The 70,953-nt window shown below is 49.7% G+C and overlaps 1 protein-coding gene across 4 annotated transcripts; it reads right to left on the reverse strand.

Moving 5' to 3' along the window:
* Positions 1-5,527: 5,527 nt before the first annotated feature.
* FLT4 (fms related receptor tyrosine kinase 4) lies at positions 5,528-45,976 on the reverse strand. 4 transcript variants are annotated; one of them, XM_032629070.1, is made up of 30 exons: positions 45,859-45,976; positions 31,640-31,736; positions 30,709-30,953; positions 30,401-30,513; positions 30,115-30,277; positions 29,769-29,908; positions 29,305-29,473; positions 28,899-29,016; positions 25,988-26,142; positions 25,736-25,898; positions 24,136-24,265; positions 22,921-23,029; positions 21,545-21,907; positions 21,122-21,268; positions 20,888-21,019; positions 20,613-20,719; positions 20,190-20,325; positions 19,611-19,715; positions 19,149-19,262; positions 18,862-18,950; positions 18,570-18,720; positions 17,992-18,086; positions 17,477-17,599; positions 16,222-16,333; positions 14,841-14,940; positions 14,376-14,481; positions 13,601-13,752; positions 12,530-12,650; positions 11,371-11,456; positions 5,528-7,447 (listed from the first exon to the last, which is right to left on the reverse strand). In XM_032629070.1, exons 1-30 carry the CDS (start codon positions 45,923-45,925, stop codon positions 7,252-7,254), a joined length of 4,104 nt encoding a protein of 1,367 aa, XP_032484961.1. In that variant the 5' UTR covers positions 45,926-45,976; the 3' UTR covers positions 5,528-7,251. The 4 variants fall into 4 exon arrangements, with proteins under 4 accessions (XP_032484961.1, XP_032484960.1, XP_032484962.1 ...); XM_032629069.1 differs by having other exon boundaries at positions 5,528-7,450; XM_032629071.1 differs by lacking the exon at positions 19,611-19,715 and having other exon boundaries at positions 5,528-7,450.
* Positions 45,977-70,953: the final 24,977 nt, after the last annotated feature.

Below are 70,953 nucleotides of genomic sequence, written 5' to 3' on the forward strand. Positions count from 1 at the left end.
AATAACTCACTATGGTGTACTCTCCTTGTACCTGTGATATTCCTCAAGTATAAACTTCTCCTCTGTCAATATCTGAAGCCAGTGCACATACAAGCCTGGAAACAGCCCTCATGGTGCCCTTCCTCATTCCTCTGTGCTCCTTTCCCACGGAGGCTGGGCATGGATGGGCAGTCCTCAGGGGCTTCCCAGGATCCTGGGGCCCCTTTGCCATAGCCTGGTCTCAGAGACTCCCCCTGCCCATATGGCCACCCTGTCCCCTCCCAGAGAAGTCCTCCTGGGCCAGGACTGCCACACCAACCAACCAGGAGACCCCTTCCTCTCCTGTTCTGAGTAGTCACCATGACTCAGGTCGACATATCCAGGGCTCTCCTGGGAGCCCAGATGAGGCCATCCCAGCAAGGCTTTGGGCCTTTCTCTTATACAAGTCGGAGTGGCTGAAGATAAGAAGGCTGGGGGCAGGGCCAGAGCAGGAGAGTTGCGGGGCTCAGAGCTGTGGTGTCCTGCCCATGGTCATGCCATGAATCTATCCCAATAACCCACTGTGGGCTCCTTTCTCTTCCTCATAGCTCAGTCATCTGGGCCCTGGGGCTATGAAGTGTGTTACCAACATGTCTATTCCTGTCTCCATGGGCAGCTTCCCTTGGGTCAATACTGATCGGGCTCCCTCAACTACTTCCTTCTTCCTTTTTCCTGTCCACGGCACTCCTCCCCACAAAACCCTGCTGTGGGTAGGGTGGACAGGGTCAGCTGCCATCCACATGGTTTTGCTGTGTGGGTTCCCGGCATTGGTGAAAGTGATAGCTTAAGCAAAGACTGAAATTCTGGTTTTTCAGATAGGTGTCTCCCCTGGGGTGACAAGCTGGCAGCCAGCAGTACCAAACCTCAGACACTGTTTCAGGCTTGGGGGACAAGCCACTATCCCCAGGAATCTCCCATGAGGTTCCTCCAGGTTGCACTGCTCTAAGTGGCTGTGCTGACTGCAGTGGCTATGGCCAAGTTGTGTCCTGTACAATTAAGTCCAGTCCACCTGTTTCAGCCTGGGCTAGAGTGGAGCCCTACAATCCATGGACTGAAGGTGTAGCCAGCAGTCATTCCTTAAATGGAATGGTATCACCCTTACGAGTCAGAAGAAAAGCAGCTCAGAGAAAGTCAGTGACCTGCCAGGGGTCCCCAGGCCAGTTCCAGGTGTGTCTGCACACCTGGCTCTCTTCCCATGCCTTCTACTGCCCCTCAGGACTGGAAGGTCCCCCACTGACCAGCACCTTGTGCTGCCTCCACACACTGGGACTGGGAGCAGCTGCCTGCCAGGTGAGGAATGGGAGCTTGTGGATCAAACCCCAGGGGATGTCCCAGCCCAGACTCCAGATCAAGGCCCAACCCACAGACAGAAATGTTCCCTGCCATCTCAAAGTGAGGACTCTTTGAAGCTGATTCAACAGGTTAAAACCCAAGGGTTTAATAGCAATCCCTTCTGTTACTCCCATCTCTCCAGGCCATGGAGGAAACCATGATACCTATCTGTGCCCAAGGGGGCCAGGCCTTCCATTCTGGGGAGAGGGAGCAGCCTCCTTCCAGGTGGTCCACACCTGGCTGTCTTGCTGCATGCAAACCAGCTCTGATGGACTTCTGGCAGTAGCCCAGAGCATCCCAGAGATATCACCCTGGGAGCCATTCTGACCTGCCTAACTGGACCCCGTGTCCCATGGAGGGTGACCGAGGCCTTCAAAGATGCTGCCCCACCACCTTCCAAAGCCCTCAATTCTCTCTCCCCAGCCTCTCTGAGTTCCTCCCTCAGCCCCTCCATTATCCCTCCTGCCTCCCACATTTGGCTTAGGACAAACTTTGCCGCCTATGGCTCCAGCTGGAAAGTAAAGAGGTTTCTATCTGGCTCTGAAGAGACAGAGGTGCACCCACTCCACTGCGGTCCAGGACAGGAACGACTCACTTGCCCTGCAGTGGTACCTACAGCCAGTTGCTCCAGCAGATCCTCAGAGGCTGCTCACTGACTTCTTGAACTCCCCAGTTTGGTCTCATACAAGGGATACATTTTCTTCTTTTAACATCAGGTTGACCCTAATCCTTCTAAAAACAGGCTTTCCACCTCCCCTGTCTGTTCTCCTCACTGAAGCCCTCACTGATTAGCTGAGAATAACTCTGTCCCCATCCTCCCTGGCTGAAGCCCCAAAAGGTCTCTGAGATTCCTGAAAGGGGTATTTGTGGGTGGGTTGAGTTCCCGTTTATTCAGCCACAGATGAATGGATGGATGGGGAAATGGATGGATGTATGGATGTATGGATGGATAGATGGATGGATGCATGGGTGGGTGGATGGATGGACAAGTCGGTGGACGAATGGGTGGGTGGATTGAGCAGTGGGTATCTGGGGGATGGGTAGGTGGGTGAGTCCATGGAGAGGAGGTGTTGGGGTTGGATACCACTGCAGACAGTGTCTTTCCCAGTTGACTTTTAATGTTGCTTTTGAAGGACATGACTTGGTGAGGGCAGGGCTTCCTCCTTAGTGTGGTCACTCCTAGGGGCATTTCAATTGTTATCTCATCATCAAGGTGGCAAGTCACAAATGAGAAACTAAGGCCCTAAGGGGCAGTGGCTGGCCCAGGGCCACCCAGCCTCAGGGTGCCACATTCTCCACTCTCAGCTGTGAACAGCCTTCAGAGCACAGCCTGGCCCAGGCTCTCTGCCTGGCGTCTCATGGCACCCAGGTCTCGCTCAGGGGTCCACAGGGCAGGCCTCCTTCTTGGTGATACTGAAGTTCCCTCTCTGAACTTGCATGTGGACATCTGGTGGGGTGGACCCCATGACATGGGCACTGGCCAGCACCTTGGACACTCTCTGTAGCTGATTATCTGGGCTGAGGTGCCCAGCCTCAAGAGTTGGCCCAGGCCTCCTAGGGACAAGTGGCCTGGAGGATCCACCATGGGGGTGGGGGAGGCCAGTGTCTGTGCTGGAAGCTGTTTCCTGGGTTCCCCCTACTGACAGTGAACATCAAGGTCAGGGACTCTGTAGCCCAGCTTGACAGGGCTGGAGTCCTGACCTACCCACTCTGGGTGTCCCTCTGTCTTCCCCCAGGACATCAGCACTACCACCTCATCCAGAAGATCCTGGGTGCTTCCATTGCTGGCTCTCTCCTCTCTTTTGAACTATTTCTTCTTCCATTTGGACTTCCCAGTCCTGAGGAAGCCAGGAAGACCCTTCCTTGGGTGTGGGTCAGGCTCTGTGTCCCCATCCTCTGCTCATCCTCTAGGCTCTTCCCTTGGTACTTAGGCGCCTAGACCCTCCTCCTGGACTGAGAACACCCTGGGCCTCAGGCAATGTGGGTGGAGCAGGTCTTAGGACTGGCTCTTGTAGAAGACCATTTAGGAAAAGGGATTTTTCCACATATCTAACCTGGATAAGGACCCAACTAAGAACAGAATTTCTCTGCCCTTCTGGTGTCTTCCAAAGCTGTCCTCTTCTGCCCCTCACAGCCCAGACTCTCCCCACCCAGGCCTCACCCAGCTCCCAGGAGGTCCTGTTCTGCTCCTTCAAGAGGTGTGTTTCTCAGAGCATAAATGTTAAGTCAGAGCTCATCACCACTTTCTCTAAACTTCACCTTAGAACAAGAAACCAACTCCTAATTTTGGGCTCCCAGGACCCATAGGATGGGGTCTTGCCAGCCTCTCCTCTTTACCTCCACCCATCCCCCCAGGTCCCTCCTTCCTTCTGACCCAAGGCCTTCCACACCAATCTTCCTCCTGTGCAGAGCTCCACCCACATGTCACTACTTACAATGGGAACTGTGGACAGGGACTCTGCCATGTCCCAGGGTCTAGGACAATGCGTGGCTCAGAGCAGGGCCCGATGCCAAGGAGCAGGGGTGACATTAGGACAGAATCAAGGGACACTCAAGTGTTCCCTTGGCCTGATTCATTCTAAAGGAGGTAACTCATGGCTCTCTGGTAGAAATGAATAGGAGTGTGAGACTGGGGAGGAGGGGAGGTGGGACAAGAGGGTGGGTGGGCACCCTGTGAAGGGCTGGGGCCTGAGAGGAGGAGAGAAGAGAAGCTTCCTGGGATGTGGGAAGGGCTGAGGGACCCTGAGGTGGGAATACACTGTTGCCTGGTAAGATGCTCCTGGATGGTGCCCTCGCTGGCCGAGTTCCTATTCACACCTGGTGCTCTGGGGAGTGAGGGCAGGTGGGGACATTCAGTGCAGCCCTGAGTATCCAGCCCAGGCAGGACCAGAGTAGCCCAGAAGGGCAGAACTGGAACTGAGGGCACTTGTTCCCACAACATGTGGGTGCACTTTGAGCTGGGTGAACAGGCAGGCATCCGGATGGCTGACACCTGGGTTGAGACATTCACCAAGGGAAAGTGGTTAAATTCAACCAATGATATTGTAAAGTTAAAATGTCCAAACTCAGTGGGGGTCTTTTCCGTATTCACATTTAGAATTATTATAGAGGTAAAAATAACAGCAAACCCACTACTGCCAAAAGCTGCCTTTGTCGGGAGGGACTTTGCCCATGAAAGTTGAAAACGAGGCCGGGACAGTGGGCATTGCAGCCACGGGGTATAGGCAACACAGCAGGTGCCCGAGGAGTGAGAGAGGCCTGAACAGGGTAGGCACAGGGCCTGGCCACAAAGTGGCCTCTGGCTCCTGACCTTTGCTGGGCTTCTGTCTGCTCACTTGGGTGAGGTGCCCGTTGTGCTGTGCTGACAGCTGGGTCCATGTGACATGGCCCGTTTTCCTTCCTGAGTCCCTGGGACTACTCCTGGGCTAGCTCCTTTGGGAAGCCTGCTGAGGCCGTGTCCAGAGGGCCAGTGTCACACCCCAATCTAAAGCCACCTCTATGCCAGCCACTCACTTGTGAAGGGAAGGCATACAAACATCCCAGGGCAGGGCCCTGCCACACTCTCCTGGCTGGAGCTCATCTCTCTGGGTGGGGATTGAAGTAAGGGTCCTAGCTCAGAACCCCCTGATATTGGAGTCCAGGAGTGCACTCAGTCATGGAGGTGACCCTGGGTGCACGCTGAACCCCTCTTGTCCTGTCCCCGTCTGTGGTCTGTGATGGAGGCGGTCATAGGCTCTTTCTGGGGTGGAGGGTGAGACTTGGGGAGCTGATGGCAGGGACCCAGCCTGGGCTGTGCTCTCAGGCCCATGGGCCACCGGTGCTTAGGGCCTGAGGCAGCATTTGGTTCTAGTAGGTGTGGACAAAGCACTGTCACTTTATTCATAAAGTAAACATTAGGGGAACGCGTTCCTAGCTCTCTCGGGAGCCAAGCTGGGCGCTTCCCAGCTCAGAGCGGAACCCCGCGTCCTGGTGCATCCAGCACCCTCTGCTGGTGGCTTTGGGAGACTCCACAGCCTACTGGGCAGAGAAGAGGGGCTGAGCTGCCTCTGCTGCCCTTTCCTTTGCGTGGCCAGTCCTGTGACCTTGTGGGGCTGATGATCAGCAGGAGGAAGGCTGATCACAGAGACCTGGGATTTAGCTGCGAACCCATTCACTGTAACTCAGGACTGGCATCAAATTTATTATTATCTTTTGTTAAATATTTTATATTTTCAGAGCATATGTTCTACAAGGGGGGTGGGGCTAGATTTTCTTCCCAGTACATTTTTGTGTATGCAGTTATGTGACAGGAGAATAAGTGACACAAACAGGTGGTACACATGTGAGAGGGGTCTCAGGCCTGGGCCCCTGAACGCAAATCATGAGTTGCTCCTCTGATTGAAAACAGCCTCTGGACTTCCACCAGGTAAACCTTAGACCCAAATCTCACAGGCAGGTGACATCAGAGGAGGTCCACTGGGGACAGTCATGCCTGCATTCACCATATCTTAAAGGAACAATACACAATGTGGGGGGGTTCCTGCCGGGCAAGCCCCTGCTCGCTGCACGGCCGCCTGTCCTGCAAGCGTCTCATGGGGTTGGGGTGGGGTGCCAAACATTGTGGTGCTAACTGGGATAAGGGTCTTTCTCCTGCTAGGGGTGTGGGTAGCTAGGGAGTGTGAACTGGGCTGGGGGGTGGGTGGGCCCTGGGCAGAATGGCTCCAGCCTCCAGATGGTCCTCTGCTGTTCTGTGAGAGTAGAGGCTCGACCTGCCTGACTCACTCCCCAGGGCACTGATGTCAGGTACAGATCGGGGGCAGAAGACAGGGCCTTCCTGGGGCCACAGGGACATCCACTGATTGCCTCCTGGTACAGAGCTATGCTGGTGGGTCCTCTGGGCCAGCCCCAAAGCCTTCTTTGGTGGAACCCACAGTGTTTGCCTCTCACAAGGATGTTCACAGCTTGGATGGTGCCTTGGGTGGCAGATCTAGGTCCCAGAGGGAAGAACCAGGTGATTCTCAGATGGGGCAGCTCTAGACCATCGGGTGATTCTTCCAGTTCTGGGGTAGGCAGGTGAGGCTGGGGACCTTCTCCAGAAAGAGGTGGCCACAGTGGGGTCTGTTATGACAGCACTTGACTGGGTGTCAGAGGCAAGGATCATCCAGATTCAGAAAAGCCTTCCCTGGGCTCCCTTCAGACTGAAGTTTTAAAAAGTAAATTCTTCACAGCAGCTCAAATAGTCTCTGAAGTTCTAAGGAAAAAAACAATGTTGAATAGTACTTCTCAACACGCAGGAGAAGAAGGCTTGCTGTAACTGGCTCGGCACTGCAGAGATGGCTACTCTGAGCTGTTTGGTCAGGCTCAGGAGAGGACACCCCATTCCCCCCACAAATTTCTCATTTGTTGCTTTGAGGTGGAATGCATCTTTGAGCCATATGCATCTTCTCCTGAGCCTTGGAGTGGCAAGTGAAGAAAGCCATTCCCACGGGAAGAGAGGCTGCATGGAGGGGGCAGCATTTTGGGTGGGTGCTGGGAGACCACAGCTGAACCTTGATTACTATGTGATTCTTAGACCCTCATATTCCTCATCAGAAATCAGGGATCACACCACCCACCATGCTGAGAGGAAGCACCCAAAGAGATATTTCCCATGAGAGTGCCTGACCCAGGGCTGGCCCCTGTGGATGTTGAGCTAAGTGGAATCTGAATCTGAAGGGGAGAAGGGCCCCAGGGATCAGGAGGGTGGTCCTGGGCAGGTATGGTGATGGAGTTCAAGAGAGCCCTGAAGCCTGGGTTTTGCTCTTCCCCAGACTGAATGAGATGAGTTCCTGGCCTGGGCCTCCAGCCTTCTGCTTGCTGGCCAGGCATGGTCCCCATCAACTGTTGGAGCCCAGGGTCCAGTGGACCTTGCCCGAAGCTGCTTTAGTAGCTGCTGTCTGTGAAGAAGGGCACTTGGGCAGATGGGATGCCGTCGCTCTCCTCTGGTGGCCCTGCCAGCTCCCCGTACTCGCTGTTGTAGAACACCTGGCCCTGGGTCCCTGGGTCTGGCCTCTGCCGCCTCCCTGGGGGGTCAGGGTGTGCCATGGTCACATCCATATTCCTGCCTGGTCCTTTACAGCTGCTGAGACAGGGAAGATGATGTCAGTAAGAAAAGAAGAGAAGAGTGATTGAAACCATGTTGGGTCTTATAGGAATCACCAGACACAACCGGAGCAATAAGAAAAGCCAATGGAAGCACACACAGACTTGACTTAAATACAAAAACGAACCGATGTGACTGTTGGCAAACACCAGAGCTTTCTTTGTCCCAAGCCTGGGTGTGGGACAATGGAGAAAGCCCAACTTCATCCCCCCAAACCTGCTTCTCTCCCAGTCTTGCCCATCTCTGTAAATGACACCAACGCTGATTCAATGACTCAAGCACCTGGGTGTCATCCTTTCTTCCTCCCTTTCCCTCATCCCTTATATCCAGCCCACCCAGAAGTCCTGTCCTGTCTATTCCAAAATGCATCCATGCCCCTCAATCCATGCTCTTCCCCTACTTTAGAGTGAGCTGCCATCACTGCATGCTCTGGGCTGCCCTAGCACATCTCTCTTCTCCCACTCATGCCACCCTATAGGCCAGTCTTCAGAGATCCTTCAAGTTAGATGGTGTCCTTCTCCTCTTGATACACCCTTCAGTGGCTTCCCATCACCCTCAGAATAAAATCCAAGCTTCTCCCCCTGGCCCAGGAGGCCTTGCTGCTTCCAGTCCCCACCTGCCTCACTGATGGCCCTATGATTCTCCCTCCTTAACACTCATTTTCTTTGAGATTTTTGAAAATTTGTTTCTTTGCTTTTGCTTCTGTTTTTGCTTTGCATGGTGCTATTGAAAAACCTGATGCCAATCTCTCTCTCTCTTTTTTTTTAAGTGACTTGGCCTTTTTGCCTGAATTCCCAGAATGTTTATCTCTAAAGTCTAATAGTTCAACTAGGATATGCCTCAGAGTTTACTCTTCTTGGGCCAGTTTTCCCAGGTACCCTTCCAATATGTAGATTCAGGTCTCCTTTTATTTAAGAGTTATCTTGAATTACATATTTAAAATATTAGTTCTATTTCACTGTTGGCATTCTTCGTCCTCAGAGACACCAATTGTACATATGTTGGATCTTTTCTATTCAACTTCTAAATTTTTCACGTTCCTTCTGACACTTTTTTACCTCTTTACTTATTTCAGTTTTAATTTCTTGACTTCTTTTCATGTCTATCAAATGTGCCCTCCACTGTAAGTCTGATCATATCTAATTGTCCCTTGGGCACTCTGCTCTTCATTTTTGAGAGGATTTGTGTTTTATTTCAATTTCTTCCATGAATTTAGTCAGCTCCCATTTGATATCTTCACACTGTTCATCCATTTCTATTCTGAATTTTTGAATTTATGATTCATTGTGCAGCTGCTTATTTAATTATAAATTAATTCATGTTGATGTGTTGTATCACAGTTTTTCCATGCTTTTTTTTTTTGGAGTGTTTACAGCTACTGAAAACTTTTAATTCTAATTTTCTTCTTTATTCTTATATGGATAGTGCTTATTTTTTCTGTTCATGATTATTCACACTGAGATTACCCTATGGAAGAGGGGTCAGGGATGTGGGTATCTCCCTAGGTTTCCTCATTCAGGAGTGCTGTATCAGATCCACATCACATTGAATTCCTTCAACTGCATCCCTCTTTCCAAAGGCTCCGTTTGTGTCCCATGCTGTATCACCACTGGGGACCAGCCAGTCACTTAGCAGGGAGTGCTGGACCCCTTCTTGGCTGCTGCCATTCATCCATACTGACGAACCACAAGCCCAGGGTTTCCAGATCTTCCTTTCACCTACAGACTTGGATGAAATGCCACACCACAGGGAATGAGATCTGGCATCCTGAGTGGCCACTGAAAGGGCTGGGTGAACCACCTGGAAGTGAGGGTGAGTTAACTTCCCATAGGGTGAGTACTAACCAGTGGTTAAGAGGAGATAGGAAAGAACTGGGAAGATAAACTCCCTCCTTCTCCCTGACAGATGCCTCCAAGGCACATTCCATCCTTGCACCTGTTTGGAGAATGTTCCATATGTCAAGTGAATGCACCTGCTACACCTCTTTGTGGCTCATCACAATGTGTTTCTAAGGGGACCTGGGAAGAGAATAGTGCACTTTGTTGCCTCTATCATGAGGTGCAGTTTCTGTAATGAACAGATCCTTGGGTATCTGTCTTCTTGATTCTTTTTTTTTTTTTTTTTTTTTTTTTTTTTTTTTTTTTTTGCGGTACGCGGGCCTCTCACTGTTGTGGCCTCTCCCGTTGCGGAGCAACAGGCTCCGGACGCGCAGGCTCAGTGGCCATGGCTCACGGGCCCAGCCGCTCCGCGGCATGTGGGATCCTCCCAGACTGGGGCACGAACCCGTGTCCCCTGCATCGGCAGGCGGACTCTCAACCACTGCGCCACCAGGGAAGCCCTTGATTCTTAATACAATCTTGCTTCCATAAGAATCTTCTGCAACTTTCTTTTTCCTTCACCACCAGGCACCTGAGATGTACACTCACTTCCTGCTCACTGCCCTTTCAGAAGCAGTGCCTTCCCAAGACAGTTGTTCTAGTGCTCATACTCCGTTATCTCCCCAGTCTGCACGGCCACCGTCCCAAGGACCTTTACATTCCCTTCTCACGGGGCAGTCCCCATCCTGCCCTCCTTCTGCCAGGGCTTGGGCGTGGCTCTGCTGGTTCTGCTGCAGAGTTCTATACCCACACATAGCTGGAGTCTCTCCCCTGGTTATACCATAGGCATGGGCTCTGAGAGGCCTTGTTCCATGTGTTGTTTTTAGGAAGATCTGTGGAGATTTGAATTTAACTAGCTACCATCCTCTGGCTCACTCTCTTACTGAATTACTTTTTGGGGAGATAAAAAAACTGTTCTGTAAAGAAACAGCCAGAAACTCTTTCCGTCAAAGAAATTAGCATTAATTTTCCAAACATAGGTTACTAATAGAGATCACCTGATAGAATCAACAAAAACAAAAAATGCCAAGATGCATAATACAGATGCAGTAATTATCCCTAGGCATACGACCCCACAACCACCAGTGTCCACAGTGCTGCAAACATGCCCTTTGTAAGCTTCTGGGAAAATAACAGATATTTGGCTAAGTTGTAGAGGTCTTAACTATACCTATCAGAAAGGCGAAAAATGGCATCAACTATCCTAATGTGATACAAATTAACACCTGTGGTCTAGGGTAAAATATTCAGAGACAACATCTATTGATTCAAAAACAGCCTAGGCAGAAGCCAAGATTTGCTCTGAAAAACTGTGTCAGATGACCCAAAAAGGGGACCCTGACAGACACAGGTGTCAAAGGTGGAAGTGAACGGTCTGAACACAAGGATCTGAAGAAAGCAGAAAAGAGCACTGTTTTATATAATATTGTAGGTCCTGTCATTTAAACAGCTATGAGCAAGTCAACCAGTAAAGTGGATAAGTAGACGTTTAACTACTTTTATATACCATTAAAAGTTTAAATATTCAGTTTTTTTGTTTGTTTTTTTAGAGACGGGGGCTATTTTCTTGGGCAAATGGAGGTCACTGTTTATGCAGGTCACCCCCCCTATGCAAGCACACAGGAGGATTTCTCTGTAACCATATTCTTATCAAAGTAGGACACCAGCCAGCTCTAGGTCACATGATCTGTGGCCTCCCCTGGCTGGGGGAAGGGTGTTACACGCATTGGGCATGGTGGATCTTTCCTGGTTTCACAAAGAGATATTGTCTGAGCATCTGTCGAATGGCAGGGAGGTTTGGGGACCAGCACCAGGCGTACTGGGTCAGGACAGTGATCGGGGAGAGGGGGCCTTTGGTAAGGCTGGTGGACAAAGGCCTCAGGTCCCAGAGTGGCCTGCCTTGAACATACAGAAAAGCACTATAGAGCCATGAAAGGATTCAGGTAAGAGAGTGACAGGCACATGCCGGCCTGGCCTCCCTTCCCTGGCCCCTTCCGGTAGAGGAGGCTCCAGAAGCCCTACCTGAGCCCACTTTCTTGTCTGTGCCTGCTCTCCAGCCGCTCAAATTCCTCGGAGGCCAGCACCATCCCACTGTCCGTCTGGCTATCCTGTGCAGAGAAAACAAGCTAAGGCTGTGGGCCCCAAGGACCTGCCCCGCTGCCAACCTGACACTCATCCTGCGCCAAGTGTGCGGGAAACAGGCATCCGTTCCATCACCAGGGCCTGTAGGTTAGGGTCACATGCCCCCACCACAGAGGGAGAAACTGAGGCCTGGTGGGGCCATGCCTCACTACTCAGGAGGGTGACAAAACTGGAACACCCCACTGGGAGACATAAAAGGTGGCTATACACACGCTCAAGGCACAGGCAGAGCAGGAGCACAGGGAGAAACAAGGAAGTATCGAAAGGATCTGGCAGCTCATAGTATAGAAAAATGATCCTTAGACACGTTCCAGGTTTAGGGGGCCTAGGTCACCTTTAGCCTGACTTGGCGTGGTTTTCATTTTGATTTCCATGGAGGGGAAGTGCACTCTTGTCAAAGATGGAGGTCCCCCAGCATTTTCATCTGGCCCTGGGAATGGGAACCCGGGTCTGCATGGCTGTGGTCCAGGGCACCCACTGCCGCCTCTGCACCCAGCCTCCCCTGGGCCTGCGCTCACTCACCAACCCCATCTGGAGGGAGGCTGGGAGGCTGTCTGTGCCTTCAGCCTCACGGAGCTGTAAGAGGTCTACTCTGCTTGACCGCATCTGAGAACACAGGTGGTTTTCCATGCCCCTTACCCCAGCCTCCTCCTCTAGTGACACAATCTCCTCCTCTCTGGCCATGCGGCTTGATGACCACCAAAGGGGAGTCCTGACTCAGGCTGATCCCAGGAGAACCATCTAGAAGGAGTCATCTTTCCACTGGGTTCCTACTGGGGTTTCTACCTTGCTGGGAGAGAAAGGGGGTGCTAGGGAGGTGAGCCCCTCTGTGAGGGAGGTGAAAGCACAGGTGAAAGCAGCAGAGACATGGTGGCACTGCATGGGTGCCCAGACCCCACCATGCCTGAGGCACAACCTGGACTTGACATTTTCAAGCTGGTTTCTGCTGCTGGCCTCAGGACTTCCTGACATCTGACTCCCTGTGGAAAGAGCCCAGTGGGCCTCACCTGGGGTGCACAGGTGCACCCACCCCACTTACCACTGAGGCCTTGTAGGTTGTCAGGGTCATGGGAAATTCTTCGAACGTTTTCATCCTGAAGGGACCCTGGGTCTGAGTCCCCCTGGCAAGGCATCCCGGAAAGGACACACAATTATAATATCTGTGGGGAGAAAACGTTAAGTGCTGAGAAACGCACTCCAGCACCCTTCCTGAAAGCTCTTTCCACCTCTCATTCTGTACCTCTCTCCAGTGGGGAGGGTGTGGAAGGTGAGTGGAGGGCACCCAGCTTATGTGTGACATGGAACTTGAGAGAGACTGGAGGAGGACTTCACCCCAGGATGAGCTACCCTGTACAAGGCAGGCAGTCCCGGTGCTGCAAGCTACTGCCTGACCTGCACGTGCGTGTATGTGTGTGAACATTCGAGTGCCTGTTCGGGGGCTGGTGGAAGGAGCCTGGCAAGAACCAGCTGGGTGTTCCTGTCCTCCAGGCCTGGCTTTGCTCTATGCTGGGGAAGATGGGGTGGGGAGTCTCAGAGCCCTTCTCCCAGCAACGTCAATGGGAATGTGGATACACGACTTTCTTGGACTATAGACATACACTGGCAAGAGACTTCTGACCCCAAACTCTGGGAACTTAGGCTGCATTCTAAATCCTAAATACAGGTTAACGAGTGACCTGCCCTGTTCCCAGGGTCCCTACCAGTGGCCCTTGAGACTCGCCCCTCTCCCCACCAGCTCCACTTTCTTTCCCTGCAGTGTGGAGCTGGCCAGGGCATTGTGCCTGAGATGGGCACTTCCTTGAAATTGGCAGGGGGAGGGCCTCTCAGGGGCTAAGAGTGCGGGCAAGCAGAGGATGGCAGAGGGGAGAACTGAGGAGGTGTAGAGAAAAGCAAAGTCGCAAGGCTGCATGGCCTGGGAGGGGCCCCGAGACTGACCAGGTCCACCAGGGCATCACCGACACTGGCACTGTCATTTAATGTCACTTTGTTGAGCTGGTATACAATGGCCTCTCAAGTCCTTGTAGTTCACTTTTCCTGATGACTGATGAGGATAAAACATACTATGTCCCCCTTGCCTGGGGGACCCCTGGACCTGGAGAGGGTGGCTAACCTGGCAGCCAGGCTGTGCCGGTGCAGGCTTGGTGGGCTGTCCTCCATGTCAGCATCAGTCTCCATGACATGCAGGGCCGTGGTGGACGCCTGCAAGAAGCTGCCCTCCTCTGAGCTCTGAGAGCCACAGGAAACCACGCAGTCCTCCTCTTCCTGGCAGGAATGGCACAAATGGCCAGGGTCAGAGGCCCCTGTGCCCCCTTAGCCCCACGCCTGCACTCAGGACTGCTGGAGTTCCTCACCCTTCAAGTGCTGTGCTCAAGGGCACCAAGGACTAAAGGAGCAGGTAAATTCTCTCCACAGCCCTCCCAGGTGCCCGATCTAAGGAGGAGGTAGGCACAACAAGAGCATCCTCACTCCAGAGCCCCGGCTGCTCCACAGCCTCAAGAACCAGCACTAGTGCTTCCCACCCTCTTCCTGGGCAGAAGTGGACCCAAGTGCCGGTCTCCAGCCCCTGAGGCTGGGGCAGCAGGCAGCTCCCTGCTCCCTCCTCCAGGTCCCAGGGCACTTGCTGAGGCCCTGAGCTGCCCTGAGCCAGCCCTGAGCTGCCTTTGTTCCCCACCCCTGTGGGGGGAGATAGGTGAAGGGGGCAGAGGGACAGAGAGGGAGGTAGAGGAACACATCATTATTCTGCTGGGAGACAGGGCTCCTTGTAGGCTCCCTGAGGACAAGCCTGGGGCTCTTCATGGGCAAAGTTGGGCTCTGACCATCCATGTGATGGTCCCTGGGTTGGAGCCAGAGGTTGCTGTAGCAGGACAGGGAGAGTGGGGGCTCACCTGATGAGCCCTGCCCTGAAGCAGGCCCCCCAGCATCTCCACCAGATCTGAGAACGCAGGCCTCTCTTTGGGGTCCCCGGCCCAGCAGCTCAGCATGATGCGACGTCTGCGGGTACAGCCGGACGCTGGACTGTGTTCTGAGCGCACCCCTCACCCTACCCCAGCAAACCCCAAGCCCCCTGCCGAACGATCCCTCACACCTGCTCTGCCTCCCTCCCTCCCCAGGGCCTAGGTAGGGCTGTCCCTCCTGCCTGCAGGGAGGAGAGTTGTCAATGGACCAGTGGTGGAGTGAGAGACTGTGTCTGTAGGCCTCCACCCCCACCCCTGTGACTGAACAACCTCCCACCTCCCACCCTTGCCTGCATACCACCCTTCCCGTGCCCGTACACAACCCCTCTTCCCCTTTCCTAATGCCCACCCACCCCTCTGGCCCCCCAGTGCCTCATGGCTTCCCAAGAGACTCACATGGCAGGAGTGGCCAGCTCTGGGGCCCTCATCCGGGTGCCGTCTTTCAGCCGTTGGCAGAACTCCTCATTGATCTGCACCCCAGGGTATGGGGAGGCCCCTGAGGGCAGGAACAGGATGGGTGGGTGTGTGGGGAGCAGGCTACTACTGTGCAGCCCAGACCCCAGATCGCCTCTGTCCTGGTCCTCCATGGCAGAGGCCTGCTGCTCCCCTCCCCCACTGCTAGTTTTTCATCTGGTTAAGAGGACAGTGGCACCCGCTTGCTAGAGCTGCCATGAGCATTACCGCTTATTACAGGCACATTAGCAAAAACATAGCCCATCCTGGGATCATCAGGGTCAGTAGAGCTTCGACGAGCCAGTTGAGCTGCCCTGTCACGATGACCCCTCTTAGGAGAAGCTTTCTCTAATTCTTCCTTAAGTCCTGTGGCTGTACCAGCAAACAGGACCTAACCCTGCCTAGCTCCCTCCTTGCCTCTCCTGACCACGGGAAAAACAGCTCCTGCAAGCCATACAGCAGTGGAACAACCCTTTTAAGACAAGAGTCAGACTGCTCTATCCCTCCTTCAAAACCCTGCATGGCTCCCAGTAGACTTAAATTTCAGGTCCTCATCCCAGCGGGCCTGCAGAGGCTGCATGAGCCACCTCTCCTAGCTCTCACTGCATCTCCCGATGCCACCTGCTTACACCATGTCCACCTCCAACACGCGGGGACCATGGCCATGGCTAACCCCTCACCCTGGACTGCTATCCTCCCAGGCCCACCTGCCTCTACTCCACCCACCTTCATCAGCCTGGGCCCTCCTGGCCCCTCTGGCTCACACACAGTGCTGTCCTTCCTGCGCTCTTCCATGCTCTTTTATTTTTAGTAACAGCATCAGTCACGGCTGCCATTCAGTGTTTTCACTTTCCCACTTGTTTACTGCCTCATCCCTACCCTGGTGCGGGGGGGCTTCACCTTGGTCCCAGCAGGGCCCAGGTTCCCATGTGAGGTTCTTGCAGGTGTGGTCATTGAGTGAGCACCCTGTCTCCTCCCAGCTGCTCCCAGCCCTGCCAAAGCAGGAGCAGCATCCCTAATGGCAGGTGAGGAAGGGGCTCAGCCAGGGAGGGAGAGATCTGGGGGAACTCGTATGGTGTTACCCTCTGTGACCTGTGTTGACCCCAGGGGCTGCTGAGTGAACACAGGGTTCTGCCCTGGCATAGGCTGGAGGTGAAGGGGAGAGGCAGGGGGCTCTCCAACCACCTGCCTCAGAATGACCTGGGCTGCTCGCTCCAGGTGTGCACCTCTGGGCTGCTCAGCCCCCTGTGCAGAGGGGCTGGTGGAGTGACCTGGAACCTGTGATCCTGCCTCCCCCCTCCCCTGCACCCTGCCCTGCACTCACCCAGGGAGAAGATCTCCCAGAGCAGCACCCCAAAGGACCACACATCGCTCTGTGTGGTGTACACCTTGTCGAAGATGCTCTCGGGGGCCATCCACTTCAGGGGCAGTCGGGCCTGGGGGAGAAACATGTGTCCCCAGCGGGGGAGGGAAGAGAGGGAAGAGGCCAAACCCTTGGGCAGCCCTCCTCCTGCCCCCAGTCTCCCCAGGACTCTGTGGAGTCACATCCCAAGAAAGTCTTTTTGGTTACATCCACCTTGTGTGTATTCAGATGGCTCTTGCAATTTGCCCTGTTCCCCCTCCCCCATCTTGCACGTAGGATGCAGAAGCCTTCATTCCTCCCTTGAAGGCTTCTGCCCTGCTACTGTTCTCCTGGGTCCATCTGGGTGCCTCTCTTCCTCTGTGCTCCCCCAGGGAAAACTTGCAGCCCTCCTCCAGCTCTAGACCCTTCGGCCCAGCATCCTGAGGAACACCTGTATCCCTGCACACCCTCACCAGCTCCACCTTTCTCCACTCACTTGGTCCCCAAGCTGGAAGCATGGCATCATTCCTGACCCCTCCTCCTGTGGCTTCTGATGTGCTTTTCCTCCTATGGCTTCTACCTGGGAGCCCTGAGGGCCATGGTCCTTCCAGAATTGCCTCTGCCTCCACCCCAGCACCCCTACTCCCCTCTCCTCACAGCCTGCAGAGGCGGGGGGGCTTCTGGACCACACACCTGACTCTTACCTCCACACCCCTGCCAGTTAGAATGAAGGACAAAAGCCTTCACGGTGGGCCTCTCATAGCCTGGACCCATTTTGCCTGTTGACCTCCCTCTAAGCCTCTTCCTTCTTCCCCTGGGGCAAAACCCTAATCAGCTGTGGATGCTCAGATGCCTGCCTCTGAGCACCACCAATGAGACACAAGTTGCACCTAGCACCCATGTACTTTGCTGTGACCCTGCTACACCAGGTCTGTCCACCTCCAAGACAGACGCCATGTAGGGTCCACCTCTGCATGTCCGGCCCCTAGTAGGCAGGCATGGGGAGTCAGTGCCCACCTAATGGACCAAGGTACGGGGCCAAACACAAGCTCCAGTTGGAGCGCTGTGGTCCCTGTTTGTCAGCTCCTGTCTCCACTCACCTGCTCCAGGTGCCTCAGCAAGGTCACCAGAATCCCTGTAGGCGCAGGCCCTCAGACCTTCCATGTGGATGGCAGTGAGTCCACCACCCTGCTCCATGGCCCCCAACCCCCATCCTTCCTCTGTGGTCTGCACTCACACTGCCCTTGCGCACGTAGTCAGGGTCTTTGTAGATGTCCCGGGCCAGGCCGAAGTCACAGATCTTCACCACATCACTTTCTGACAGCAAGATGTTCCGAGCAGCCAGGTCTCTGTGGATGCACTAGGGGTGCAACGAGGTGCAATGTAGTGATCAGTGCAGGCCCCTGGGGCCACACCCACACCTAGAGCTCCAGGGTGCCCCACCTGAGCCCTGCTCTTTGAGAACAGATTTCTGTGTGCCCCCAGGACTTGCCATGGAGAGAGCTTGTGGAACCGTGCAGACAGCAGAAGAGGCTATGCAGCGGGACAGACTGATTCTATATCTAGCTCTGCCTCTGACTAGCTGGAGACCTTGGGAAGTCAATTCCACCCTTTGGGCTCAGTTTATAACTCTGCGAAGTGGGAGAGATGCGCCTTGATCATAGCTGTGCTGTGGGGTGAGCTGGGACCAAGCTTGACATGCTGGTGAGTTTTGGCCTTTCTCCCCTCTGAAGAGCCTGCCGGGGCAGTCACCTTGCGAGAGGCCAGGAACTCCATCCCTCGGGCCACCTGGAAGCTGTAGCAGACAAGGTCTTCCATGGTCAGTGGGCTCAGCCACAGGTCCTCAGCTGCACAAAGAAGCGAGGCTGGCTCAGGAGGGTCCTTATCCATGACTCCCATCTTCCACCCAGCCCCAAAGGGAGCATTTGTTCACTGAACCTGGCTGCATCCCTCCTGGCCAGGCTTAACAAGCATGTTGGCCCCCTCTCCTGCCCCTCAGCTTCCATTCTCTCTGTGACACCCACTAACCACTTTCCAGAGCAATGAATACTGTTGCCACACTAGACCTCTGTTCCTGCTACTTCTGCCTGGACTGCTCCCCACCATGTTTGCAGGGCAAACTCCTGTTCATGTCTAGATGTCCAAATCAAACATCAAAAGTCTCTGTGAAAACTGTTCCTGAGGTGTCCTCCCTTCCTAAGGCAGAGTGCATTACATGCTCTCCCACATAAGTCTCTCCAGGAGGGCCCCAGGCTGGCTTATCCCAGGGTCCCTGATCATGAGGTATGAGTGTGCCAGCCAACTCAGGCAAGGGGAAGCCAGACTCTTACCTTCTTGGACCGGAGGGGCTCGTCCTGCCCCGCCCTTGCCCATCAGGAGCCTTGTGAGGAGGGCCCTGTCGCTGCTCCCTGGCCTCCTCCAGTCAGCCTTGGCACCCTCCACCATGGAGCAGAAGCGCCTTCGCTGCTCAAGGGACTTCTCCTGTGATGCACAAAGCAGGTCCGAGGGGGAGGAGGCTGGCCATCTACTGCAAAAGCACTCCCCACACCTTCTCCCCAGCCTATCTAAGAGCCTTGCTTGCTCACCAGCAGAGCTCTGGCCCCTGGTGGGGCGGCTACCTACCGCGTAGGGGTTGAAGGCCTCCCGCTTGGCACGCAAGAAGTTGGAGAGGTTGCCGTACTTGCAAAACTCCACGATCACCATGAGGGGGCCTGGGGCAGGGCAGGAGCCAGGAGCTTGGTGACTGAGGGTACGCTGGAGGGCAAGCACCACAGCCACGGCCCTGCCCCAAAGCCCTCCTGCGCCCCTCCTCATCCCCGCCCATTCCCAGCCCAGCTGGCCCTTCGCACCTACAAAGACAGAGCACCCTGGAGGACTCACCCTCCCACCAGGGCACCCGAGCTCTTTACCGTTGGGCTTGGTGCACGCCCCCAGGAGGTTGACCACGTTGAGGTGGTTACCGATGTGGATTAGGATTTTGAGCTCTGACATCAGGGCACGGTGCTCGCTGGCTGTGGCGCCCTCTGGAGGGAACATGGGGGCTTCGCGTGGTGCCCAGCCCACCACCCAGCCCCTGCACGACCCTCTTTCTGCACCACTAGCTTAGCTGAGGCATGGCCAGTGCTCTTGCTGGTGTGGGCGCAGCACATCCCACCTGCCTCTCTGAGGCAAAGGGTTTAGGTGGAACTGGTAAGTATTACTCAGAGATGAGCCCCAGGCTCAGCTCTAATTCCCATGGACTCCCTGTAGAACCTAGGGTAAGAATCTGTTCTGAACCTCAGTTTCCCCTCCTGTACCACAGACCCACCAGCCCACCCAGAGCTGCTGATCCTCACCAGCTCAGCCACCCCTTCTACCAGCTGACCCCACACCTTTCAGCATTTTCACGGCCACAGTGTCACAGCTGCTGCCCTTGTTGATGCCAAAGGCCGAGGCTTCCACCACCTTCCCAAAGGCCCCATGGCCGAGGACTCTCCCTGTGGGGGCAGGGAGCCGGTTCCAGGTGAGCTGTATGGGGGTGAGGGTGGAGAGGATTGGGCAGAAGGGACAACCCCTGTGGAGGGCCAGGAAGGAAGACCCAGGAGGCGGAGGAAAGTTCGGCTCCCCTCTGCCAAACAGGAAGTGCATGGGGAGTGGGAGTGGGAAGAGAGGTAGCGGAGAGGCAGACAGGAAGGCCTGCATCCTCTCTCAGCAGGTGTGATGGGCTCACCCTGCTTAGAGCAGCAGGAAGTGACCTCGGGGGCCTGGGAATTGAGAGCCCCAATCATTGTTCTGGGGATGCATGCCTAGATGGACAGGTCGGGCCAGGTGGGGGCTAGGTGGGACTTTCTGGCATGAGTTCTGAGAATGGAGGGATTTCAAGGCTCTAGCCTGCCCAGCCCCATAGCAGCTGAAGCTGTCTCTGCCCAGCAGTACAGGGTGGGTGAAGTAGGCTGGGTGCGGGGTCTCACCGAGGTGCAGCCGTTCCCTGGGGAACTCCCACTGACTGGCATCATAGGACAGGTATTCACACTGCTCCTCCAAAGGCACTTCCCCAGGGTCCATGATGATGGACAAGTAGCCGGTCTTGATGTCTGCATGGGTTGGCTGGGGGTGTGGATGGGGACAGCTCATTGACTTGGCCATACCACCCTGGCTTGGGTAAAACTTTGCCTGGGACAGATGGGAGCTCCTTAGGGACTTTCAATATAGGAGGGGACAGATGGACAGACAACCTCTGGTCCTGTAAGAGCCCAGCATGGAGGGGACAGGGAGGCCTCCCAGGATACAAGGCTTCCACGTGGAACAATATTCCTTAACTTAAGGGCTAGCCAGGGTGGAGAGAGACCCCATGAGGAGCTGGGGAGAGACTCAGCTGGGGGAGGAGTGCTCACCCTCCTCATGTTACAGAAGATGAGGAGAAGGAGGACCCAGAAGAAGACGGCGATGACCCCAGTGCCAATAAGGATCACGATCTCCATGTTGCCTTTATCCTCGGAGCCTGAGTGGGCAGAAAGAGGCTAGTATGTGCGTGTTGTGAGGAGGGAGAGGGTGCACCTTGCGGGAAGTGCCGCTTCTGGTGGGCACAACTAGCAGTGAGGTGGCCACGAGAAGACGGCGCCAAGGGCAGGCGGAGGGTGGGTGGAGGGGCGTGAAGGGGAGGCCGGACCTTCCACGGCCACGCTGGCGGAGGAGTTGACGCAGCCCTTGGCGTTGCACACACTGCACAGATAGCGCCCAGCATCCTCCTCGCGTACGCGCTGGATGCTCAGCCTCTGGTTCGAGTCCGCCAGGTCGATTCCTGCAGCGAGTTGGGGTGCAGGTTCGAGTTCAGGTAGGTCTGGGGCCTGGCTTCACCAGCTTCCGGACCCCCTCCCTCCTTTACCCACGTCCATCCCCCTACCGGACTCTTCCTCCAGCGGCCTCTCATCTTTGTACCACACGATGCTGGGCATGTGCGCCCCGGCCACCGGACACCTCATCTCCAAGGAATCGCTCACATTCACCAGGAGGTCGGTCAAGTTCTGCGTGAGCCGCGGGACTTCCAGGGCTGGGGGCGGGGTGGAGACGGAGCTAATTGGAGCTTCAGAAAGTGGGAGGGCCCTCCAGGAAGGGGCCCTCCAGGGCTGGGAGCTCTCGAAGCTGAAGGGTCAGGTTTTGAGTTCGGGGGTGGGCCGGGCTGCGCACCTCCACAGAAGGGCTGGGGAGGGTGACGCTCTTGCAGGCTCGGGCTCGGTAATGGACCCCCCAGGCGCATGCTGGGTTGGGGGTGAAGGCTCCTTGGGAAGCGCCGCCCTGCCCTGCCCTCAGGCCCTGCCTGCCTCACCCTGCACTGACAGGTACTTCTTGTGGCAGTGCTTGTCGTGGCTGCGCCGGTCCTGCACCTCGCACACGTAGTCGCCTTCGTGTTCTGGTGCCACGCTGGGGATGGTCAGGCTGAGCGTGGCGTGGCGCGCCCCGGGCGCCGCCTCCTCCAGACTGGCGGCCAGCGGCGTGGCGAATAGGTGCACGTTCTTGCAGTCGAGCAGCAGTGGGTCCCCGTGAGCGTCATGCAACGTGGACAGGTTGAGGCGGTACCAGCGCAAATGCTGATAAGTGTAGTTGTCAGCCCGGCAGCTCAGGCGCACGGCCTGTCCCTCTAGAGGATCTTCTGATGGCTCGGATTCTATGCTGAAGCCATCGGGGATGGCTGGGGAGGGAGGAGGAACTACTATGAAGCTGTGTCACAGTGTTGGCTCACTTACCCCCTGCCCAGGGGCTCTCTCTCCCGTTTTCATTGGCCTTTGGACTCACTCAGCTCTCAACTAAGGGTGTACATCACATGTATCTGGCGCAGGGACACCACTCTGGAGCCCTCTTCTCCCTCTCACTTACAAGAGACCAGCTCTCTGAAGTCATTTCCACCAGGGTCTCCTCCGGCCTTGCCTCCTTCTAGCTTTTCCCTAGACAAGCCCCAACTGGCTGCTGCCCCTACCTCTCCCAGGATCCCAGATCATCATTGAGTTCCTTGCTACCAGGCTCAGCAGGGGCCTAAGTCCCCATTCTCCCTCACCGCTGACCACACTCCCCACCACTGTCCTCTCCTTGAAACAATCTGGTTTCATTAGCTTTTGGCAATGCCTCCCAATTTCCTTTTGTCCCTCTGGCCATTCATTGTCAAGCTCTTACGGGCTCCTCTCCCTTCCAAAGTGTTCTCTTTGGATCCATCTTTCTTCCACATGCCCTCGTCTACATCTCTGGGCCCAGTGACTGTCCTTCCATGATCTTTTAGCTTTTCTGAGGTCACTAACAAGTTTGAAAATCTGAGGAAACTATGGACCTTCCCCCCAGGGCAAAACACACATAGGAACCAGCTGCTGTGCAAGATCCAGGGCTTAGGAAGGGGGTGGGAGGGAAGTGGAGTTAGGCGGAGCTGTGGGGAACAAGAGGGCACCCGTAGGGGAGGCACTCCAGGTCTGGGGGCAGACGGTGCCAATCCATCCCAGTGGATTACCACCCCAGTTCATATGCCTATGACCTCCAAATCTATCCTTCCTGCCCAGACCCAGGGGCCCAGTGGACCCTGGATATCTCTCCTGGGTGCCTCAAGGTCACCAGAACTCAATGGGCCCCAATCTAGGCATATCACCTTCTCCCAGGCCTGTTCTCCTCCTGTGCCCACCTGGTTCCTGACCTCCATCCAGGCCTGCCCAAGTCACTCACTGGTCACATAGAAGTAGATGAGCCGCTCATCCTGGCCCACTTTGTTGAAGACCACGCACTTGTACATGGCAGACACATTGGCGTCCTGGATCACCAGCTTGCTCACCGTCTGGACAGGACATGTGTCAGGCATAAGGATCCATTTCCTGCATGAGTTCCCCTACCCCAACCTCCTTTTCTGCATGGAGGTTGCTGTGCCCACCAGAGTAATGGGGAAAACTGAGGCTCTGAGCTGGAGATGACCAAAGCTCAGAGACAGTACCAGGAATGGTGAGGCAGAGAAAAGGTGGTGAGACCCTTGGGCAGCAGCAAGAGGTGGCTCCCCAGAGAACCCAAGGAACAGCACTATGGACAGTTGGCCTCAACTGTGGCTGAGGTCAGAGGGCAGCATTAGGCAGGACCAGAGAGACCTCTGGCTGTGGATGGGCTCAGGATGTGGCCATATCGAGGAGGGGACAGGGGCCTGGTAGCACTGGGATGGTCCAAGCCAGAGTTAGGATTCATGCTCTGGTCACATCAAGGGTCAGCCTGTGGTCCAAGGGGAGAAGCTGGTCACTGTGTGAGATCCTTGTGATGTGCCCATGAATGCCCCAGGGCTTTTGTGATGTGCCCACAAGTGCCCTGGGTAGTGGCAAGGGGAGGGGCTGGGTTCCAGGGCTCCAGAAGGACTCTGGCCTGGGGGAGTAGGAAGCTTGGAAGCAGAGGAGGAGAGAGGGCCATAGGCCCTGCCTACCATCCAAAGACCCCACCCCCCCAACCCCAAGCCGGGCACTTCCTGGCCAGCCTGGAACAGGAAGAGGCTCTGGAGGTGTGTAGGAAAACAGGAAGTGACTGTAGGAAGTGGGTGCCTTTGTTCAGTCCTTCCCCTGCCTGGCCTTTTCTAGGCATTGCCCCCAGCCTGAGCCAGCAGCTCAGCAGCCTTTGGTAAGGATGGAGCCGGCCCCCAGCCCCAACCCTCCTAGCCCTGGGTGGCTTGGGCCCATGGCCTTGAATCTCAGCTTCCCTGTCTAGGAAGCAGTTGGAGGTTTGGCCCCCACAGTCTACATGCAGGCAGGGAAACTGATGCCCAGAGACACTGCAGAAAGGTTACTGATTCTCAGCTACTATCGCAAGAGTTCTGCAAGCCCAGTGGAAAACTAGAAGGCCAGGAGAGGGCCCCACCCCACCTCCTTTCTTCTTCTCCCCCAGCCACTCAGTGGCCTGGTTGGCCCATACCTTATTTTTGCCCTCCACAAACTCAGTCCAGGTGTCCAGGCTCTCAATGGGGTTCACAGCATCCTGCATGGTCACCTCCCTCCAGTCCTGGCACTGTGGCATTTGGTCTCGCTGTTGCCGCCGCTGGCTGCTAAAGACAAGAAGGGGCAAGGGGCAGGTCAGGGATACAGGCAGAGAGGGCCCACACTGCGGGTAGGGTCAAGCTTTTCTCCTACTCAGATTCATCTCACATCATGGTGGGTAAGGCTGGCCCTTGGGCTGAAGTGAGGTGGGGGGGCTTTGTTTCTGGGACACTGTTCAGGGCCTGGCGACCCATCCTGCATGAGCTGCCAGAGACAGCCTTCCCCAGTAAGCCAGGACCTGCGCCTGCAGAGCACCACAAGCCCGTGGCTCTGTGGTTATCCTCTAGTCTGCTGTGCCTCCTGCTTCTACCTGCATGTGTCCCTTCCTGCAAAGTCCACCCAGATCTCCTAGGGCAGCAAAGTCACCAATCCTGTTACAGGAAGCCCTCTCCCTCCCTACCCCTTCTAGAGCTGCAGCCCCTCCATGGGCTGGCTGTGCATCCCAGCACCTTTGGTCTTCTGCTGGGATGGGGGTCTGGGGGGAAGGGGTGGCCCAAGGGAGGCTCTTGTCTGTTCCTAATGGAGCAGAATTGGCCCCAGGGTTCTGTAATCACGCAGAGCATAACGGTAGAGCGTAAGAGGGAAGCACATTTGGAGGTGCCAGGGACCTGCAACCTCGTGGTCTAGAAGAATCTCTTATGAGCCTTGAATGTTGTGGACTGGCCACCCTGACTGAACCTTCCTAACTGATCATGCCAGGGCCACAGCCCCTTTGCCGGTATAAGCCACCCTGTCTCCCTTGGGTTCCCAGCTCCTGTCTCTCCCCAGCCTGTGACCCTGCACCCTGCCCATTAGGATCTCTTGCTAAAAGGCAAATGTGACTAGTTACTCCCCTGCTCAACACCATTCACTGGTTCTCTAGTGCCTTCCAGACCACTGACCACCTTGGCCCCTCCATTCCAGGTCCTTGTTTGTCCAAGTTTTCTCTGTTCTCCCAGACTGTCCCGTTGGAGCCCAGTCAGGTAGGGCAGTGTGGCCCAGCAGTGGGGCAAGATCTGCTGCTTATTTTGCCATGACCTCAGGAAAGGTACATCCCTTCTCTGACCTTACTTTTCTCCTCTCTAAGGGGTCATGGCGAGCGCTGCACAGATGAGCTGATGAGCATTGGACATACTTAGTGTGCCTTGGGGCTTGGTACAAGTCTCACAAAACTAGCCTAGGTCTGCCTGTTTCGTGAGAGGTGTCCTCCCTGGTGCCCAGAGGTCCTCTCCAGATGTGCAATTGTGTGTCAGGAGGGCTTTGCTTTCAAGGGAGGTGGGTGGGCTGGACCATCCCCAGTGTCCAGCCTGGCCTGACTGATATAAGCGAGCCTTGCTCAGGCGAGGTGAGGTCAGGGATTGGCTACAATCCCTGAATCGCGATAGGGTTCGGGTTTAGAGCAGGGGTCTGGGGAGGGCTGTGGACAGTAAGTGGGGGTTATGACTGAGGTTGGAGATTGGGCTGGGAAGTAAGGGGAGACAGGGTGGAGCCACACTTACAGGCTGCGCTGGGTGAAGGTCTTGCAGGGCGTCCACGGCCGCCAGTGCCACTGGATGCTGAGAGGAGGGGGCACTCCATAGGCAGTACAGGTGAGGGCCTGGCGACTATGGCGGGAGTAGATGCTGGGGGAGGAGGCTTCCTTTTCGTGGATGTGGGGAGGCACTGGGGACACAGGCAGACAGCCAATCAGTCAGCCTCCGCCACCACACCCGCCTATCCACCATCTCCTCTCCTGTCCTGCCCACACATACCATTTACCACCAGCTCCAGGCTGATGTTGCGCCTCAGGCCGGCCGCGGAGTTCCACAGGGCGAGGGTGTAGATGCCCGCACTGGCTTCCGTCACCTCCTTGAGCACCAGAACGTGTGGACTATGGCGCCCTGACACTGCCTTTCTGTCCTTGTACCTGGACCAGGAAGGGAGTTCAGGGGGCTTTGCGGACACCACCCTGGCCCTGTCCTGGCACTCCTTCCATGAAGCACCCCAGCCCCTACAACTGAGATATACTGTCAGGAGGCAGGAGTGGCCAGGAGCAAGAGGCCCCTCCTGCACCAGACCAGGCTGCTGGGAAGAGTAGTAGGGGTGTGGGCTGCAGCAGCTGACTCTGGATTGGGGAACAGATGGCCTAAAGGCTATGGGGATGGTCTCCGGGCTCAACCTACCAGGTCTCACAACACCTATAGGCTCAGGGACAACTGCAGTCCCCAGGGGGCCTTGTCTGTCTCTCATAGGCTTCACCGGTGTGCGCTGTGAGGGGATGGAGGTGCAGTCCCCAAGGGGCACAGCTCCTTACCACATGGGGGTCCAGGAGCCCTGACCCTGGCTCTGCCCTTTTTGGAGCTCTCCAGATATGGGGACTTCTTGTTGCCCTGCCCCCTCCCCAGGGCTATGCAACTCACTGTCCTGCCTTGCTTGGATGCTAGACACCTGCAAGTCTCCCTCTCTCCTATATTCATATCACCCACTCGTCAGAGAAGCTGTGTGAACCGGGAGCCGGCCCTCGGGCCTGTGCCTGCTCATCTGCACGCTAGTGTTCACACGTATGTCTGTTAACTGTCCGTCTCCCCTACTGAGCTGTACAGGGACTGTCACCTCACTGTCATATCCCCTACACGTACAGCAGCGCCCAGCACAAGTAGGTGCTCGACGCACATGTGAATGAATAAATAAACTCACATCCCAAAGGAGACTCCTCCCCAGTACTGCAGGCAGTGCTCCTGCAACCCAAGCTCTGGACTCTGCCTGGAAGCTGCCCTCCCTTAGGCAGGTGCCTTACCCTGGTTTACTAAGCCAGAGGATCACTAGGAGAAGCACAGCCCTCGGGGCAGAGAGTAACAGTGAGGGGGATGCGGGGGTCTGACCCTCAGCTGCAACACCACAGCCCAGTCAGAAGAGACGTGACTTGCCAGGAGTCACACAACAGGGCAGAGCAGGACCAAGGCTGTGAGGCCTGCTGGTCTCTGGTGCAGAATCCTGGTTGCCACCTGCCGCATTTGTGATCCAAGGTGAACTGCTTCACTGACCCAAGCCCCTGTGTCCTCATCTGAAAACCAGGGAAACCAAATGAACCTTCTTGCAGGTGTCATCAGGCCTACCCAAGATATGGCCTTTAGGGTCAGCCCGATGCTGGACACACAGAGGCTGCTTTGGGAACCAGGACCAGCCTGTCTGTCTGTCCACTAGATATCCATCCATTCACTTACTCATAATCATCACACGATTACCTGGAAGAGTTGGCCCCTGTGGAGCTATGGTCACCGTTAGTGCCCTGGGGCAGTTGTCTCAGTGAATAGTGGGCCCAGCTGAGCACTTCTTGGAGGAAGGTATTGGCCAAATGAGAAAAGAAAGGCCAGATGTGGTGGGAATGGTGAGAGGCAGTCAGCTGCCAGAGGATTAGGCCTGGGCCAGATCTCTGATGCAACAGAGCTGGCCACCCTCCTAGACAGGGTCAGTACTACTGGCCTTGGAGGGCAGGGTACTGGGCCCTAGGCATCTCCAAGAGACTGCACCTGTGAGGGAGGCTCCAGACTGCATCAGCGCCCTTCCGGACCCTGTCTCAAGGGTCCCGGTCCTGTATCAGATGCCCCTGATGGACCCCAAAGCCTGTGGCCTCAGAGGTAGGGTCACAGAAGGCGCAGGCCCAGGGCATCTGGGGGCTCTCCCAGGAGAAGCCTGTTTCCAGCCTATGGCCAATGAAGTGGGATGCTGGCTGAGAATGTCTGGGCTTCTGCTTGCCCAGCTCCAGGCTTTCAGCAAATGTCATCCTGCCTGGTGGGAGGTGCTCCTGGCTGGGAAGGCAAGGCTCCTCTGGCCAACTGTGAAAGAATGGAGCAGACTCCTCCCAGGAGGCTCAGGGCTTGGGCAGGAATGCCATTCCCCTTTCCTGGCCTGTTTTCCTCGTGTACGATAAGGGTCAGGCTAGAGTGTGACCTCCCAGGGTCAGGCCAAGTGGACTGCTTAGATGGCCGAAGGGTGCATGGTGGGGTGCTATGCCTTCCTGAGCTCTCTGGGAGATCTCTGGGAGCGCCCGGTGAGGGTGAAGCCACCAGTGAGGGACCCCTCACTGACACTTGGCATACCCTGCAAGGGAGACCATACTCTCAGGTCACACACCAGAACTGGGGATCTGGAGCCTGAAGGCCTTCTGGAAGTTCTAGCTCACTGCCACACAGATCAGCCCAGGGCCCAGCACCATAATAATTTGTGAAGCCCCTGTGACATCTCCAAAATTCTGGTTAGAAGGATCCTGGGTGTGGCAACCTGTTTGGAGAGGGGCCTAGGAAACCTGAAGTCATCCCTCTATGACACCCTCCAGCGGGGGCCCTCAGAGAGGCTGAGTGGGTGCAGGAAACAGTTAGATAAAGCCCTATGCTGTGCCCACACACACCCACACATAACAGGAGACCGGTATTTACACTCTTTCACAATTTAGCGGCAATTCAGGCCAAAGTTTCCTCTAGCCAAAATATTGCATTATGTGCATATTCCTTAGAATCTTCATAAGGGTTCCCTGCCCAGGGTGCAGGCCCTGATAGTGGGGACAGTTCCCCATCCAAGTCTCAAGGAGTAGGCTGTGATGGGGAGAATGCTGCCCTTCCCTCCCTGTGGTTCTTTTCTGCATTGGACCTGGTGGGTAGTGAGGGGCAGGAGCGAGGGAGGTACCATTGGAACTCCGGCGGGGGGTATGCTGCCAGCTTCACGGGCAGTTTCACCAGCTCGTCTCCTGCCGTGGCCTCCAGGATGGGACCCTTGAGCCACTCGACGCTGATGAAGGGCTTTTCTGCCAGACGGGAGGCATCAGGGTAAAGCTGGGGCCAGCATCGCTGACCCACCACCACCCAGGGATTCACAGCCACCCCCAGTGGCCAGATGCCCTGCTTTCTGGGGTATGGGAACCGGGCAGTCCGTCCACTCACGGCCCTCCCTTCCCTCTGGCTGGACGCCACACTGCTCAGGTGCACCATGACCTATGACCCTGGGCCCACACTACACAAGAACCCTTGTTCCCCAGGCTTGACAACTGACCTAGCCCAGGCCATGCTGGGCACAATGACCTGACAGGCCGTACCATGCACAATGACCTCAGTGCTCTCCTGGAATTGCTGGATGCCATTGTTGGCCAGACACACATATGGGCCCAAGTCGTGCTGGCTGACGTTGTGGATGGTGAGGATGCTGGAGAGCTCTGTGTGAGTCTGCTGGGATCGCCGCTCCGGCACCCACTTACCCCGCTCTGCCTGCCCAGGACCAGGGGAAGCATAGGGTCAGAGCAGGCTGGCACTGAGAGAACTAACCCCCATAGGCACACACCCCAGCCCAGCCAGCAATAGCTCCAGAAGCCTTGGACCCAGACCCAGAGTTTTCCTCAGGATAGGAAAACTTCTGTATCAGACAGGGGCTCCTGGGGCAGGACTGAGTCTGCACCTCTTCTACACAGAGGTAAGTGTGTGCCTGACCAGAGTGAGTATGGGTAGTGATGGGGATACCTGGGGATGATTCAGTCACAGCCCCTGGCAGGGCTGCTGACCTCACCTGCTTCCCTGGATAGTCCCAGTCGAAGGTGACACCCGAATTGAACTCAGCCCACACAGTGCAGTTCAGGACCAGCTTTTCCCCAACCAGCAGCTCCAGTGATTTCTTGGGGAACAGCTGGATGTCATAGAGCTCATTTCCTGGTGACACACACACAGTGACCCCCATGTCCCTCATAGGACAACGTGCACAGAGTACAGGGCACCCACTGAGACCAGCCAAACCATGGCACCTACAGCTTCATTACTGTGAAATGGGGGGTCCCTGTCCTCTTCCTGCAGTTCCCCTCCCAGGACATAGGGAGTGGTTGCTGGGGGAGGGCCCTGCAGCCCTAGGCAGCCCCTACCTGTGATATGCACGAGGAAGGGGTTGGATAGGAAGGCCTGGCCGTCCCAAGTGGTCTCACACTGCAGGTACAGGGCATCGCGCAGCAGGGGAGTGGGCACACGCATGCCCCGGCGGTCGTCCCACACCACCTCCTGCCCATCAGGCCACAGTGCTGAGCTTTGCTGTAGAGACATGGTGGCTGTCAGCGCCCAGCTGCCCCCTTCCTCTTGGCCAGAGAAGCAGCAGTTTTCCAGGGACAGGACTGGAGGGCCAGATCCAGGGTGGGTGTTGGCGTGGGGTTGTACCGAGCGCAGCGTGACGTTGAGGCCGGGGATGGACACCAGGCAGGGCACCCACATGGAGTCCTTCCTGTTGACCAGGAGTGTGTTCGGCTTGTTGATGAATGGCTGCTCCAAGTCTGAGGAGAGGGGGCATGTTGTGGGAGGGGAAGGCGGGGCTCAGGGGGTCTCTGCCCAGGTCTGAGGCTGCAGGGCAGCCCCATGGGGTTCAAAGGCTGGGGGTGGGGGTGCAGGTGCCAGCCACCCCTCCAGGACCCAGGACCCTGCCTGTGGCTCCTGAGTGGCCGCATGGGTGAGTGCTGGACCCCTCTCACCTCTCACAAATACGTAGGTGCTGGCTGCAGTGGTGCCCTCAATGCGAGCCTTGATATACTTGTAGTAGCAGCGGTAGCTGCCCGTGTCATTGGCGTGGGCCTGCTGCAGCAGCAGAACCTTGCAGTAGGGCCGGGCATCTGTGCCCTCACAGTCTCGCACGATCCCCATGTCCTCGCCGTCCTTCTCCCCTGTGACTGGTGCATCCTGAGCCCCTGGCCAGGCCCACTCCAGGGGGTGCTGCCCCCTGGCAGAGGATGCAGGACATCAAGAGGGGCCCAGGCTGCAGCCCTGGGGGACAGTCCCTGTGGAACCTCCTCAGGAGCCAAGCCTGGCCCATAGCTTATCTCACCCAGAGGTCAGGGCAGACCAGCGTTTGGGCACATACCATGAACCTGGGGCAGGGTGCTCCCTGAGACCCTTGGGGCCTCTGCCTGGCTCCTGGGCCTGCATGTGGCAGGCTGTCCTGCAGAGAAGCCTGAGCCTCAGATTACAGCTGGGGCTGCAGGGAAGATAACAGGTCTGGGGTCTGTGTGGGTGGGCCTGGGGCCAGTGAAGGGTGGCTGAGGGTGGGTGCAGGCAACCTGGGGTCCATGCAGGATGACCTGGGCATGGGCATGGGGTGGCCTGGGGTCAGTGTGGGGTGACCCAAGGGTGGATGCAGGGTGACTGATCTGTGGTCCATATGAAATTAAGAGGGTGAAATGGGGGTGGGTGCAGGGTGCCTGTGTCTGCAGAGCAGGGGATGGTCTATGCCTCCAGGCACCTACAACTCAAGCCACTTGGAAGCAACCCTAAGCCTCGAGGCCTCTGCCCTGGGGAGAGGCTGCCTTCTGGGTGCTCCGCCACCATCTGCTTGGCCTTCTGTAGTCTCCTTGGCCTGCCAGGTAGGAGGGACCCAGTCCCCTGCCCTCCTGGCTGAGGGCTGAATACCTGCAGGAGATGGACAGGCTGTCACTGGAGTCGATGACGTGTGTCTCCTCCGTGATGTTCAGGGTTGGGGGGGTCATGGAGTAGCCACTCGCCAGGCCTGGGGTGGGAGATAGGGTTAGCATGGGACTGGGTCATGAGTTCACATGATGACATCCATCCGGTGCTGATGGGCCCCTCCCCGGGCAGGGGCTGCCTAGGCTCTCAGCCCTGAGCAGTACCTATAAGGCCCCAAGACAACTGGTAACCTCCACCTCAGGTTGCCCCCTGGCTGCAGACTGGGCCGAGCCCCAAGTGAGCCCTGATTGAGCCCTGGACTGAACCTCTAGCCCGGCATGAGCAGAGCTGTCAACATGAAGTCAATAGGGGAGACCACAGGCCTCACCCTACATTGGGTGAGGCCTGGAGCACATCTCCTCGGCATTGGGACCCCCACATTTCTGCCTGAAGTTTCCTCCCCCCAGATGCACAGCTACTGTTTGTGAGGGAGACCTGCACAGTGCAGACCGCCAAACATGCCCAGAACTCAGGCCTTGGTTTCTCCCTGGAATTCTGCCTGTGACCTCGCCCTCTCCCATGTCCCATGGAGTCCAGCTCACATGTCCTTGGTTCCATCAGTTTCTCTTCACCCCCAAGGCGCCCTCTGGCTGCCCCAGCTCTCCTCTCCCTGCTTTCCCTGCCTCAGCCCCCCATTCCTCCAAAAGGGCTAATCCCCAAACAGATAACTGCCTCACCTGGTTAAACACCCTCCTGTGGCCCTCCAGGACCTTGGCCTTGCTGCCCACGCAGCTCCTTACTCCCCATCCTCCCAGCAGGATAGTGTGTGTAGTGTTTGCATGTGTGTGTGCACATGCACGCGTGTGTGTTGTCTCTGTGTGTGCATAGATCTGTGTTTATAGGACTGATATGTGAGTGTTGTGTGTGACTTTGTGTGTGTGTCATTGACATGTCTGCGTGTGCACGCATGTGAATTTGTGTGTGTGTGTGTGTGTGATCCTGGGGGAGGGTGGGAGCAGGCCCCAGGGGAGGTCTGGACCTGGAACTCTAGCAGATGCATCCTGCCAGGACCATCCTGAGACAACAGGAAGAGAGGACTGTGTGGCCGGAGGCCCTGGGCTGCGTCCTGTCCCTCCCCCAAGTCCCTGTCCTCCTGGGGGGCACAGCCCACTATCCTGCCCCAGCCCCCAGTCCTACAGGTTCAGTGCCTCTGCCCTTTCTAGCCCAGCTCCCTGAGGCTTGGGTCTTGCCCTGGCAGCTAATTGTGGGAGGCAGAGGCTGGGGGAATCCCCACCATACTTGGTTCTACACCACCCTGACCCCAAGCTGCCCTAGGAAGAGGCACCAGGACGGCACACTCTGCACCCCAAGGTCTCATTTCAGCATCACCTGGACAAGTTGGCTGCCAGGGCCTGGCTGGCCTCTCCCTCTGTGCCTCCTGCTGGCCAAACTTTTCTAGGTACCCCACCACCGTAGGTCAGAGGCAGAAGGCCCTCATCCAGCATCTAATCCCACTAGTATCTAGTACAGCCAGGGAAATTGAGACCCTCCAGCTGGACTACACCACAGCCCTAAGAAGGCAGCCCTTCATCTAGCCAGATGCTGTGAACACTGAAGTCTCTCCTTAACTCGAATTCAGTGCACCCACTCCTGGCACTCAGGACAGTGGCCCCACCCTGGGGCCCCGAGATGGGAAAGTAGCCCTGGGCTCTGCCACCAGGTCCACTCCTCCCCAGGGTGGTACCAGCCCCCGCATCACACCTCCCCACCATGAACCCCCAGGGCTGCTGGGGTGGAGGAGCCCCACAGTGGGTAGCCTCTGCTCTGGTGTTGAGGGGTCAGGAAGGAATCCGAGGCTGACACCACTAAGATGGGCTTTGAAAGAGAAGTCGGATTTTCCAGGCAGTGGAAAGTGAATAAAGCCATGCCAGGCAAACTGGCCTCTGAGCTACATAAGTGGGGGGAGAGGGGAATGATGGACTTGGGTTTGGACTTGTGAGGGGATGAAAGAACTGGCTGTCCCTGTGGACCAGTCAGGAGTCAGGCCTGAGGCTGGCATGTGGGCACCAGAGGAGAGGTGCAGCGGCCAGGACCCACCTGCCCTGGGTTATGTATGCCTGCATGGTGAGGCCTGCAGCATTGCCCTGGGGCCCCTGGGGAGGCCAAGCAAGGGTCCCCTTCTCTGGGGTGCTCCTCCAGGGCACACACCTGTCACCCTGGCAACAGAGCTATGGCATTTGTCAGCCCAGCTTCCTTGTGCAACTCCTCTTTGCTTCTAAGATAAAGTGGGGGACCCCAGCCCTCTCCATTCTGCCTACTCCCCTTCTCTCCAGCTTCAATTCCTGACACATCTGAGAGGGACAGACCTCTCACCATTGTCCCAAAGTGCCAGGCTTTTCATATCTTGAAGTCTCTGTCTGCTAATTTTTTTTGCCCTGGACATTTGTACTTCCTTCCCTCCTGTGGAGCTCCCTCTTTAGGGTCTAGTTCATGAGTCCCTTCTCTATGGGGCAGTCACTGTTACTCAGGCAGTGTTGGCCTCCTAGGCTCATGGTGTTAGAACACTTATTGGACTGAACTGTGGTTTTCTGGTCACATCTGAACAAAGGCTGTATGTTATTCATCTTTCTAACCTTAATACAAAAGAGGTGAACACCAAAGATTGAGGGTATGGATAGAAGGATGGTAGGATGGAAGATGGATATGTGGGAGGGTGAGTGGGTTGAGTGGATGGATGGGGGATGGAACCTATAGGAGCTTCCTCCCAAGAGGCCACCATACCACCAAAGGAAGCATCTCCATCAGTGTGCTAAACAGGAAGATCCATAGTGTTTGCCAACCATTTCACCCATCTGAGAGAGCCTTTCCTTTGTTGCCACATGCCCTGAATTTCCCCAGTGCTTCTCTTTCTTCAGTCACTTCCACTGGACCCTGTGTGATCAGTAGTCTTCACTGCAGACATCACTGTCCTCCTCCATCCTTCCTGCCTTAACTAAAACCTGGCTTTCTGAGGACACCACTGCCCCTGGGGTGATTATTGCTCCCATTGCACACATCAGAGAACTCCTTGCGGTCACTTCCCCTTTTCCAGCAGCACCAGCCACTCCCCACTAAAGCTGTCATCAGCTGCTGTCCTGGTCACTTCCCCTCATTCTCTGCTCCGGGCTCTTCAGGCCCCTCCACCCCAACTCAGGCCATTCCTCATAACTTTGACATCCACACGGGTGAGTCACCAGCACAAGCACCCTGGCCTTTGCAGGGTGCTTCTCCATTGTCCTCCCTCCTCCCTTCAGCCCCTCACTTCCTGGGCATACCCTGGACTTGGTCCCCACCAGAATCTGTGCCATCACTGAGTGCCTATCTTCTTACACTTCTCTCTTTGCCTCCTCTGCCTCCTGCCAGGTGCCACTGTCTCACCACTGCTAAGCTCTTCAACCTCATCAAAACTCTGAGGCCAAGGACCCCTCTGCATTGCTACCTCCTCCTGGCCTCACCTCTCTTTTGGCACTGCATGTCCCATGGCCCAACATTCTGAATGCTCCCTTGCCCCTGCTCTCCACCACAACCCTGCAGCACCCATGTCCCTCAGTGGCTCGGCTTGCAGCACAAAGCCAGAGCCCCATGCTGCTGCCTCCCCTTTCTTTTCCTTTTGGCAGACCCTAAATGACCCCCGGGCTGCAGTTCAGGGTGTTCCCTTCTCTCTCACTCTCAGCACTAATGAAGTAGAGCCATCAGATGGAGACACCTCATCTTCCCACATCTAAATCCCACACCCTTGCCCTAGGCCCTGGAAACTCTCTGACATTCCTGCTCCCAAGGCAAAGCCTTCCATCGAGCTAGGGATCCCAACTCCCCAGATCTGACCACTGTGGATAATTTCTTTCTTTCCTGATTACCACTTTTTCTCTATGGAATCATCCCACATCTTATAAACAAACAAAAACTCTTCAATTCCTTGATCCTATATTCCCTTCCTCTTTTCTATTCCCATTCCTAGCAAAAGCTCTGCTCGCTGACTCCTTGCTCTCACATTTGCTCATCTTCCCACAGGGTGCGGCCCCCTCCCCTGCTTCATGGAGCCACTGGTCAAGGTATCCTGTGACCTCCATGCTGCTGTGGGAGGCCCTCCAGGGCAGGGAGCAGAGCTGTTCCCTCTTCTGCTAGCTTCTGTGAGCTCACTCTCCCCTTGTCCTCCGTCCCCTCTGTCCAACACCAAGTGCTGCAGCTCCTCACTTTCTCTTCTCTACCAGTCTCTCTCCTAAGCGTCCATATACTTGCGAAATCTCTACCTCTAGCCCAGACCCCTTTGCTCAACTCCAGCCTTAAGTATCCAGCTGCCACTTCACTTGGTCATCCCACAGACACCTTGAGTTCCACATTTCTGTTGCTGAACTGCAGACTCACATCCTCTCCACCCCTGCCAAAGCTATCTCCTTGATAGCTCCCATCTCCCCAAATGCCCACCTCTCCCACCCCGGCCCATCCACCCACCACCAAAGCATCCCAGAGCCAGCCCCCACTCTCCTGCTGGAGCCTAACCAACTGCACTCGTCCCCACAGTAGCCCCTGGCCCACTCTTGCCCTCCTCCAATCCTTCACACAGTTGACAGTGATAGTTTAATAACGCAAAGGAGACAAATCACGCTCCTGCTTAAATTTCATCAGTGACTTTCCACTACACTTTAAAGAAAATCCAAACTTCTGACCGTGGCCTGGCCCCCGCCCCGCCCTCCACACCCTCTTCGTCCACTCTCATGTCCTATTCTTGTCCTCCAGCCACCATGGCCTCCAGGCTATTCTATGACATGCTATGCTCCTTCCTACCCCAGGGCCTTTACACACACCTCTCCTCCTGATTTGTCTCCTCTCACATGCCTTGCACAGCTGGCTTCTTATCATCTTCAGGCCTCAGCTAGACGTGACCTCCTCACCCGCTCCAAAACCTAAGTCCTCCTTTAAGCTCCACCTTAACCTCCCGGTTGCTTATTTCATTCTTCTTATCACAATATGTAATTTTGTTATTTACTTTTTTATTTAAGTTATGTTTTTTCATTTCCTCTACTAGACAGTTTCAATGGGGTTAGGACCCAAACAGTCCTCTTTTCTACCCCATTCCATGCCTAGCACTGACAGAGAGTCAAGGCTCCATAGATCCTTGTTGAATGAATAAATGAATGGACAGATGGACGAATGGATGGATGGATGGATGAGTGGGTGAATGAAAGGTTGAGTGGTGGAAAGATGGAAGGAAAGATGGTTAGCTGAATGGACAGTCGGATGGATGGATAGAAGGATGGAAAGGTGGAAAAAAGAAAGAATGGCTAGATGGAAGGACAGATGGACAGATAGATGGATGGACAGGCAGATGGATAGATGGATGAATGGATGGATGGAAGAATGGGTAGATGGAAGGAGGGATGAATGGCTGACTGGTTGGCTAAACAAACCTCTGAGGTCTTTCTTTGGGTTGGAACTTTGTCAAACCTTGTTGTTCCTTTGGAAAAGATGTTTCTGGATTTAAAGGCCAGGCTCCCTGGTGACCATCTGTACCCCAGGCTGCTCAGCAGCTGGGGCAGATTCAGGCCTGGTTTGCCATGCCCAGAGGCTCTGTGCTGCCCAGCCCCCACCTGAAACCCCAAAGAAGGCGCATCCTTCCTGCCTGGCTGTTGTCTGTCCCCGCTGTCCTTCCCTTCCCGAAGCAGGAAGCACTGTCATCCTGGCTTCTGCTGCACTCCCCCTGCCTTCCTGTTCCTGACCCAGGAACTGGCTTCTTCCTTCCCCTGGCCAGCAGCCCTGGCCCCCTAGCCTGAGCAGAGCAATCCGGGCAGGCGCCAGGCCGAGGTCAGGGAGGCCAGAGAGCATACCTCCTCTTCTCTGTGCTGTCAGCAGCCTTGGGCAGTGGGACCCTGGGGTCAGCCACAGGCGCTGGCTGTGGAAGCAGCACACCAGGATCCTGGGTGAGGGGCAGGCAGGAGGGGTGGGAAGTCCTGTGGGTTAGGCACTGAACCACAGCCCAGCAGTCACTGCCTCATTTGATCCTCACGTAGCCTGGGAGGGAGGGAGGGATCACGAGTCCAGTCAGCAATGAGGAAACTGAGGCTCCAGGCTCCACATCAGTGATAACCAGCAGCTGTGCAGGAGCCCAAGTCTGGCCAAGTCCAGGACCATCCCTGCCTGGGACTCAGCCCTCACATCTCTCCATCTCCTTCTCTCCCACTGCCACCCCGAGTGCCAGTCTCCCTACCTCTCTGCTCCCTAGCAGTCTCCTTCCTGGCCTCCTGGCCTCAGCCCAGCGGACACCTTCACTGGCTCCTTGTGGCCCTCTGGAGCTGTGAATGCCCTTGGCCCGGCCTCCAGGGTGATGCCCTGCCCAACAGGCCACCCCTTCTAACCAGCTTCACCTCCCAATTCTTCTGCCACACAGTCAAGACACCAGCCACACCCAGTATCCACCTGCTGAGCACACCAGGCCCTCACCCACCACACGGGGAAGGTTTGTACCTTTGTGTGGCTCCTGGGGGCCAGGATGTCATTGGCCCATGGCTCTGTCCTCAGGTTCAGCACAACCAACCCAGGGATGATGTCAGGATGGTGTGTAAGCTCAGGGGTGCCCCTACATACTCTGGCAGAGTGTAGCAGTAGTGGTTTTTGCATTTGCAATTCCTTATTTCAAGGAAATGTCATGGTCACCTGGTGGGTGACAGGCGCTGTACTGCAGTCCTGCTAGTCTGGTCCACACTCTCCTTAGCATTTGTGCCCTGGAGGACAGAGGCAGCTAGGGCCAGGCCCATGGCTACAAACTGAAGGCAAGCTGAGGGGGAAGCACTGGGGGCAGGTGAGGCCAGGTTGGGGTCTCCATGCATCAGTCCCAGGGCTGGGCCGAGTTGGGGAGCCGGCTCTAAGGCCCTCTCCCTTCATTCTTGGGGCCAGGCTTGTGCATAGACCTTGGAAGAAGGCTCAGGGGTGTTCTGTCTTGGAGTCCCCCCACCACCACCCGGATGGCAGCCTCTGTGCCTCCAGAGGTCAAGGGTGAGGTCAATAGTCCATCAGTCCTCCTACCTCCCACCCTGCAGGACTGAAAGGGCTGAGATGGGAGGGGCTGTACCTAGAGAGAGTGCCCGAAGCCCTGTGAGCCCAGCTGCACACCCTACAATGTCATTCTGACTATGACCTTGGGCAAGTCACTTCCCCTGCTCCAAACTTATGAAATGAGAATTGTCCCCAAGATTATTGGGAACCACAGACCACCATAATACCACACTAAGAACCATTGTAAGGATAAACTGTTGCTGGCTCAGGCACACTGAGACCTTCACTGTCACTGCCTGTCCACTGTTTTGCATGTCACAGCAGTTGCATCTTACTGTGACTCTGTGATTTGGTCAAAGTGCCAAGGTGGGGGGCAGTCAGAGAAAGCCTTGCCAGTGGGAGGGAGTGCTCCTGTGAGTTGAAATAGGCTTCGTAGACTGAACAGGAGCTTGCTGGCCCAGGAGGAGGGCACAGAGGGCAGAGGGACATGTGCAAAGACCAGAGTGCAGGTGACCTTGGACTGTCAGGTAGGTGAAACAGATGGAGCATGGTGTGGAGGAATGAGGCCTCAGAGAAAGGCCCCGGGTCACAGGCCCAGCCTTAGGCTCTTGGTGGCTCATTTAACTGGAGCTGCTTAAGGTGCGCTCCTTCCTCCTGGAGGTGGCACAACCCCAGGGCTTCAAGCCTACCTCTGAGCCCCCCACCCTCCCTGGCAGCTCTTCTGAGCTCCAGCCCCAGAGGACTCTGCTTCCCAGATGTCTCCTGCCAGGCGCCCCCAGCCCTCATACCACACCACCCACTGAGGAGAACAATGAGCCACAGGGCACAGAAGTATCCCCAACCCAGATGAGCAAGTGTTAAAAGTATAGAGGATTCCCAGTGTTGGCAAGGATGGGGACAAACAGGCACTCACAGTAATAAAAAAGAATGCTCATATACTTTGACCCCCAAATTCTGCTTACCTCAATATACCCTGTTACAACAACAGACAACAAGAGCAAACATTTTCTGTATGCCAGCACAGCCTATGCACTTGTGCATACCATACCCCTCTATTGCCCCCCTGAGGTGGGTACTATTCTTACCATTTTGCGGATGAGAAAACGAAGGCACAGAGGTTAACTTGCTAGTCAGAGGTTATCTTTGGGGGACAGGATTATGGGAAGCTGCTATTTACTCTATACTTCCTCAGAACCAGCACCAACAGCAGTGTGGCTGGAAGCACCAGGCCTGCCCCTCTCCTCTCCCTGCCACTTGGCAAAGTGCTTTGCACTCGCAGAGCTCAGACGCTTAGCAGTAGATGCCTTCCAGCCTGAGTGCCACCCCTAGACATTCTGGGGCTGCCTTTTCCAGTCCCCTTCTTTGCCACCCCACTGCCTGGCCAGCCTCAAAATCCCTCCTCTGGCTCACCACACCAGTGTCTCCCCACTGGTCCAGGCCTTTCCCAGTGGTCAAAGGAGTCTTCTAGAACACAAATCACTCTTCTGCCTAAAACAATTTCCTGCCTCTCCGCTACTTAGGGATGGAATCTGATCTTCTCAAGGGACTCACCAGTCACTCTCGTCACCTGCCTGGTGCCTGCTCCAGCCCCAGGGTCGCAATTTTAAGTCCCCTCCTAGGGGCCTCTCTGCATGTTTCCACAGCTTCATGCAGCGGCTTGACTCACTGCACTTGACAGTTCCTCAGTGCAAGGATGAGAGCCTTTCCAGGGTGGCATCCCCAGCATGGACTTGACCCTGGATTGCTCTTGACTGGCTTTGAGGATCCAGGGAACAAAGCGACAGAACACAGTGTGTGGGCAGGTGTGGAGGCGAGGGATGGAGGTGCAGATGTCCTGCCCTGAAGTAGGCACATCTGCCAGGGGTAGGCCTGGGGGAAAGCAATGTGTCTAGTGGCATGCTGCCTTTGAAAGCTGTACAGGACATCAAGGTGAAAATGTCCATGAGGTGGTCAGAAATTTAGGACCCCACATACCCACCTCTCTAGTGCTTTCCCTGGGGAATGTGGACAACACCTGCCACGCCTGCCCCTTCTTGCCCCTCAGCCCCTATGCCATCTAGCACCAGACACCAGACACTTGTCACTTCCCTCAAAGCTGCTCTAGCATCTAATGAGCCATTTCATTCCTCTGGCCTTAATTTTCTAATCTTTAAAATGGGCACAATAGCCTATGTCACAAGGTTAAAATCTTCACACACGCTAGTGTGAAGAAATTTGATTAACCATTTCACTGGTAGACACTCCAAGTGTGTGTGCGTGTATGTGTGCACATAAGTGCTGCTTCATACAAACGAAACTCCATTTGGTAGAATTCAGGATAACTTTGAGGATGGTGCTTTAGGTTGGATAAGGATAAGAGCTTCCCCTGAACCTACCTGAAAGCCTAGATTCTGTGCTCCTGGGGCACACAGGGAGTGGGAATGAAGCCCCACTCCCGCCCTAGTAGACCCCTCCCACTTGGAGCGGCATCACCTTCTGCCTGGAATTCTCAGTAGGCTTCTGCACATATCTGGAGCAGGAGAAAGGTCATGTGCTGAGGCTGGCGCATATATGTGATGGGTGCAGGCTAGGTGGATGTCAGGCTACATACAGCTGCCCTTGGGACCCTAGCAGGAGGGCCTGTACTATCAGCCCAAGAGGGGCCGGCGGGGGCGGTTGGCCCGAGGAAGGCTCAGATCTTTGTTTTAGAGTGGTCCTGCTGAAGCAGCATAGAGGCAATTTTGGGAAGCAGGGAGTGTTGGAGAGGCTGAGTGGGACCGTGGGCTGCCTGAGTACCCCCTGGGGGTGAGATGGGGAGGAAGGGCACCCTGGTAGATGTGGAGCTCCCAGTGCAGCACAGCTGTGGGTGCAGCCAACTGTGCCAGGCAGTTGCCCTGGCCTTTCTGGGATCAGGGATCTGCTCTGTGGCAGCGGGACGGGTGGTGTTATCAGACAGCCCAGCTGGCTCAGAGGTGGCCCCCCAGCGCTGCTAAATCTGGGCCATGGGCTCCTGCTGCAGGAAGAGGGAAATGTAGGCAGGATGTCCTCTCCTGTGGCTGACAAGTCCTTTCCCATGAACCCATGCTGACCTCACTGGCCACGTCGCGGGGCTCCCCCACTTGCCACCCTGAAACCTGTGCCTGCTCACTGGGCCACCCACACCCCAGCCAGGCCTCGGGGATGGGGGTGGCCTGGGGCACCAGAGCCAAGCAGCAGAGTGCCTGCTGTCAGCCACACCCAGCCTCAGCAGCAGCCAGCGCCAAAGCCCGCATCTTCCTGCTCCCAGGCTTCTCCCTTTGGCGTGACCGGAAAACCGAGATCCCAGAGGAAGCCAGTGTCTGAAAAGGATCGAAACTCAGGAATCCCTGGCTCCAGCTGGACACGTCGGCTGTGTCTTGCTCAGAGGTTGGTGCAAGGAGTGTGAGAGGCTCTCCGGACCCCTCTCCCTACGCATCCCCCCTCTCTGAGGGGTATCTCAGGGCTGTGGGGCACAGGCTAGGCCCTAGTGGAGAGAAATCTACAATGGCGGGGCGGTGGGGGGACACACAAGCGGCAGCGGGAGGGGTGTAAGCTAGACATAGAGAAGAACTTCCCCTCATGGCTGAGACCCCACTTAATTTCCCTGGGTTCCCCGACTCCCCTCTGCCTCATCACACTCAAGTGCTCCCAACTTTCCTCCTCCCTGCCTTCAACTTGAGGCCCTGCCTCCCTACTGGAGTGTCTCATCTTTCCCCACATTTCCTCCTCTTCTCAGGGTCCCCATCTGGTAAACAATTTCATGACCTGTTCTGTTGCTTAAGCCAGAGACTGGCACTTGTCCCTTTCTCTCCACCATCCCCTGCTACCTCCTTCCCTGGCGTATCTCCTGGGTTCACCCACAGCCTCCTTGCTGTGGGCTTGCATCTGGTTTTACCCCTCCGGTGATGCCTTCAGGGGAATCTGACCAGGTAACTCCCTGCTCAGACCTCCCCTTTCCAGGTGTGCTGCTGGCTCCTGCCACCTCCACTTGCCTGTCTCCTCCATCTCATCCCTCCGCTCCTAGGAGTCTAGCCTCATCTGATCACCATCTGACTCTTCTGCCTCTGGGCCTTTGAGGGGGTTTTGCCCTACCTGGAATCCCATTCCCTGGAGTCTGCAGACCCCTCCAGGAAGTCCCAAGCTAGAAGCAGCCCAGAGCCACCAGCTGGGCCCCACTGGGTCACTGAGCACTTTCGCCCCTGGGCTACGATACCATGTTTGTGTTCCTGCTAGTCTGGTGCTCAGGAAACCCCTGCAGGATGTGCTTGGTCCAAATCCTCCCTAGACTGCCTAGAGCAGACACTGTACCTTTCAACTTGCACAGAACTGCAGTCCCCTTCCCCAGGTTGGGGTGCCACTGCATGGGGGTCAGGGTGGGGATGGCACAGCAAGGAGCTGGCCAGACAGTCCCCTTGTTATACCTCATGCCCAGTCTGGTGCCTGGCCATGTGGGCACTGGGCTCTGGGGAGGCAGAGAGCCTTCAGCCACACTGACCTGGTGCCTCCGGCATGCTGGGGATGTGAGCAGCACCTACACTTGAGTCCCCAGAGCACTGAGCCACTGATCCACAGGCACCAAGTAAGATGCGCCCAGCCCCCATATTCTGCCTGCACTGACTTGCATCCACAACCCCCACCCCCACACCTCTGTCCACACCTGGGTCTGGCTCAGGGCTGAGGAGCAGGGACAGCGAAGAGCTGGGATGGTCATGTGTGCCTCAGCCCATGGCAGGAGCCAGCATCCTCAGGCTGGGCCAGCCAAGCTTCCCAGCAGTTGCCTCCTTCCCCAACATGTCCCTGAGCTGACTGCCCACTGTTCAGAGGCACAAATAGCCTCACTCTAGACTAAGCTCCAAGAGACAAAGTCTGTTGGAGGTGACCTCTGCCACCTACCTTCTCTACAGGGACACTACTGGGGCAAAAAGCCCAACCCCAAGCACAGCCCCTCAGTGCTTGTCAGCTTGTTGCACTCCTATGCATGGGGAAACTGACGCACAAGAAAAGGAAGAGAGGAGCCCAGGTAATATAGCAAGGAATTTAGGGGTAGAGTTAGGACAAGAGTCTCGTTCTGGGACCAACATCACACCTTTGAAGTCAGCTTCACAGCCAGGCTGCTCACCTGCCAGCACTTGGCCTCCTACTCTGGCTGCACTGACACTTGGCTGCACTGGAGTGTTTATGCTTCTGCTCCAGTATCCCCCATCAGGCTGGCAGCTCTTAGGGCCCTCCTCAGCCCAGAAATGGGTGGTGCAAATGCAAGGCTCAGGGACAGCGGCAATGGTCTGTTTTCCATGGGACATCTCCCCACGAGCCATGGCCTAGTCCACCCCCCTTCCATGGGCCCCTTAGCTTCATTCTCTCCCTTCCCCTTCATTGCCCAACTTTGGTAAGAATCACCTGCACTCACTGCAAGACTGACCTCATCCCCGCTCCCTCCTCCATCTCCCCCTCTGCTCCACTCAGGAGCACCAGGACACAAGCCTCTCCTGGTTTTCCTCAAACCCTGCATGCCGAATGTTTCCCGTCTCCCTGGAAGCCTCTCCCTCTCTGGTCCCCTCCTTGGGGGAGAGGTTCCCATCCTAGACCCTTTGGTCTGCTTCCTCTCCAGTTCTCCAGCCCAGCCTCTCTCCTGAGCCTTGGACACTACACCCAGTGCTTGCCGGATGTCGCCTCAAGGTGGGATCTCCCACTCCTCTGCCCCAAAGCCCAGCCATGGCGCCATTCAACTCTTTCCCCACACTCATCCAGTCACTTAACACATGCTGAGCACCTGTGAGAGCCTGGTCCTGGGCAGGGTGCAGGGAAGCGAGGAAGGGCCAAGTGGCAGCCCCTCTGCTCAGACCTGCCCTGACTTGGAGGCCAGATAGATGTCTTCCTCCCTCCTCCTCCCCCTAGGTTCACCCACGCCTTCCTCACCTCCACTATCCTCAGCTCTTCAGCCCATATAGGCACAGAGAACAGAGCTCTGTTATTCCAAAGACCTGGGTTGACAATTTCCCTTACTACTGGCTTCCCGGGGACTTTGGGGGAAGTTATAAGTGTCCTTGGTCTAAGTGTTCCCATCTGTAAAACGGGTCTAACACTCCCTTGTGAGGATTAAAAGAAATGAAGCATGTAAAGCCACTATTCAATGCCCATGGTGTTTAAAAATAGCGAGGTCCCCATCTCTCCTTCAGACCTCCCAGAACTCCTCCCTCAACCACTGGGGACCCATTACCCCTCCTCCACCCTCTGATTTCCACGGTCACCAGATCTTGCATGGGCTTCCAGCTCATCCTCCCCTTATTCCTGCTGCTTTATCCTGACATCTCCGAACAACCATATCCCTCTGCTCCCTCCGTCATCCCCCACACTCTCTTCCCTCCAATCCCTCAGCAGCAACCTCCGGTCATGTTCCCATCACAAACCAGACCTTGCCTCTCCTGTGTTTAAGACCCGTCCTTGTCGGCCCCTGCCTTATGATCCAAGATCCTTAGATTGGCCTTCCAGGGTCCTACCCCTCAAACACGGCGAGGGCCGGCCTTCTGCCTCTTCTGCCATGCTGATCACTTACGAGTTGCCGACTCAAGATTCTCCTCAAGTTCCAACAGGCACCTGCGCCCAATCCGCCACACAGCGCCTATCCCCCACGATCCCGAGCCCCTGCCCCCGCAGTCCTTGGCCTGGGGATGGTAGACACCAACCAGAGTTCCCTCTGGAGGACCGATCTCGAGCGCAGACTAGAGGTGTCAGGAAGTGCGCACCCAGGTCTACGACCCGGCGGGGATTGCAGCCTCTGCGCGGGGGTACAATCCCCAGTGCTCTCGGGCTCGAGGACAGAACAGTACGGTGCCTGGACTCCGCGGGAAAGCGTGTAAGCAAGCGAAGGATCCAGGCTGAGGGTGCAGCGCAAAGGGGCCCAGGTCCAAGGGAGCTGAGCTACATACAGACTGTGGACCGCAGTCGGGGACTGAGCACCACCTCTAAGCTGCGGTGCAGCCCGCGCCCCGTCCCCGCCCTTTCCTCATCCCGGCAAGCCCGGCCCGACTCGCCGTGCTCCTTCCGGTGTCTGAATCCCTGGCTCCCGACCCTGTCTCGTGCCGGAGGGTCCCGCGGGCCCTGTCCCCCGCCCGTCTCCCATCGGTGAGGTCCCACCATTTGCCCAGGGAAAATGTCCCCCCTCGTGGCCAGCTGTACACTGGGGCAGGCGGAGGGCTCACCACGCTCGCTGTCGAGCAGTCCGAGGCAGAGCCACAGGCGCAGGCACAGCGCGGTACCCCGCTGCATCTCCGGCCGCTGTGGCTCGGGTCAGATGAGCGACCGCGGCTCGGGCTCTGAGTGTGGGCGCGCTGCAAGGCGCGGGCGGGACCGGGGCGGGGCTGCGGCCGGGCCTGGGCGGGGCCTGGGCGGGGCTCCCGGGAAAGGGCCTGGCACCTAAAGCAGCCCTCGCACCTCTCAGTCCCGCCCTGCAGCCTAGGGAGAATCCTGCCTAGACAGGAGGGTTGCTGGCTTTGCACTGTGGAGGGAAGGCTGGTCCGTGCCCCACTTCCAAATCAACCGCAGCCCTTCATGCCGGCCCTGGGGCTGCTCCTAACAGTCCTAAATTGTGCGCTAAAAAGGGAATGAATCCCGCTGTCAAGGTTGGACAAAATGTGGCACTACGTATTTTTCTGTGATTTTCTTCCATCAATAAATGCTATGTTTACCACTAGCTATCTATTTTACATTTGGTAGTGTATATATGTCCATGCCACTCGCAGCCGCATAGCACAGGGAGATCAGCGCCCTGCTTTGTGACCACCTGGAGGGGTGGGATGGGGAGGGTGGGAGGGAGGGAGACGCAAGAGGGAAGAGATATGGGGACATATGTATATGTATAGCTGATTCACTTTGTTATCAAGCAGAAACTAACACACCACTGTAGGGCAATTATACTCCAATAAAGATGTTAAAAAATAAATACTATGTTTAAAGTAAGAAAAATGAGCAATAAACATATTTTAAAATAGCAATATATCAAATATTTGAGAACATTCAGCAAACTTTATGTTACCGTCTACGTGGTGTAGATGGAGGCTGTACCCTTGGGCCAGGCACCCAGTATAACCAACCTCCATCCTGCAGGCATGTCCTCTTTAGATTTCCTCCAAATAGTTTTGCTCTGAGCTCATTCATAAGTCCTTTTATCAGGTGACACTTTGCTCTCTGACTTGGCAAACCTCTCACAGGCTTCCTCTCTCTTTTCGGTTCTGTCTCTAGAATTTTCCTATTTAAAAACAAATCCCATGAGGATGACTATCTCCCACTCCGGCTTTTTTATTTACACTTTTACTATCCCTCCCCTTTACCCACCCCTTGCAAAAGGCCATTCATCCTTGCCAAAAACTATTGTTGATAACAACAGTTACCAAATCTCAAGTGCAAGTAAGAATGGAATATATTAAATTGTAATCACATATAGATGGTTTAATAAGTAATGTTGGGGAAAGTAGGCAACCAAATAAACGAAGTTAGATTTTTTTTCTCAACCATATATTGATTTTCTTTCAATTTTTATCTAGTTTTAATATATGGAGAGTATATATCAATGTATTATAAATGTAAATTTTAAAGCAAACACCTATGTTTCAACCCTCCAGATCAAGGTATATAGAATGGCACTAGCTTTCCAGAAGCCCTCCCTAACCCCCAAATCCTGGCTTTATCTTTTCCCTGCTTTTCTTTATCATTTTATTGCCCAAATATGTTTTACTTGTTTTCTAACCTTACTTAAATGGATTCATCACACATATATTTTTTTGCTCAGCATCTTTTGTGAGATTAATGTGTACTGCTATGAAAACCTATACTTCACTCATTTTCATTGCTGCATAGTCTTCTGTGTCATACAGCATAGTTCACTTGTCCATCTACTGTTGATGGAAGTTTGAGTTGTTACCAGTTTCCGACTTTTGCTGCTACAAACATGCTTTTATATGTTTTTTGGTGTACATGTGTCCTCTTCTCTAAGTTATGTGTCTAGGAGTGACACTATTAGGTCGTAGTATATGTATCTTCAACTTTGTAGATGGTACCAACTATCTTTTTCATTATTTGTATCATTTTGCACTCCACAGCAGTATAACTAGCTCCCTGTGCTCCACATCTTCGCTGACACTTACCGTCAGTTTTAATTTTTAAATTTAGCCATTCTAGTTGGTTTGTAGTGGCATCTCTTTATGATTTTCGCTAGCTTTTCCTTAATTAATGTTGAGTTTGAGCACATTTTTATAATGGTCCATTTGGATTTCAAGTCTTTTGCTTCTTGGTACTACCTTTTTCTTATTTATTTGTAGTTCTTTATATATTCTGGATATGAGTCTTTTGCCACTTCTCATTATTATTGTTCTGGTTATCATTGCTGTGCATCTCTTTGTTTTCTGACTTTAGGGTTTATGGTATACATCTTTAATTCATAGTGGTCTACCTTAAACTGATAAATATACCACTTCATGTATAATATAAAAACCTTACAACAGTTTACCTCCATTCTTCCCTCTCAGCCTTTATGCTATTGTTGTCATTCATTTTATTTGTACGTATCATAAACCCCACAATATATTGTCATTACTTTTGTATAAGCTAGTCACTTATCTTTTAAAGACATTTAAATAAAAAGAAAAATATTATATATTTATTATTTATGATCTCATATTTTCATCAGGTATCATCAGGTATCAATTTCCTTCTGCCTGGAGGACTTCTTTTAACATTTCTTTTACTCTGGGTTTGCTAGTGATGAATTCTTTCAGCTTTGGTATGTCTGAAAAGTATTTCTTCTTCTATATTCTGGGACTTTGATGATATGAATACTATGAATGTTAACAACTTGGTATTATCCCATAGTTTCCTCAGAGTCTCTTCATTATTTTCTAACCATTTTATTTTTTTTAATTGTGGTAAAATACACTAAACAGAAAATTTAGAATTTTTTTCAATTTTTATTTTAAAATTTTTTTATTGAAATACAGTTGATTTACCATGTTGTGTTAGTTTCAGGTGTACAGCAAAGTGATCTATATTTTTTTTATTTTCTTTTTTAGATTCTTTTCCATTATAGGTTATTACAAGATATTGAGTATAGTTCCCTGTGTTGTACAGTAGGTCCTTGTTGGTTATTTATTTTATATATAGTAGTGTGTATATTTTAATCCTAAACTCCTAATTTATCCCTCCCCCCTTTCCCCTTGATAACCTTAATATTGTTTTCTATGTCTGTGAGTCTATTTCTGTTTTGTAAATAAGTTCATTTGCGTCATTTTTTTAGATTCCCTTTATAAGCGATATCATATGATATTTGTCTTTCTCGGCCTGACTTACTTCACTTAGTATGATAATCTCTAGGTTCATCCATGCTGCTGAAAATGGCATTAGTTTGTTCTTTTTTATGGCTGAGTAATATTTCACTGTATGTATATACCACATCTTCTTTACCTGTTGCTACCATTCACCTGCTGATGCACACTTAGGTTGCTTCCATGTCTTGGCTGTTGTAAATAGTGCTGTTATGAACATTGGGGTGCATGTATCTTTTTGGATTATAGTTTTGTCCAGATATATGCCCAGGAGTGGGATCACTGGAACATATATATCAAAGATATATATATATATATATATATAATCGGAGTCCCTGTTTTAAATTCCTAAAGGAATTGCTAGATCCTATGATAATTCTATTTTTAATTTTTAAAGGAAACTTCATACTGTTTCCATAGCAGCTGCACCAGTTTACACACCTACCAACAGTGTACAAGTCTTCCAATTTCTCTGCATCCTCGTCTATACTTATTATTTCTTTTTTTTTCCCCTGATAGTATCCATCCTTAACGGGTGTGAGATAGTATCTTCTTGTCATTGTGATTTGCAGTTCCCTCATGGTTAGTGATGCTGAGCATCTTTTCTTGTACTTACTGGCCATTTGTACATCTTTGGAGAAATGTCTATTCAAGTCTTTTGCCCACCTTAAAAATTGGGGTTGTTTGTTTTTCCTTTAGCCTTTTTTTTCTAGAGTGTTTCAGTTGGATAGTTTCTATTGTTGTTTTTCAAGATCCCTGTTTTTTCCTTCTGCTAATTTGCTATTTAACCCTTCCAACGAAATTTTCATTTCTGATATTATAATTATTAGCTCCAGAATTCCAATTGATATTTTTATATATCTTCGAGTTCCATGCTCATTGTGTTTGTTTGTTTTTCTTTTAAAATTCTTCAACATATTTATAACTTTTTAAAATTAATTTATTTTGTATTTTTATTTTTTCACACACACACACACACACACACACACTGTGTTTTATTTTTACAAGAGATAAATAAACTGACACTAAGCATTGTAAATGGATGACCACAACAAAAGCAACAATGATTGCAATTACCAAACATGAAACACACTCATACTATGTCATAATATTGACATTCAGTCCAGTAATCCTTCACTGTAACAGCTCCTTTACTTTGCAGTGAAAATTGATTTGTATATTTTTTGCCTCTTGAGTCCTTGTGGGATTTTTTTTTTTTTTTCAAACAGAAAGTCACAGGGCTTCCCTGGTGGTGCAGTGGTTGAGTGTCCGCCTGCCGATGCAGGGGACACAGGTTCGTGCCCCGGTCCAGGAAGATCCCATATGCCGCAGGCGGCTAGGCCCGTGAGCATGGCTGAACCTGCGCGTCCGGAGCCTGTGCTCTGCAACAGGAGAGGCCACAAAAGTGAGAGGCCCACGTACCGCGAAAACAAAAACAAAAAAACCCAGAAAGTCACAGAAATTGTAATCATCCTCATCAGTTCACTCAGTCCCATGTAATTAATTTATTTTTCATCATCTTGATCTTTTGTTAGCACTTTTATGAATTCATCAGTGTTCCATTAGAGTTCTGAAAATGCTTATTCATGCAGTTCAGCAGTATAGTCAGTTAACAGACACCTGTACTTGTCAAGGGTCTTTTCCATGAATTCCTTGCCCCTTTTATAGGAACATTTTTGCAAAAGCATCAGAATACACCCAGAACTGTCTGTAAATGCCAAAAGACTTAAAAATGACCACGGTTAAAGAATTCATGAAAGTTCATAATAATGTAATGGTCAATATATCTTTCCTTGTCAAGGAAATTTAGATATTTCTGAGATATGCATTTTAACGTAATAACTAGAATTAAGACTTATAACATTATATCAGAACAAATAAGATTTTTAGAAATTTCATGTAATGTCTGAAACATTTATATTAACATATTTCCATACAAATAACCCAAAGATACTTTAGTATTAGTTGTTTTTTTGTTTGTTTGTTTGTTTTTTCATACTGCAGGTTCTTATTAGTCATCAATTTTATACACATCAGTGTATACATGTCAATCCCAATCGCCCAATTCAGCACACCACCATCTCCACCCCACCACAGTTTTCCCCCCTTGGTGTCCATACGTTTGTTCTCTACATCTGTGTCTCAACTTCTGCCCTGCAAACCGGTTCATCTGTACCATTTTTCTGGGTTCTACATACATGCATTAATATACGATATTTGTTTTCCTCTTTCTGACTTACTTCACTCTGTATGACAGTGTCTAGGTCCATCCACGTCTCAACAAATGACTCAATTTCGTTCCTTTTTATGGCTGAGTAATATTCCATTGTATATATGTACCACACCTTCTTTATCCATTTGTCTGTCGATGGGCATTTAGGTTGCTTCCATAACCTGGCTATGGTAAATAGTGCTGCAATGAACATTGGGGTGTATGTGTCTTTTTGAATTATGGTTTTCTCCTGGTATATGCCCAGTAGTGGGATTGCTGGATCATATGGTAATTCTATTTTTAGTTTTTTAAGGAACCTCCATATTGTTCTCCATAGTGGCTGTATCAATTTATATTCCCACCAACAGTGCAAGAGGGTTCCCTTTTCTCCACACCCTCTCCAGCATTTGTTGTTTGTAGATTTTCTGATGATGCCCATTCTAACTGGTGTGAGGTGATACCTCATTGTAGTTTTGATTTGCATTTCTCTAATGATTAGTGATGTTGAGCAGCTTTTCATTTGCTTCTTGGACATCTGTATGTCTTCCTTAGAGAAATGTCTATTTAGGTCTTCTGCCCATTTTTGGATTTGTTTGTTTGTTTCTTTAATATTGAGCTGCATGAGCTATTTATATATTTTGGAGACTAATCCTTTGTTGATTCATTTAAAAATATTTTCTCGGGCTTCCCTGGTGGCGCAGTGGTTGAGAGTCCGCCTGCCAATGCAGGGGACACAGGTTCGTGCCCCCGTCCGGGAGGATCCCACATGCTGCGGAGCGGCTGGGCCCGTGGGCCATGGACGCTGGGCCTGCATGTCTGGAGCCTGTGCTCCGACCACAACAGTGAGAGGCCCACGTACCGCAAAAAAAAAAAAAAAATATATATATATATATATAGATAGATAGATAGATTTTCTCCCATTCTGAGGGTTGTCTTTTCATCTTGTTTATGGTTTCCTTTGCTGTGGAAAAGCTTTGAAGTTTCATGAGGTTCCATTTGTTTATTTTTATTTCCATTACTCTAGAGGTGGGTCATAAAAGATCTTGCTGTGATTTATGACAAAGAGAGTTCTTCCTATGTTTTCCTCGAACAGTTTTATAGTCTTACATTAGGTCTAGAATCCATTTTGAATTTATTTTTGTGTATGGTGTTAGGGAGTGTTCTAATTTCATTCTTTTACATGTAGCTGTCCAGTTTTCCCAGCACCACATATTGAAGAGATTGTCTTTTCTCCATTGTATATCTTTGCCTCCTTTGTCATATATTAGTCGACCATAGGTGCATGAGTTAATCTCTGAGCTTTCTATCTTGTTCCATTGATCTATGTTTCTGTTTTTGCGCCAGTACCATATTGTCTTGATTACTGTAGCTTTATAGTATAGTCTGAAGTCAGGGAGTCTGATTCCTCCAGCTCCGTTTTTTCCCTTCAAGACTACATTGGCTATTCGGGGTCTTTTATGTCTCCATACAAATTTTGAGATGATTTGTTCTAGTTCCTTTAGCATTTGTTGTAGAGCTGGTTTGGTGGTGCTGAATTCTCAGCTTTTGCTTGTCTGTAAAACTTTTGATTTCCCCATCAAATCTGAATGAGATCCTTGCTGGGTAGAGTAATCTTGGTTGTAAGTTCTTCCTTTTCATCACTTTAAGTATATCATGCCACTCCCTTCTGGCTTGTAGAGTTTCTGCTGAGAAATCAGCTGTTAACCTTATGGGAGTTCCCTTGTATGTTATTTTTCATTTTTCCCTTGTTGCTTTCAATAATTTTTCTTTGTCTTTAATTTTTGCCAGTTGGATTACTATGTGTCTCGGTGTGTTTCTCCTTTGTTTATCCTGTATGAGACTTGCTGTGCTTCCTGGAGTCGGGTGGCTATTTCCTTTCCCATGTTAGGGAAGTTTTCGACTATAATCTCTTCAAATATTTTCTCTGGTCCTTTCTTTCTCTCTTCTCCTTCTGGGACCCCTATAATGCAAATGTTATTGAGTTTAATATTGTCCCAGAGGTCTCTTAGGCTGTCTTCATTTCTTTTCATTCTTTTTTCTTTATTCTTCTCCGCAGCAGTGAATTCCACCATTCTGTCTTCTAGGTCACTTATCCGTCCTTCTGTCTCAGTTATTATGCTATTGATTCCTTCTAGTGTAGTTTTCATTTCAGTTATTGTATTGTTCATCTCTGTTTGGTTGTTCTTTAATTCTTCTAGATCTTTGTTAATCATTTCTAACATCTTCTCGATCTTTGTCTCCATTCTTTTTACAAGGTCCTGGATCATCTTCACTATCATTTTTCTGAATTCTTTTTCTGGAAGGTTGTCTATCTCCACTTCATTTAGTTGTTTCTCTGGGGTTTTATCTTGTTCCTTCATCTGGTACATAGCCCTCTGCCTTTTCATCTTGTCTGTCTTTCTGTGAATGTGGTTTTTGTTCCCCAGGCTGCAGGATTGTAGTTCTTCTTGCTTCTGCTGTGTATGTGCCCTCTGGTGGATGAGGCTATCTAAGAGGCTTGTGTAAGTTTCCTGATGGGAGGGACTGGTGGTGGGTAGAGCTGACTGTTGCTCTGGTGGGCAGAACTCAGTAAAACTTTAATCCACTTGACTGTTGATGGGTGGGGCTGGGTTCCCTCCCTGTTGGTTGTTTTGCCTGAGGCAACCCAACACTGGAGCCTGCCTGGGCTCTTTGGTGGGGCTAATGACAGACTCTGGGAGGGCTCACGCCAAGGAGTACTTCCCAGAACTTCTGCTGCCAGTGTCCTTGTCCCCACGGTGAGCCACAGCCCCCCTGGCCCCCGCCTCTGCAGGAGACCCTCCAACACTAGCAGGTAGGTCTGGTTCAGTTTCCCCTGGGGTCACTGCTTCTTCCCCTGGGTCCCGATGCACACACTACTTTGTGTGTGCCCTCCAAGCGTGGAGTCTCTGTTTCCCCCAGTCCTGTCGAAGTCCTGGGGGAAATCAATTCCCACTAGGCTTCAAAGTCTGATTCTCTAGGAATTCCTCCTCCCATTGCCAGTCCCCCAGGTTGGGAAGCCTGACGTGGGGCTCAGAACCTTCACTTTAGTGGGTGGACTTCTGTGGTATAATTGTTCTCCAGTTTTTGAGTCACCCACCAGCAGTTATGGGATTTGATTTTACTGTGATTGCACCCCTCCTACCATCTCATTGTGGTTTCTCCTTTGTCTTTGGATGTCGGGTATCGTTTTTTTGTTGTTGTTGTTTGTGGTATGCGGGCCTCTCACTGTTGTGGCATCTCCTGTTGCGGAGCACAGGCTCCGGACGCGCAGGCTCAGCATCCATGGCCCACTGGCCTAGCCGCTCCGCGGCATGTGGGATCTTCCCGGACCGGGGCACGAACCTGTGTCCCCTGCACCAGCAGGCAGACTCTCAACCACTGCACCACCAGGGAAGCCCTGGGGTATCTTTTTTGTGAGCTCCAGTGTCTTCCTGTCGATGACTGTCCAGCAGCTAGTTGTGATTCAGGTGTTCTCGCAAGAGGGAGTGAGAGCACATCTTTCTACTCTGCCATCTTGGCTCCTCTCTATTTATAACTTTTAAAGCCACTGTCTGCTAATTCCATCATTGCTCTCATTTATGAGTTTGTATTCTGTTGACTGTTTTTCTCTTGGTTTTGTGTCACATTTTCCTGCTTCTTTGCATGTCTAGTAATTTTTATTGGATGTTTTACATTTTATATGTTATACTTATGAATGTCTGGGCTTGTTATGTTCCTTCTGAGGGTATTAATATTTGTTCTGGTAGACAGTCAAGTTATTTGTAGATCATCTTGTTTCTTTTGACACTTATTTTTAAGCTTTGTTATGGAGATGTAGTATTCTCTTACTAAGGCTTTATTATTTTCGGGTTTCTACTGAATGTCTCAGGTGTTCAAAAAGGTCTCTTCTGGCTGTTGCTTCCAGCCCTTTGTGTGTTCTTGGAAATGCTTGGTCCATAGCCCTCTTCCCAGCCTCTTGGATTTTTTTGCCTATGCAAAGGCAAAGGCAGCTTAACACTCAGCAAAAAACTTGAGGTGACTCATTTACAGATTTAAGGAGTACTTCTTATGCATAACTTAATCTTGTCCTGAACCCTGTACCACAAATTCAAGCTGCCTTGGCCTCCCTAATTCTAAGGTATGTTGTCTTAACTCAGCAGGTCTACTGTGCTTTATTTGGGTTTCTTCTCCTTGTGCCATGATCTAGAAAGTTGAAAATTTTGCATGACTCATCCAGTCAGACAGTTGGACTATTTGTAGAACTCACCTGGTTTGTTGTCCAATATTTGAAAAGCATTGTTTGATACATTTTGTATGGTTTTCTAGTTGTTTATAGTCAGAGGGATAATTTGTCATGGTGGAATTGGAAGTCTCATTTTAGCTGAATTTGCATTTATGTGTATATTGGTTATTTGGATACTCTCTGTTTTGAAGTTTCTGTTCTGTTCTTTGGAATATTTTTTTTATGTAGTTGTCTTTTTGTTTTTAATCTGTAGAACTTCTTTATGTATTCTGGATACAAATGCTTTGTTAAGCATTTACATTGCAAATATCATCTACTCAGTGATTTGCCTTTGCATTACTTTAACATTACCTTTGGTAAATGGAAGTTATTATTAAATTAATTTTTATTGGAGTATGGAAGTTATTTTTAATGTAGTACATTTTATAATTTTTTCTGTTGTGCACTTTTGTGTGTTCTATTCTAAAAATGTTCTGCTTACTCCAAACTCATAAAGGTATTTTCTTCAACTTTTTTCCTCAATGTGTTAGTTTTCTTTTTTTACATTTATATCGACAACTCATCTAGAATTGATTTGTGTATGGTGTAAGATTGGTATCAAGAGTTTTTTGTATTGCTATTTAGTTGATTTAGATTATTTTATGGAAATAACCAGCCTTTTCTTACTGCATTGCAGATGCACATTTATTATAAACCATGTCACCTTATATGGATTAATCTGTTCCTGGACTGTTATGTTTCATTTGTCTGCTTACCTGTCTTGCCCAGTACCACACAGCTGTAATTACTGTGGTTTTATAATAACTTTTAATATGTAGTAGTGTTGGTCCTTGAAATACATGCTTTTTTTCTCAGAGTGTCTTACTTTTTATTGGCTTTTTGCATCAACTATAGAATCAGCTTGTCAATTTTAAAAAATGAAAAATATGCTAGAACTTTGATTGGAATTACATTGAGGAATTTTGAGGAATTGTCATCTTAACAGTTTTCACTTATGAATATGGTATGCCCATGCATTTATCTAGTTTTTCTTTTATTTATATCTATAATGTTTTGTAGTTTTCCTTTATTTTACTGTAAATCAGATCATACAATTTTCTAATTTCCAGTGTTATTTCTTCATTGAACTATGGGTTATGTAGAAGTATGTTGTTTAATTTACAAATACTTGGGGACTTTTTATTTCTAGTTTAATTTTATGTGATCAGAGAATGTATTCTCACTGAGTTCAATACTATGAAATTTGTTGCAACTTGCCTTTAGGCTCAGTATGTGGTGTATCTTGGTAAACTTACCAATCTTGAAAAGGTTGTTTGTGTAGCAAGGCACTATACATGTTCCTAGATCAAGTTGCTTAATCATGCTGTCCAAATCTTCTGTCTCCTTAACTTTCTATTTGTTTTCTTGTTCTTTTCAATTACTGAAAGAGGTATGCTAAAATTCTAACTATAATTAGGATTTGTCAATTTTCCTTTTAGTTTTGTTAATTTTTGCTTTACATAATTTCAATTTATATTATTACATGTTTATGTATTTGTTTTCTATGAGTTAATGAAGTTTTTTTTGCTTTTTAATGGATTAATCGAGTATTTTTTATTATTTTTTTTCTCTTCTATTAATGTGATAGATGGCAAGGGTGGTCACCATCCTTTACTTCTCTATCCATGCCCTTTACAATGTGACTTGGTAGCACCTATCATCAATTTTACGTATTTTGAAAGAATATTATTAGAGACATACAAATTTAAGATTGTTTATATCTTCTTATTGAATTTACCCTTTTAGCTGTGTATAATATTTGTAACTTTTAACTCTTGAAATACATCTTAACTAAGTATAATTTGTCTGACATTGTTATAGCCACACCTGCTTTCTGTTGTTTTTTATTTGTGTGGTTTATCTTTTACTTCCAGCCCACAATCAACTCTGTTTTAATTCAACATATGGGTTCTTAAAATTCATCATTCCATACAAAAATTCCACAATTGAAACCATAGAGTGTATGGGGGAAATGGGACAGGGGCATAACACTCAAAAACTTCATCAGGGATACATAAAAAAGATAGGAACCTAGTAAAAATGGTAGCACAGATTCCACTGTTATGGCAGTATGAGGAGCTCTATGGACACTATTGAAAATTATTTTAAAACAAACATTTAAATTCTTTAGAAATGGCCTGAAGCATACAGAAAAGGAAGACATATTTATTCAAGAAAACCTGCTAAAATTTGGTAAAAACAGTGAGCGTCTATGGCAACTGAAGCACAACCTGCTCCCTCCCTCCCTTCCCCCAGCTCCCTTCCCCCAGTGAAAACTCCACTCCAGACAGTGCAGCCAAGAACACATGGCACCCTCTTCCTCATCCCCCAATTGGAGGCCCGGGAGGGGCAGGGCATCAACATTTCTCCTCTTGCCCTTGGCTGTCCATTGTAGAAGCTAAGTTCCTGGTGAATGTGGTCAAGAGGTGGGGGCTCCCATATTCTGTTTAGTCTCTACTTGTACAAGAGGGGCTCTACCTTGAGTGTGGTCCACTGAGATTACAATGGCCCTAATGGCCCTCACCCCAGCTAGCATGTGAAGTGCAGATTCCATACCAGGAGAGGCAAACCAAGACCAGAGGCTGCAGCTTGCCCTCCTCTTCCACGGAATACCCTCTTATTAAAGCAGATGTTTTTCTCAGAGAAAAGCATGCCACTGTCCCCACTCCCAGCTCTAGAGCTGAGGCTCAAAGATTTTTCTCAGAGGGAGAGGTAGGTGTCAAACAGAATACTTTGAAGCTTGTCCAAAAGGAACTGAGCTTATTTGCAACAGAAAGTAGGATTATTCAAGCCTAAAGACTGTTTAGCATTATGCTAAAAAATAATAGCGCTTGTGGTGAAAAACAATAAAAGGGGACACTGCTAGATTTATTAGAACTATAAGCTAAGCCATAGGGTGCCTAGTTTAACAGAGACAACCAGGAAATGAGACCACTAAGAATAGCTCTCCTTAGGTTCTTTGTTGTCAGAACAAATCTCAAACACCGACTTCAAAATCTATCCCTGTTCAGGAACCCAAATTTAATTTGATCAGACTGTGCAGCAATTTAAACCCCAGGGCATTATTAAAAACAACAGAGCAATCAGTCAGCAATTAGTGTAGCTCAACATCTGGGTATGGGCAGGGAGAGAGACAAAGAGGCTAAAATCATTATCTTCCCAGGGTGAGTCTGCACATGCCTAAGGCTGCACCCTCCAAGTCTTCACACTGAAGGGGAGAAATTTTCACTAAAATAATTGTGAGTCACTAAACAAATAAACAGCAAGTAATGAAAACAAGTCCTGGGGACACGGAGGACAGAGATCAGTACCCAGAATTGCTATAATATATTACCTAAAATGTCTGGTTTCCAACAAAAAATATTTCATGAGATGGAAAAAAAAACCCAGGAAAATCTGACCATTACATGGAGAAAAATGCAGGCAACAGAAACTGCTTGGAGAAAGGACAGATGTCTGACTTAACAGACATATACTTCATAGTAGCCATTATAAATATCTTCAGAGAACTAAAGAAAACCATGCTTAAAGTAAAGGAGGTATGTTGACAATATCTCATCAAATAGAAAATATCAATAAGAGGTAGAAATGATTTAAAAGAATCAAATGGAAATTCTAGAGCAAAGTATAATAACTGAAATGAAAAATTCACCATAATAGGCTCAACAGCAGATCTGAACTATCAGAAGAAAAATTAGTGAGCTTGAAGATAGATCAACAGAAATTATATCAGCTGAAGAATAGAGATAAAAAAGAATAAAAATGAATAGAGCCCATAGAAATGTGGGACAACATTAAGTTCATCAACATATGTGTAATGAAAGTGCTGGAAGGATAGGAGATAGTGAAAGCAGAAAAAATATTTGAAGAAAAAATGGCTGAAAATTTCCCAGATTTGAGGAAAAACATTACACATTTGAGAAGCTCAATGAATTGTTAGTAGGATAAACACAAAGAGATTCACAAGCAGACACATCACAGGAAAAATGCTGAAAGCCAAAGACAAAGAGAAAATCTTTAAATCAAGAAGAGAAAAATAAATCATCACTTACAAGGTAACCTCAGTAAGATTTCTTTACTTCTCAGCAGAAACAATGGATGCCAGAAGACATTTGGATAACATAGTCAAAGTGTTCAATTAAAAAAAAAATTGTCAGCCAAGAATCATATACCCAAGAATGTTATGTTTCAAAAATGAAGACATAACAAAGACATTCTCATATAAACAAAATCTGAGAGAATTTGTTTCCTGAAAACCCATCTTACAAGAAATACCAAAGGAATTTCCTCAGGCTGGAAGCAAGTAATCTCAGACAGTAATTTAATTCCACATGAAAAAACAAAGAACACCGGTAAAGGTAATTATATTGAAGATAGTATAAATGCATATTTCCTTTTCTTTCTACTCCTAACAGAACTAAAAAAACTTGTGTAAAATAATGTGTATATATTTGTGTTTTGGTCCTTTAGCATATAGAAAACAATAGCTCACAGGAGGAGTATGGGAACAAATCTGTGTTGGGCTAAGGAAATGACTGCAGATGTTAACTTGAAGCCACAGGAACAAATAAGAGAACCAGAAGTGGTAAATTAGAAGGCTAATATGACAAAAGCTATTAACTGTATCTTTTTATTATTATTATTTTTAGAAGATGTTGGGGTAGGAGTTTATTAATTAATTTTATTATTTATTTTTGCTGTGTTGGGTCTTCGTTTTTGTGCGAGGGCTTTCTCTAGTTGTGGCAAGCGGGGGCCACTCTTCATCGCGGTGCACGGGTCTCTCACTATCGCGGCCTCTCTTGTTGCGCAGCATGGGCTCCAGACGCGCAGGCTCAGTAGTTGTGGCTCATGGGCCTAGTTGCTCCGCAGCATGTGGGATTCTCCCAGACCAGGGCTTGAACCTGTGTCCCCTGCATTAGCAGGCAGATTCTCAACCACTGCGCCACCAGGGAAGCCCTATTAACTATATCTTTGATCTCCTTTCTTTTCTCAGCTTGTTTAAAAGACATAAAATTATATAAGGTAATAATTATACAATATATTGTTATATTTTTAATATTTATAGATGAAATTGTGTATAAAAATAATACCATAAAAAAGGGGAAAGGAATAGAGCTATATAATAGTAACATTTCTATATCTCATTGGAATTAAGTTGCTATATATCTGAATAGATTCTGATTGACTAAGATGTATATGTAAGCCCAAGGGCAATCACTAAGGAAATAAAAATATAGTGTAAAAAATCATTAAAGAACTTAAAATGTTACATAATTATGTAACATATATAAGCATGTAACTTAAATATTACATAACGTAACATAGTCACGTAATGCAAGAGAAAGTAGAGGACGAATAGAAGAACAAAAAAGACATGAGACATATAGAAAAAAATAGATGGCAGACATGATCCAATTGTATAAATAATAATATTAATTGTGAATAGATTAAATGATCCAGCCAAAAGCAGAGATTGTCAGGCTATATAAAAAGATAAGATTCACTTGTATGCTATCTAAATTCAAAGATACAAATAGATTTAAAGTAAAGGATAGAAAAAGATATATCATGTAAATAGCAGCCATAAGAAAGCTGAACCGGCTATGCTAATAGACAAAACAGACTTTAAAATATCAATAAATAATGTCTCCAGAGATAAAGAGGAACATTTTAGAATGATTAAAGAATCAATCCAGGCACTTCCCTGGTGGTGTAGTGGTTCAGAGTCCTCCTACCAATGCAGAGGACACAGGTTCGAGCCCTGGTCTGGGAAGATCCCGCATGCTGCAGAGCAACTAAGCCGGGGCACCACAACTACTGAGCCCGCGTACCTAAAGCCCATGCTCTGCAACAAGAGAAGCCGCTGCCATGTGAAGCCTGCACACCGCAATGAAGAGTAACCCCCACTCGCCACAACTAGAGAAAGCTGCAGCAATGAAGACCCAACACAGCCTAATTAATTAATTAATTAATTTTTTAAAAAAGAATCAATCCATCAGGAAGATATAGCAATCACAGACATAGAGGCCCTTAACATCAGAACATCAAAATATATAAATAAAAAACTGGCAGCAATAAAGGGACTATTAATGGTAAAGTTAACAATTTTAATAACTTACTTTCAATAATGAGTAGAACAAGTAAGCACAAGATCGACAAGGAAATAAAAGACCTGAACAACACTATAAACCTACTAGACCCATAAAACATATAGAACACTCTACCCAACAACAGCAGAATCATGCATTCTTCTCAAGATCAGATGTAAGAGTCTTTAGAAGAGGTGATATGCTAATACATTTTTTAATGATTTAAATTATACAAATTATGTTCTCTAACCACAATAAAATGAAATTAAAAATCAATCACAGAGAGGAATTTGGGACGCTCACCAACGTGGAAATTAAACAACACATTCCTAAATACCCAATGGGTCAGAGAAGAAATCAAAAGGGAAATTAGAAACTAATTTGAAATGACTGAAAGTGAAGACACAACACACCAAAACTTATGGGGTGCAGCTAAGGGAATGCTTAGAAAGAAATTTATAGCTTTTAATGCCCATATTAGAAAAGAAGAAAGATCTCACCTGTAACCTAACCTTCTACCCTAAGACACTAGAATAAGAATACACTAAGCCTAAAGCAAGAAGATGAAAAGAAATAATAAAGATTATGGTGGAAATTAATGAAATTAAGACTAGAAAAACAACAGAAAATTAATGAAACCAAAGTTGATTCTTTGAAAAGATCAGCAATATTGACAAACTTTTAGCTAGACTAAGAAAAAAGGAGATAATGCAAATTAGTAGAATCAGAAATGAAAGATGGGGCATAACCACTGAACTACAAGAAAAAAAAGGATTATGAAGGAATATTATGAATAATTGTATGCCATTAGATAATTGAGATGAAATGGAAAATTTCCCAGAAAGTCACAAACTATCAAAACTGACTTCAGAACCTATAATAAGTAAAGAGATTGAATGAGGAATAAAAAACTACCCACAAAGAAAAAACTCAAGCCCAGATGGCTTCACTAGTAAGTTCAATTAAACATTTAAAGAAGAATTAATACCAATAGTTCAGAAACTCTTCTGAATATAGAAGAGGAAGGAACACTTACCAACTCATTTTATTGGGCCATTATTATCCTGGTACCCAAACAACAAAAACATCACAAAGAAAGAAAACTATGCCCCAATGTCTTTTACAAATATAGATGCAAAAATACTCAACAAAATACTAGCAAATCATCTCCATCAATGTATTAAAATAACTATATACCATGACAAGAGATATTAATTCTAGCAATGCAAAGTGTAACATCTGAAAATCAATTGTTGTAGTATACATATAAAGACACTAAAAATCAAAATCCACAATATCACCTTAATAGATGCAGAATGCACATTTGACAAAATACAACACCCTTTCATAATAAAAACACTAAAAAAATAGGAATAGATGTGAACTTCCACAACCTAATAAAGAGCATCTATGAAAATCCCTCAACTAGCATTGTTCTTAATGGTGAAATGCTGGATAATTTCTCCCTTAAATCAGGAATAAGAGAAAGATGTCTGCTCTTGCCACTTTTATTCAACATTGTACTGGAGGTTCTAGCCAGGGAAATTAGGCAAAAATGAAATAACAGGCATCAAGATTGTAAAGGAAGATGTAAATTTTCTTTATTCACAGATGATATGACCTTGTACATAGAAAAGCCTAAGTACTCTTCTAAAAAAAAATGTATTAGAACCAAAAGCAAGTTCAGCAAGGTTATAAAGTACAAGTGATTATAAGTTCACTCTACAAAAATCAACTACCAATGACCAATTGAAAATGAAATTAAGAAAACAATTATATTTACAATAGCATTAAAATAAACAAAATACTTAGGGATAAATTTAACAAAAGAAGTGGAAAACTTATACTCTGAAAACTACAAGACATTGTTGAAACTTTAAATAAGATCTAGATAAGTGGAAAGAAAGATATTTCATGTTCTGGGATTGGAAGGCTTAAATTGTTAAAATGACAGTACTCCACAAACTGTAATGTAATCCTTGTCAAAATTCAAATGGCTCTTTTAAATATATGGACAGGCTGACATTAAAGTTTACATGAAAACCCAGGGTATCCAAAATTGCCAATTTTGAAAGAGAACAAAGTTGGACTACTCGCAACTTTGTTTTCAAAACTTACTACAAAGCAACAGTAATCAGACAGTGTGGCACTGGCATAAGGTAGATATAAGGATCAATGGTATAGAATTGAGAGTCAGAAATAAACATTTATCCATGGTCAATGGGTTTTTGATAAGGTAGTCAAGACATTCAATGCAGGGAGGAGTAATCCCTTCAGCAAATGGTGCTCAGATAACTGGATAGCCACATGCAAAAGAATGAACCTTTACCTCACATCATATACAAAAATTAACTCAAAACGTACCAAGACTAAATTATAACAACCAAAACTATAAAACTCTTAGAAGAAAACATAGGGATAAATCTTGGACTTGGCAATGGATTCTTAGTTATGACACCAAAAGCATAAGCAATAGAACAAAAACATGGACAAATTGGGCTTCATCAAAATTAAGAAATTTTGTGCATCAAAAGACACTACCGGGCTTCCCTGGTGGCGCAGTGGTTGAGAGTCCGCCTGCCGATGCAGGGGACACGGGTTCGTGCCCCGGTCTGGGAAGATCCCACATGCCGCGGAGCGGCTGGGCCCGTGAGCCATGGCCGCTGAGCCTGCGCGTCCGGAGCCTGTCCTCCGCAACGGGAGAGGCCACAACAGTGAGAGGCCCACGTAACGCATAAAAAAAAAAAAAAAAAAAGACACTACCAAGAAAGTGAAGACAAACCACTGAATGGGAGGAAATATTTGCAAATCATATATCTATCTGATAAGGGACTTGTATCTAGAATCTATAAAGACCTCATAACTCAATAATAAAAAGACAAATAATTTAATTAAACATGTCAAAGGATCTGAATAGACACTATTCCAAAAAAGAGCTACAAAAGGCCATGAAGAACATGAAAAGGTGCTGAACATAACTAGCCATCAAGGTAATGCAAATCAAAGTAATGCCTATTAAGATGGCCATAATCAAAACAATGGAAAATAAGTTTTGGTGAGAATGTGGACAAGTTGGAATCCTTATACCCTGCTAGTGGGAACATTAAATGGTACAGCCACTTTGGAAACAGTTGGGCAGTGCCTCAAAAAGTTAAACATAGAGTTACCATATGACCCAACAATTTTACTCTTAGATGTATATCCAAATGAAATGAAAATATATGTCCACACAAAACTGTGTAAACAAATGTTCCGAGCAGTATTATTCAGAAAAGCCCAAAGATGGAAACAACTCAAATATTCAACTGATGAATGGATAAGTGAAATGTGGTATATCCATACAATGGAATGTTATTCTGCTCTAAAAAGGAATGTAGTACTGATACATGCTGCAACATGGATGAACCTTGAAACATTATGCTATGAAAAAAGCTAATCACAAGAGACCACATATTATATAACTCTTTGTATACAAAATGTCCAGAGTAGACAAATATATAACAGCAGAAAGTATAGTAGAGGTTGCTTACGGCTGGGGGTTGGGAGCATAGGAGAGTGATAGCTAAAGACTACATGGTTTCTTTTCAAAGTGATGAAAATATTCTAAAATTGGCTGTAGTGATGGTTGTATAATTGTCTGAATATACAAATGCCATTGAATTATATACTTTAAATGGATGAACTGTATGATATGTGAATTAATAGCACAGTTTTACACACATTGAATGGTTAAGAAATAAATGGTTAAGTAACAGTATAATAAATATGGCATTTTACCATGAACAAAATTTTAAGGTTGCTTCTGGAAGTGGTTGAAGGAAGGTTATCTGAAATAAGATGGGATGGAGAGTTGTTATACCAAATGTGGTTGGCTGTAGTTCATAACACATACACATAACACAGCTGGTGGGCAATGGAGGTATGTGCATTTGTGCTTTTTGTGCACTTCTACATGACTGAATCAGCTGAAACTGGGTATACTTTTCTGCATTCACTTTTGTTTCTTGCAAATGAAATCATACATGGGCAAATGCAAAATTCATGTTATACTCAAATTTTTCCCTAATATATCAATTGTGTTGGATCAAAGTCAAATATTTACAGCAAGCATTATAACACAATTGACTGTAGCTATTCCCTTATATTTAAAATGTCTTTGGTAAATAAACTCAAAATGGATTAAAGACCTAAATGTAAGACCAGACACTATAAAACTCTTAGAGGAAAACATAGGTAGAACACTCTATGACATAAATCACAGCAAGATCCTTTTTGACCCACCTCCTAGAGTAAGGGAAATAAAAACAAAAATAAACAAATGGAGCCTAATGAAACTTAAAAGCTTTTGCACAGCAAGGGAAACCATAAACAAGATGAAAAGATAACCCTCAGAATGGGAGAAAATATTTGCAGATGAAGCAACTGACAAAGGATTAATCTCCAAAATATACAAGCAGCTCATGCAGCTCAATATCACAAACAACCCAGTCCAAAAATGGGCAGAAGACCTAAATAGACATTTCTCCAAAGAAGACATACAGATGGCCAACAAATGCAGGAAAAGATGCTCATCATCACTAATCATTAGAGAAATGCAAATCAAAACCACAATGAGGTATCACCTGCACCAGTCAGAATGGCCGTCATCAAAAAATCTACAAACCATAAATGTTGGAGAGAGTGTGGAGAAAAGGGAACTTTCCTGCCCTGTTGGTGGAAATGTAAATTGATATAGCCACTATATGGAGGTTCCTTAAAAAACTAAAAATAGAACTATCATGTGACCCAGCAATTCCACTACTCGGCATATACCCTGAGAAAACCATAATTCAAAAAGAGGCATGTATCACAATGTTCATTGCAGCACTATTTACATTAGCCAGGACATGGACACAACCTAAATATCCATCAACAGATGATTGGATAAAGAAGATATGGCACATATATACAATGGAATATTAGCCATAAAAAGGAACGAAATTGAGTTATTTGTAGTGAGGTGGATGGACCTAGAATCTGTCATACAGAGTGAAGTTAAGTCAGAAAGAGAAAACCAAATACCGTATGTTAACACGTATATATGGAATTTTTAAAAGCAGTACTGATGAACCTAGTGGAAGGGCAGGAATAAAGATGCAGACGTAGAGAACAGACTTGAGGGCTTGGGGGGAAGGGGAAGCTGGGATGAAGTGAGAGAGTAGTACTGACGTATATACACTACCAAATGTAAAATGGATGGCTAGTGGGAAGCTGCTGCATAGCAAGGGGAAATCAGCTTGATGCTTTGTGACGACCTAGAGGGGTGGGATAGGGAGGCTCAAGAGGGAGAGGATATGGGGATATATGTATACATATAGCTGATTCATTTTGTTGTACAGCAGAAACTTACACAACATTGTAAAGCATTTATACTCCAATAAAGATGTGAAAAAAGTAAAAAATAAACTGTCTTTGGTAATCATATGGTTAGCTTAAAAAAAACTAGACTGGTGGCACAGTGGTTGAGAGTCCGCCCACCTATGCAGGGGACACGGGTTCGTGCCCCGGTCCGGGAAGATCCCACATGCCGTGGAGTGGCTGGGCCCATGAGCCATGGCCGCTGAGCTTGCGCGTCCGGAGCCTGTTCTCCGCAATGGTAGAGGCCACAACAGTGAGGGCCCGCGTACCAAAAAAAACAAAAACAAAAAACTAGACTGACAATCTTTGACTTTAGTTCATTTACATTTAATATAATAACTAATATATTTAGGTTTATGTCCACCATCTTGCTATTTGTTTCCTATTTGTTTAATCTTTTTACTGTTGATTTATTTCTTCTTTCTTACTTTTTATGGATTAATTTTTTTTTAAATCGACTTTTGAAGAGGAATTTTAGGATCACAGCAAAATTGAGTGGAAGGTACAGAGATTTCCCTTATACCTCCAGCTCCCGCACTGCATAGCCTTCCCTATAATCAGTATTAGCCACCAGAGTGGCACATTTCTTACAATGGATGAACATACATTGACACATTATTATCACACAAAGTCCATAGCTTACATTAGGGTTCACTTGTGGTGGTGTACATTCTATGGGCTTAGACAAATGTATAATGACATGTATCCACCATTACAGGGTAGTTTCACTGTCCTGGGAAGGTCTGTGTGTCATAGGTAGACAGGAGGAAGAGGAGGGACTGGAGTAGGAGTCTCCTGAGTCCTGGGTCCTCAGAGGGACTTGATGTCCCCAATACTTGGGCCATACCCCAGGAAGGGATCACGAGATGATTATTGGGGGGATATCTCAGGGCACAGAGGCAGTGCCTTGTTTGCTTGGGGCTGGCCCAGGAATAATGTGGACACCACAGAGATGCCCATGTCCAGCACAGTGCTGGAGACCCCAGCCTATGCAGAGTAGACAAGCGAGGGCCAAGGGAGATGCCTGCAACAACAGGCCCAAGGTAGCCTCCCAGAGATAGCTTTGTACGGTGCATGCCAGGAGGGCAAAACAGAGGTCCCGGGACTGGTTACCATAGCTCATACCCAGCAGGTATGGCCTGGAGGAGCTGCGGTCACAGTTGGAAGCCACAGTGGAGAACTGGACTGGCCAGCCACATGCCAGTGGTCCAAGACAGGAGATTTTAAGCCTGCTGCTGAAGCATGAACTTCAGGGAGCCTCTATGACATTCAAACTTAGATCACCTTCAGGGAGGAGGGGAGACGATGGAGAGTGAGGGAAACCTTGACAGACCAAGCATTTACTACAAGGAGATTGAGTTAGCTTGGGGGAGGATCTGAGAGTCAGTCTAGAAATGGTTTAACAAACAAATGGTTTGTTTACAACGTCTGTGGAAATGAGGGATGGTGCTTGAGAATAATTTCATCCAATTATGGGTAAAAAAACATATTTCTGTGCCTCTGAGTTACAATCTGTGTATGGCAAAACCTCCACATTTTCAAGATAGGAGCCCCAAGAAGAGATTTTTGTTAAATAAATTAATATAGCTGCATGGCATGGAATACCAGGCAGCCATTAAATGGAGGAGATTGCTTTATATGCGCTGAGAAGCCCATGAGATCTTGTTTGGTGATAAAAAGCAAATGGCAGAGAAAAATGTATAGTGTGAACCCCTTTAAGTAAGAAAAAGGAAGGAAGAGAGGGAGGGAGACAGGTGGGGAGGATGAATGATAAGGACCTACCACTGCCGCATAGTCATGGTGCTGCTGCTCCAGGCCTTGGGCCCATCTGAGTGGGGGAAGAGGAAGACCCCCGTAGTAGAGCCCCCGCACATACCAGCAACTCTGACCCCACCCTCACAGGCCACCCTGCCTGTTGGTCCCCATGCCCTTCCACTGCAGAGGGCATGCCTATGACTTCATTTCCCCCAAGATTGGCCCACAGTACCCCATCTTCAGATAGCTAATGGTTTGTTGTGGGGAACTAGATTTGATTCTTCCTACCTGGCTTTGGGCGACCAATTGGAATACAATCAGGTTTTCAAGTGGTTCCATTTTGTTTGAAGTAATGTGCTTTTGAAGACCCTGCATAACAAAAATATACATTTTTCAAGACTAATTTTTCCCTTAGACTTGTGTATGTGTGTGCTCTTGGTGCTCACTTATCTGAGGCTATTGTCATGCATTTCTACTTTAGTACTGTCTTTCCTCTTCTCCACATTGTCTCTTATACCTTACAGACTCTCTTTCTTGGATTATAGCATGGCTTACTGTGGTAGAAGTTTTGTCTGCTTCATAACATTTTACCACATGTAATTTCAAGTGCTGATTGTGTTTCTCACCTCTGGCACGAGCGCTGCCACTAATGGATACCAAGCTTACACTGTGATAAGAATTTTAAAACTGCATAGTCACAGAAACCACTTACAGATCGTGAGATGCAGGGATACAACCAACAGTCTGGCTTACAAGATTCTAAACAACTATGGCAACAATTTGGTTACTGCCTAAATGGTGCCACCGTGTGGCCATATTGTGCCCTGTGGCAATGTGCTGAATACTAGTGATCTTTGAAGATCATAACCCCAATTAATTTTTTTAATTTAGAGGGATTCACATTACCCTCAAAAATTGTTCACAAGGTGAGGATTTATGAATGATTTTTAGTATGAAATTTCAAATTTACATACTTTATACCTTTAGAAAAGAAGAGTGCACGAGGAGAGACTTGAACTTTGAGAAGAGCTGTGTAGACAGTGTGTCAAGAGGATCTGTTTTTCCTCTTTCCACCTGTGCTGGGGTGTCCAAAGAAGAAAGCCCTTCATTAGAGCATGTGACAGATCCAGTAATGGTCATTATATTTATCAGGTACTGACTGTGGCCAGCCTCCATGCTAAGCACTCCATGCATTTATTTAATAATTTACTTATTCATTCAACTGTTACTTCTTGCATTCCTACCAGGTGACAGGCACTCATGATACAGGGAAGAATCAACAGGAGTTCCTCGTGTATATAATATACACTATATAGTCTACTGGATTCACCACAACCCTGTGAGGTATGTACTATGTTAATCTTTGCTTTTTGTATTGGGAAACTGTGTCACGGAGCAGTGACTTGAATCAGTGGTTGGGAGATGCCTCTGCCATCCATGGTCTCCAGCAGAGGCCATCTCCTGGGGGACGGAAGGGCCACACATGGGAGGAGCACTGCCTGGCACGCCAGGAGATCTCCATGTCTCCATCTTCTGTGGATTCTCCACTCACTCACTCACTCATTAGCTTCTGTATAAGGAGCTCTTGAAGACACACATGAACAATCAATTAGGGCTACTTAGTGGGAACCTTAAGTTGGAAGGGCCTTGAGAGGTGATTCAGTCCTCCCTCCAACCTAGCACAGCGTCCACTGCAGGGGGGCTTCTGCTTTGGCTTGTGTATGTTCAGTTTTAGAGGACTCAGCCCTTGTAAAGCAGTGGATGAAACAAGCCAAGCTTCCCTTTATATTTGAAGAAAAACACAGAAGTCCTATAAAGAAGTGAATCTTCAATTTCAATTAGTATTTTATCCACTCATGAAATTAAGACTTAGATATTTCTTTGCCTAAAATGCCAAATACTTAAAACATATAGATTGAGTAGTCCCTTCAGACGCTCAGAACTGTCAAGATCTATCATCTACTATATATTGGGGAACTGATGGAATTGTTGCATATGAGCTGGGTCTATTTCCAGGCCTTCTGTTCTATTCCACTGGTCTATTCATCTATCCCTGTGCCAGTACCAAACTATCCTAATTATTATGGCTTCAGAATATATCCTGATATCTGACAGAGCAAATCGCACCTCTTTATTTTTCTCTTTGCGAAGTCTCTTGGTGATTTCAAATAAATTTTGTGTGTCTGTGTTAATATAGGTTTTATTATTATTTACCTATGATGAGATGACTGCTATTGAAAAGATCCCAGGAAGAGGGAACACACTGC

Source organism: Phocoena sinus, chromosome 3, assembly GCF_008692025.1.
Source record: "Phocoena sinus isolate mPhoSin1 chromosome 3, mPhoSin1.pri, whole genome shotgun sequence".
Taxonomy (NCBI): Eukaryota; Metazoa; Chordata; class Mammalia; order Artiodactyla; family Phocoenidae; genus Phocoena; species Phocoena sinus.

Excerpts from the sequence above, each read along its gene's own strand:
- FLT4 (XM_032629069.1), bottom strand. The coding sequence starts at position 45,925 with ATGCAGCGGGGTACCGCGCTGTGCCTGCGCCTGTGGCTCTGCCTCGGA. Across the intron at positions 23,030-24,135 it reads TTGTGGAGGGCAAAAATAAG|ACGGTGAGCAAGCTGGTGAT; the intron begins GTATGGGCCAAC and ends TGTCCTGTCCAG. Across the intron at positions 21,269-21,544 it reads GAAGTACCTGTCAGTGCAGG|CCCTGGAAGTCCCGCGGCTC; the intron begins GTGAGGCAGGCA and ends CCCCGCCCCCAG.